The 65473-nt window shown below is 38.6% G+C and overlaps 1 protein-coding gene across 1 annotated transcript; it reads right to left on the bottom strand.

The window, feature by feature from the left end:
- Positions 1-1082: 1082 nt before the first annotated feature.
- Positions 1083-23482, bottom strand: LOC131980952 (protein APCDD1-like). Its single transcript, XM_059345246.1, has 5 exons — positions 23116-23482; positions 15370-15556; positions 12819-13344; positions 3801-4122; positions 1083-2675 (listed from the first exon to the last, which is right to left on the bottom strand). Exons 1-5 carry the CDS (start codon positions 23153-23155, stop codon positions 2212-2214), a joined length of 1539 nt encoding a protein of 512 aa, XP_059201229.1. The 5' UTR covers positions 23156-23482; the 3' UTR covers positions 1083-2211.
- Positions 23483-65473: the final 41991 nt, after the last annotated feature.

Consider the following 65473-nt stretch of genomic DNA (forward strand, 5'->3'; position numbering starts at 1 on the left):
ACTATAATATGTAACACCACACTATAAAGGACCATTTTAAAATTTGATATTTTTTTACAAAAATGACATACTATGGTATGACTTTTTTATTTTCAAATTTTGGACATCTCATAATATGGTGTTTTATGGTGTAGCCACCCTACTACATGTATCAACCGATTGTAGTAATACCATCCTAAGCCTTTCAGGGCTTTTTAAAATTTTACCTTTTTTGATCAAAAACAACTTTTTTAAAAATTATTTAATTTTTGCAAATCCCATAATATGGTGTTTTTCTGTCATTTTTGAAAAAAAAAAATACTCTTACATGTATAATCTCACTATAGAATGACCATTTTAAGCATTTCAGGGCATTTTAAAATTGTACCTTTTTTGACCAAAAACAAACTTTTTTCTTTTAAATTTGGACGCCTCAGAATATGTTTTTTTTTTTTGTCATTTCTGGAAAAGCCAGCCTATTACTTGTGTCAACAGACTATAATAAGACCAGTTTGAGAGTATCGGGGCATTTAAAATGTTTATATCATTTTGGAAAAAATATTCTCTTACATGTATCATCTCACTATAAAAAGGACAATTTTTAGCATTTCAGGGCATTTTAAAATTTGATTTTTTTTTTGTTTTTTACCAGAAAGAAATACTATAGTATGACTTATTTTTTTATTTTGGACATCTCAGAATATGGTGTTTTATGTTATTTTTGGAAAAGCCCCCTACTACATGTATCAACAGACTATAATAAGACCATTTTGAGAGTATCGGGGCATTTAAAAATGTTATGACTTTTTTTTACACATAATATGGTGTTTTTTATAAATTATACTATATGTATCAACAGAAAACATAAAAAGGACCATTTTAAGCATTTCGGGGCATTTTAAAATTGTACCTTTTCTGACCAAAAACGATACACTTTTTCAGTTTTTTGACATTTCACAATATAGTATTTTACAGTATTTCTGGACATATGCTCTAATATGTATCAACAGACTATTATTGGACCATTTCTTTTTGCTATCATGCTATATTAATCATCTTAATACTCTAAGAAGTAAATATTGCACACAATACATCAACACTGAAGAGATTCAAACCTTTAATCTTATACATGTGTCCAGTTACAAAAAGACATTTCTTTGATTCCGTTTCAGGTTTTTAGTCTGTGCCCACTGACCATCAATGATAACACATTTTAAGAAAGTTTTTACATTGCAGAAATTGAGTACACCATGATGGGTTTCTACCTTTTTCTGTTGAAAATCTTATGAAAGTTTGTTGGTAATTTTTCAAATAGGCACTGGTCCCCCATCCAGAGGACGACGGCATTGGGATGACATTTATCTCATTGAAAGGCATTTTAAATGTAAATCCTTTATTTTCACACATTTATCCTATTGGTATTTACCAGAACATGTCATAATACAATTTTGTTGAATCAAGCCACAGTGCCTCGTCCTCATGCAAATTCTTACAGTATATATAAAGTCTTTAGTTGTTGTGTTTTTAGTTGTTATACCAATTATCCAGGTGCAGATTCCCAATCTGAATATAACAATTTCAGAACAGCCCAATGTGTAAACGGGGTCGAGTATCAGCCAGTAAAGATACAGCTATCTGATCAGTGAACGTATAAAAAAATGTATTTAGAATACATGGAACATAACGGACATTATTGTATCCAAAATAACAATGATCTTTATGAACAGATGACATAAATGCTGGTGATTTTACCATACTGTAGGGCAATATTTAAAGAACTGCTGTAATATAAGTAGTGTAGTTCCCTTTTACTGTAAACAGTGACTATTCATGAGCTCATCTCCTCGACACAGGGAGCATATTGTCAAGAGTTCATTGTAGAAAAAGTTCCAACACCTCAAATCATGCCTTTTTCTTTTCTTTATTTTTTTTACAGTACCAAGAAATGACTTGATAGTTGTAGGTATATACACTGTATAAATCATACTCTCAGGTCTGTGTGGATATAAAGACATCTTTGTATAATCGTGGAAACACAGAGAAGTTGGTCTTTGGTTCCACTCTAAAGTGCTAAAGTTTCTGTGGTGCAGCAGTGTTGAGTCTTTGGTAGCTGGGAAGAAGTTCAGAGGATCAGAGGCACCAGTTTTCATCCTCTCTTTCACATCAGAGAAGTAAAAAAAAATGTAATCCACACTCTTGTCTTGTTGTGTCTTTATGTAGAAGAGCTGCTGTTTAGCTTTGCCAGCTGAGAAGCAGAGATGTGATGAATGTGACGAGAGCCACGGTGAAGTGTTGCTGGCAGCCTCTGTGCCATCCCGTGCAGTCATTGTGGTGCAGCAGAGGCCTGTCCATGTCATCCGCTCTGCTGTACTCGGACGGCTGGCTGCTTGCCGAGCACTGCACCAGGGGCATCTGGTAGGAGGTGGCCCGCTTCTCCGGCCGGTCGGGGCTGGAGCCGTCACTGGGGCGCTGGCCGTTGTAGAGTAGGTAGCGGCCGTGAGCGTCCTGCTCCATGCGGAAGAGCTCATACTCTGTATGGGGGAGCCGGATGCCCAGGGCAACGCAGCCATTGGTTAGGGTGACATCCTGCTCCACGCCAACTTGCCAGGATCCTTGAACGCCACACTCGTTACCATTAAAGACGTTGAGGAGGGAGGTGGTGGCGAGGTCCATGGGAGTTACTCTCATGTGGTTCACTGGAGGAGGAAAGACACAAGACATGTTAGCTTGTACCACTTCTTTACCACGAGAAACACCAGCAACTCTAAACTGGATGAGTCACCATGTCTATGTTACAACTTTAGTGTTAGTTTTATTTTTTCAGCCTTTCATTCCATTTGTTTGATAATTCATCAAGATGACTGCAACTTGGATCTGGGAACATAATCACATTGGGGAAAGAAACACAAGCAGTTTAAAAACTGTGATCATCTGACTGGTAATGTCACCATGTTTCACAATGTCTTCATTAACTTTATAAGTACAATGTTAATACAGATGTTATAACAGACAGAAACAATGGCCAAAATAAAAGAAAATGGGTGAAATAGATGTGAGGGGGGGAAATCCAGCACTGCGGAAGCCATAAAAGCATTTCAGAATTTGAGAAAAAACATACTATAGTATGACTTTTTTTTCCCCCTAATTTTGGACATTTCAAAATATGGTGTTTTTCTGTAGTTTTTGAACAGGTAGTACTAAAACATGTATCAATAGACTATAACAGGGCCATTCATAACATTTTTAGGTATTTTAAAATTTGACCTTTTTGGACGTCATTTTTGGTTTAATTATACTATAACATGTATCATCAGACTATACTTGGACCATTTTAAGGGCAACGGGGCAACATTAAAATTTTACCTTTTTTTGACAAATAACATACGTTGTATAAAAAGTCAACATAGATTGGACATTTCAAAATATGGTGTTTTTCTGTCACTTTTGGATAATCTATACCACTAAATGTATCAACAGAATATAATGGGGCCCTTTTTTTTTTTTGCATTTCAGGGCATTTTTAAAAATTGAGTTTGCTATACTATATATGACTATTTTTTCTTGGACATCCTGAAATGTTGCGTTTTCTTTTACATTTTTAGACATATGCTATTACCGTGATCAACATACTGTTCTAAATCATTTATTTGACATTTTTCAACACTTTCAACACTTGTTGCCATACTATACTATGACTTTTTTAGAACCATTTTATGGCATGTTAGTCACTTGAAAACATTGTCTCATCTAAGAATTGTAGGGTTTTAACTCTTAAAAGAAAAGACATACACTGCAAGACAAGCAAAAAAAACACCAGTTACCTTTGAAAACAAAGTCAGTCCCACCCCTGACCCGGGTGGAGTGAAGCCCTCGGCTGTAGCGTCCGCGGGCGTAGATTGTGAAGGTGGGGTGTTTACAGACGGGGTCAGAGTAGTGGTAGTAGTGGCCCTCCCAGGTGTGGTTGTTGTCATGGAAAATGAAGTGGCGGGTGAGGAAGAGGACCTCTGGGCGAACTTCGCAGCGTTGGCTCACCCACTGACCGTACAGCCCCACAGTCAGGTCGGCCCGAGGCGGCAGGATGGGAGGGTGGAACTCATCTGAGCGGTATATGATACGACAGGCGATGCAGCCGTGGTCATGATTCTGAAAAAAGGGGAGAGGAAGGTTAAACCTACTATATACAAATTAAATATAAACATATATTTATATATAATTAAACATACAGTACAGGCCAAAAGTTTGGACACACCTTCTCATTCAATGTTTTTCTTTTATTTTCATGACTATTGACATTGTAAATTCATCAAAACTATTAATGAACACATGTGGAATTATGTACTTAACAAAAAAGTGTGAAATAACTGAAAACATGTCTTATATTCTAGTAAGCAAAGGGTGGCTACTTTGAGGAATCTAGAATACAAGACATGTTTTCAGTTATTTCACACTTTTTTTGTGAAGTACATAATTCCACATGTGTTTATTCATAGTTTTGATGCCTTCAGTGAGAATCTACAATGTAAATAGTCATGAAAATAAAGAAAAACGCATTGAATGAGATGGGTGTGTCCAAACTTTTGGCCTGTACTGTACATAGACACTGCACACTGCACACTGGACCGTTGACTGTTTTAGTTAATTTTAAGAAAATTGCTGCAAGAAGACGTTTTAAGCTAAATGGGGTAAGACTGGAAATGTTCAAACTTTACAACCTCCCCTCACATTGTACACATTGTGTCTTTAAAGCCAAGGGCTGAAGCTTGTTACAGCTATCAGCAGATGTTTTATTGCTAACTACTATCTATTATAACTGAGATTTGGCATCTGGTGGGTGTATTTCTTTGCAAAACACTGAGGCAGACTGATACTAAGATATGGCAATATTAATATGAGATTTTAACAATAAATATGCACATATACAAAACATTAATATTAACACAAATCAAAGAAAAATCCTTAAACTTGCACTCAAATCAATAAATAAACAGATTACATTGCAGGCTATTTCATGGCTGCCAGCTGCAGCACTCTCATTGAAGACTGGACTAGCAAAAAACAATTGTTCCCAATTTGTCAGTAAGATACAACAGCACAAGGATAATTTGATCCAGGTCGAAATCAGTTTTCCTTTAAAAAACAAAAAAAAAAGTCTCCGTTTCTGTACTGAAATATATCTGCAATGAGCTTATATTGGTTTGGTTCTAATAATTAAAGTAAAGTTATATCTATTTTTGTGCAGGTAACGTAACAAAAATGTATTGTTAAGAACCATAACGTTAAAAAAAATATGACCTGACAAAATAATCAGGTGTTGAGGCCGTAAAGTGTTCCTCTAAGCTGAAGTTCCCTTGAACGTCGCTGTATGAAAATCCAGTCACATAAAATCCGTCAGCACTGTAAGTTTTTTAATCCATCATCAGAATAGAGCATCATGAAATCCACACAAAAAGGACCTCTGGCGTTTGTTCAGAGGTGAAGGAGGAAAAACTATTTCCTTCAGTCTGAATCTCTTGGGTGTTGGAAGCTAGACAAGGTTCCAGCATTTTCTCAGGGTGATCACATTTTAAAAGGCAGATGTCTCGTCGAACTACAGCCATGAAAACAGGAAGTCACACAGCAAACACAGCACTGAACTTTCATGCTGCTTACTAACAGCAGGGTGTCCTTTCTTCACCCTAATATTGACTAAAAAAGGCTAAAAATTACCATTAATCATGTTTAACTCAGATCACGTCTGGTTTAGCAAAACCCTGGAGCAGCATGTGATCATACAGACAGAACAGCTGTGAGTCTCTGGCTGTAGAAAAAACTTTGAGGGCCTGACTGACTCGGCGCTGGAAGCCTTCATCATTCAGTATTCCACAAAATCTCTTCCAAGGACTAGACTCCAGGGAGGCGGTGGAGTTTTTGTTATTTGAGGGTGGTCAAAATTTAAGACCTAACCTCCGCACCCCAATCTCTCTTTTCCCAGACAACATTATGTCTGCGTGAGATTTATAGGAAGCTTAGAAAAAAAAGAAACCATGTATGCTGAAAGAAAGAGAAAAAAAGCCAGAGTATCACTACATCCTACACATGAGATAATCCCAGTGCAGCTCCAGAATCGCCTTAGAGTGAGAGGTTAATGGGACGACTGGATCGGAGTGGAGGCCACCTGTGTTTGTGCGTATGAGTAAGAAATATATCCGTAGCAGGGGGGGAAAGAATTAAATACAGTGAGTGCACTGAGACCAAAGTATATTCTAACATATATCTAGATACAAGAAAAAGAGCAGAAGGTGGGGGAGTTTCTGCTGCAGGTGTGTAAAACATGTTGCAGATGCAACTTGGAGTTCATGAAACACAGACAGTCTGTTTGAGCAGGAAAAAATCACATCTTCTTTCTATGAATTCTCATCTCTCACATTCTTTATGGTACCGCTGCTCATCTGAGGAGATGAATAGATAAAAAAAACATTATAATGATTTGAGATTTTCACGGTAAAATAACTGTCTGTAGAAAAGATCATGGTAGTCAGTAGTATTATACAATTATTATTATTATTATTATTATTATCTGATACAATGACCCTTAAGGCATTAAAACAGAATGGTTTTTCATCAATCAACACCTTATTTAATCTCTACAATAATCCATGTGTAAAAATGTCAATATATACTGCTTGGAACTGAGCAGCAGATAATAATTTAAATATGATTTAAATGATAATCAATTTTTTTTCTCTCAATCAACTAATCGATTAACCAACTATGTGTGTCAGCTGAAGTAGAAACTGTTCATCCAATAAAAGAAAGTGATTGTGTCTCAGTGTGAGTGGGTGATAGCATGACCTCTCTCTCTCTGTAAACCTTTCTAACTTCACAAAAAAAAAAGAGAAAAAAAGAAAAAGAAAATGACATTGGCAGGCAGGTGTCTCTGCTGTGGCACACAATGTCCAACCTGTTCAAACTCATGTTGCAATAAACTGTTGGCTCTTCATGCTGGAAGCAAAGCATTTTATATCCTGACTGGAAGTGAAGAAAAACGAGGAAATGAGGAAGGATATTACTGCCCTTGCTTACATTTATTCCTTTCATTTTTTATTACTACATTTGGCAGACACTGTTGTCTGAAGCAACGTACAAATGACGTACAACCCGAGCTGCAGTAGATCAAGGAAAGCTAGAACTGAGGCTGCTTTCTAATACCCATACATACTATTTAGTATGACAGACAAAATATTTAGTATTTAGCATCCATGCTTTCCTGGCTATTCTACCCACAATCCTGTGTCAAAGTGTCAAAGTTCAAGCTGCAGTATCACAAAATAGTATGTCCTAATTATAAGCTACTAAAACTAAAAAAGAAAGAATAAGTGATTTGGAACTCAGCATGAGTTTCATTTGGGCATTTTTGGGATTGACGCCACAGTTCAGGGAAGATGATATCCAGAAGCAAACATTTAAACATTTTACGAGGAACAGAAACCATGTCAGGTTTTTAAAACAACTTCTTGTTGCATCATTCCTGTGTGTTGGAAGAAGTACTTTTACTCAAGTACTGTATTTAAGTACAATTTTGAGTTACTTCTACTTAACTTGAACGTTTCCATTTCATATTCAACTTTAAACTTTTACTCTACTACATCTCAAAGGCGGATATTTTGCTTTTTACTATGCTACATTTCTCAAACACCTTTAGTTAATTTTCAGATTAAAATCTTATCCCCTTCCTGTCCAGTGGAAACTATGAATCTTCACATAATGATTTTGAATTCTCCTACTTGTTAAGCTTTTAACATCACCACATCGCTATAAACAAACATATGATCTTATAGAATATGATGCATTGCTGTAGAGTATTGGGGAGTAGTGAACTGTTATTAAACTAGAAGTTAAACTCTGCACATTTTGCATTAGTTTGCTTGTAGTTCAACTACACTTCAATTTTAAATTTGCATAGTGATTCAAGTTGGGGTTTTTGGGATATTAAAAAAAGGATTTAAATTTTTTACTTTGCTTCTCCACTATAATTGAACCCCCTTTGACCAGCCCTGCTCCTTCTGAAAAATATAGTTTTTAATGTTTTGAATGTTAATTTTTAAAACTAAACTTGACAGGTGTCAATTACTTATGAATACTGATTAATGCTATGTATTAACAAATGTTCATATTTTCTATAAATGCTGCTTTTTTTTACTCAAAATACCCGTTTCCTGAACCTATATTATATCTAATACTCTGTTCTTTTGCACCAGAGAAAATTCTTTGTATGTAAAACACAACAACAATGAAAAGTTGTCATTTTGCCATTTTATGTTACCTGACTAACTGAGTAATCCTGATTGGTGCAATTTTTTTTTTTTTTACTGGCATGTGACTTTTATGTTTTATACTCTATTTTGCTGTACTTTTGCATCACATGTGTATTTTTTTACAAGTACTTTGAACTACTTTTTTCTAAATAGCTTTATTTAACCAAACTATATTTATCCATATGGTAGCTTTACTGTAGTTCAACTTCTTCCAAAGTGTAATTTGTTGCTTTTAAAGAAGCTTCCAAAACTCTGCCTGTAGGTTTAACAACCAAACAGTGCAGAAACGTAGCTAAAATTAGCACAGTCTTAAACATCTACAGCAGTAAAATGCAACATATCTAGCAGTAATATTAATCCAGAAACATCATATATGATAGTATAACACTGACAGGGAACATTTACTGCAAAATAAGTACATCTTGCTGAAAAACATACACACTTTTACTTTAGTAAGGTTTTGAATACAGGGCTTTTACTTTCAGTGGAGTATTTTCACACTGTGGAGTTAATACTTTTCCTAAAAAAGTAAAGGATGTGAATACTTCTTTCACCACCAGCATGTTTTTCTGTGTTAGATCCTGAGAGCCAGACCTGCATCTTTTCTGTAAGGTGACTTGCCAGGAATTCATAATAAGCGTCTTATCTGGCTTCATTGTTTAAGTTTTAAAAATATATCAAAGGCTCACAGGCTCAGAACGAAGTAGCAAAAAACAACAAAACATAAACCAAAAGCAGGAAAGCATAGCAAATGACTTTCTGCATGAGGGATACGTGTTAAAACAGGATAACCACCGAAGCACTTTCACCAACAACAACAATATAAAAACACAGATCCTTTCCTAACAAGCGTCATTATCAAGCGGTCGTTATGTGGCGTGGTGACGCAGCAGTGAACTGGGCGACACGGAATGGAGAAAACAGATTAGAAACAAATTGAGAGAGTCTTGCTGCTGCCTTGCTCTTGCATCACTGCTGAGATCCACCCAATAACCACAAATGAACATGCTGGCACCAGCAAATGTTCTGGACCGGGACCAGCTCTGGGTACACCGCTTAAGATTAATGGATTGGATAGTCACCATGGCAATAAAAATGCCCCGAAAAGAAACCATTACAACCTCAAGAGATGGTCGGATTTAGTGCCGTTTTGTGTAGGAAGGAGTGAGGTACTTTACCGCTGTTTCACCAGAAAAGGACAGAATTTAAAACCTAATTTATTGTAGTTTTTCACCAATTTGAATCAAAATAGACCAAAAGCTATAAAACTAGCGTTCAAAAAATGCAATCCTCCCAAAAACATGCACTTAATTCTCCTAACTGGGACTGACGTTACTAAATCTAAAAGCAATAACTGAACACTATGCTGCACTATGCCACCACTGGCCATGTTATTCTTCTTTATTCTTTATTTATACAGTATTTATTTGTTATATTTATCAATTTTAAAAAAATTCAACATAAGCCCCTTCCTTAACCCCTTTGAACCCCAGATATGTTTTTATTTTAAAAGAAGCCAAAAATGTTTCTCTTGGAAAGAAACATGCATTATTGTCTGAATTTTAACATTCTGACAGTCCTTGAATGGATAATAGCTTACGAAAGTTTCTGATGGAAAAAGTCACCAAAAGGAAGCTTAAAATTGTGATATTTCTGTCAAAATCACTTTATTCTACATGTGTCATTTAAAACAACACCAAAAATAAACCGTTTGGAATAACTAGATCATGTTGAAAACATTAAATTCTGCTCCTCAGTTAGACTGTGAAGCCATGATTGATTCTGCTGAGACGAACGGTCACCTGACAAATATTCACTGAAAATCTGTTTACACAGAGCCGAGAGGAGAGGACAGGAGAGGTTCTAAGTAGAGGTTGTAAAAATATAAATAGTTCAATATGTATAGCATGTGGAGGCTCTATTTTCCCCCCCAATATTCATGACACTTGTGGGCAAGTGGAGGAGTGTTGTTTATATAGATTCCATATTATTTCAAATAAAAAAAAAATTGTAGAGAAATTCAACTTTGCGTTTTTCTTTTTTCATGATGTGTCATTATAACTGTGTTATTCTGCACAAAAGTATTTTTGAGTTGTTCACACTTCTAGCCATGATTGTGCTGATTCCATAGAGCCGCATATATATTTATATATTGCATTAAAATACAAGGCCACAGTGAGTAAAATGTAAAAACAGCAAAAAAAAAAAAAAAAAAAACCAAAACACCCTGAACTGGCTTGTTAGAAGTGACCCACACAACATTTCATTGTACAGTGACAATAAAGGTATCTTGTATCTTATCTTCATCAAACTGAGAGAAAACCCTGTAGATGTAATGTTTCCATGCTGAAATATAACCTACTCATTATATTTTGATGGCTGCAGAAAAAAATATTTCTCATAATCTTGGCACGCATAAAAAACTATCTGCACGCCTAGCTTCAGGTAAGAGATGTAATATGTCTATTTGAACTTCTAGTGATGCTGTAATTATCTGTGACCTTTCAGAAGTGAATCACAGCTTGCCCGACAACCCGCCTTCCTTCTTATTCACAAAATATTGAGCAGAAATGGAGCACATGCAACACTTTGATTTGAGCCTCAGGCATGCATGAAATCAGACCTGGTATGCGCTCACTGGAATAATTCATAGTGCCGCATGATTCCAAATTCTAGGAATACCACATGTTGATCGCTCCCAGAGATAGGCCGGGTTTCACATTGCGCCTCTGTGGGCCAGAAAGGCTTAAAGAGAGCAGCTCTGGTCATTACAGCTCCACAGGGGATCTTGTCTGATCACAGATCCTCACTCCACACTCTGTTTACATTCTGATCAGCAACACCAAGCCCCATCATCCCCGTACAAATGGATGTTTATTTAGACAGCAGACCCGAACAGGATTTCATTGTAATCTCTGTAGAGGGTGACAGTGAAAACATCACTCTAAGGTTTCAGCCAGCAGGGAAACTGCTGTTCAGCAATGTAAATAGAGAAATTACATCCCGTAAGCACAGTAGAGGAAAGAAAGGGCTCTTTCACTGACGCTAGATTTGGGAGATGAAGTCAGTATGTACACAGTTTCTGGTTTCTACCAGAGCAAATGTTTAGTGTGGAAGAGCAAGATTGTTGACACACACACACACACACACACACACACTGATCCCATCTCTGATTTGGATTAAAGCAGTGTTTGAAGAAGAGTTAGTTTGATAGAGAGTGATTCAGATTGTATCTCGAGTTGTTAATGACAGAAAACTAATCCAGTCCACCGCTGTGATACCTCATAAACCCAAATGTAACTTTCTATTTTGCCCTGGGCTCCTCACAGCGCTGCTTAGGCTACGTTTAAGATAAACGCTGATAAAAGAACACTGTTTTTAGGGTCAATTCAAGCTGTTTCTGGTGTTTGTGGTCTTTGCGGTGTGGTGGGTCGACACAGTGGGGGCTGAGTTCAGAGTTTCTCCACCGAGCTGCTTGCTCAGGACAGAAAACAAAACTCTACCTCCGGACTGGTCGAGCTTTCCAACAAACACAATGCAGAATGGGAAGAGATCACATCCCAGTCGCTGCATTAGTGGCTCCTACTGGTAGAGCTGGACCCTACGTGCAATACCCAACTTTTATTTTATCTTATTTGTGTTATCTGGTTGTTTTTATTGATGTTGTATTCTTTTGCTGCTGGGCTGATTGTCGCCGACTAAATCTTATTGTACGCTGACAGTGACAATAAAGTATCTTATGTCTAAGCACAAGAAGAATTCCAGTGAATCAATTACTTTTAATTTAGTTATACTAGAAAACAAACTCTACTACAGCCACTACAAATGCTACGGTTAAAAACACTAATTCCAAAAATGTCAGGACACTGTGAAAAAACATAATAAAAATTAAATGCAATGCTCTGCCGATTCTATGCAACTCACATTCATTTGAAAACAGTTCAAAGACAAGATATATCTAACGCTCAAACTGCAACGCTTTATTGTTAATATATTCACTACTTTTGAATTTCATGCATTCTAATTTTATTTTATTTTATTATTTTAGTTTTTTATGCTCTAAAGATTGATTTTTAATCAATCACAATCGTAACTTGATAAGTAGATATCTCATAATAATAATAATAATGTTTAGTATGGCATGTAATTGGCATGACAGTTCTTTTGATACATTTTCATATTTTCTTTTTTTTTTCATTCTGATTTTATTTACGTTATATACAGTGTACATGTTGCCGTGTTTGAAAGGCATGATTTCCTAAGAATATCAAAATAAAAAATAAACCTTATTTTATCATAGCCAGAAACCATAAAAATTTCAGAAATTGTGGGGATTTTGACATTTCTGACAGTCCTTGAACATATCATGTGTGACTAATGCTTCTATCAGGAAAAATAACCAAATGTAACCCTAAAAGGGATTTTTTTCTCTTTTTTTAAATCGCTTTATTCTCTATTTGTGTCACATTTAAAATTGCACCAAACATAAGCAGTTTGCACCAACCTGATCCTGTAAATTCTGGTGTACATAAGTGAGAGACTTACCTTGGCGTTCTGCAGGGCGGTCTGGTAGCTGGACGGCTTGTAGTACAGCCTCTGGGACGGCTCGGTGTGGATGTCTCCCAGAAACAGCTCCTCCACCAGGTGATCCAGGTTGTGATGCAGGTACTGCTTCTCCACCCTCAGCAGCTGCAGCTCGTGCATGGCAAAGTTCAGCTCCCTGGAGCAGTCGTAGCCGCCCTCCTCGCTCCACAGCTCGTAGCTCGCGCCGGGCTCCCAGGGGCCCTTCACGGCCCCTCTGCAGCTGCGGTTGAGCCTCTGGCTGAGCTCTTTGGCCACGGTGGCTGTGTGACAAACCATCTGGACACGGTGGAGGTGGTACTCCGCTTCCGTGCCGCCACGGATGATCCAGGAGGCCTGGCGTAAGCGTAGGCGGCCCCGGATCACCAGGGTGTAGGTGGGTTTGGTGCACTGGTTGTCCTCGTAGTAGAACTGGTGAGCCTGGAAGCTGTTGTTGGAGAAGAAACTGTAGGAGCGTGTCAGGAACTCCGGGCCTGGTCTCACCTCACAGCTGCAACAGAAAACACAAAGATTCAGATAAACACCATCTAAGTCCACATGCAGAAAATGTTTGAATGAAAACAAGATGTTTTAAGTTGGTTGAGAGATAACTTTTTACTTTTTGTTCCTTTTTTTTTGCACAATATATTTTGGTCAAGCTGCTGTTTAAAGGAGCGTCTGACTTTATCACAAGTGCATTTTCTTGATCAAAATGTATGTTCTACTCTCGTGCAAGATACTGTTTAAATTTAAAACTAAGAGTTAAATTTAGCATGAAAATATGAATTGAATTATGGTGCAGAGAACATCAGCTGTTTAAGCTGTAGATCAAAGTGTACATGTGAGTATATTATCTTGTTGGTCATGTTTTTTTGTTGTCAGACCTGCCTAGCAGCCATTATTTTTTTTAAGGTTCATTCCAGTACAGTGTCAAAATTTGCAGCGACCTCAAACTTCAGATCACTATAATCCATCAAAGTAAATCTCCAATTGTGAGGTAATGCAGACTACAGCAGGGAATGGACTGAAAAATCTGTGATGCATTCATGGAAAATTGAACTTCTCAATAGATCTGTACTCCTAGTTGTGTAAACCAGAGTCCTGTTCTTCTTACATTGGTAACAGAGTTATCCATATTAGAAACATTTGAGGCAATACTGTATTTTGAACTTTCCTCAAAGCTGGCTTAAACTGTTGAACTGTTGGGGTAATAATCACAATCACATTTTCATAATAAAAGAGTTACCTGTACTATGCACTACACGATAAGATAAGCAACAAAATAAGTGAAAAAATAACCAAATTTAGCTTGAGAAAATGTGATTTAAAAAAAGGTATAAACTGGAGGATTCTTGTTAACAGACCAATGAGTCAGAACATATACCATTTAATTTCACATTAAAATTGGAAATTTGGAATTTAAAAACATCTCATTTTACAGGACAACAAAATGGCATCTATAGCAATGCAAGAAAACATAAAATTAGATTTATGTCCATTAATATATTGCACCAGTGCATGCTGGGAGGGTTTCAGGCACTTCATGAAACTATAATTATATATTCAGCAATAAAACAAAGTAATGCTAATTCTGGTTTTAGACAGCCACATTTGCTGGATGAGATGAAACAGGATTATTTAAATCTGAATTAGTAAAGCCACGTTTAAAGGACAGGTCCAGACCTCTCAGGCTGTGCTGGGTAGAGCATGTTAACCTGCTAATATACATTTTTTGTAATTTCAGCATGTATATGGTCATCTTTTTAAACTCAATTCATCCATTTATTCAATTAAGTGCATTTTATTTTAATTAATTTCTTGGTTGCATGGAAATTAAATTGACAAAATGTTTGTAACATGAGCTGTAGTCCACCTTACCTGCTGGTTCTGGGTTCAAACTGCCAAACAGGATGTGAGAGCTTCCAATGGGTTTTATAGAAAGGGGGGCTGACTGTACCATTCAGAGGGGTGGGGGTGGTTCACTGCTTTAGAGAATAGTCTTTTCTAAGTTTTCTAAGTATTTTTAAAAAATCTATACTTAATTTTGCTGTGTTACGCGAATATAAATAATGATTTAGAAATGCTTTTGTTGTATTACATAAATTATTATTAGCTATGGATTTTTTGATGTATATAAATGCAAAAATCCTTAAATAAACATATACATTACCCTGCATTGTACCCAGAGCACACTCAGAAGGAAGGAATAAAATTAGGCAAATTACCAAAAATAAAATTATAAATGTAGATAGTAAATAAAAAATGCATTAATTAAAATAGACCAATACATAAATGAATATATATCCAAAAATACAGACAAAAATAAAGACAAAAAATAAAAAATAAAAATAGCAAAAATTTAAAATAGAGACCAAACTTCTAGTTAAACTTAATACTATTGGAGTTTCAATTCATGAGAAGTAGTTTGCTAGATCGTAGATTTACTACATGTTTTTGCTTTGTGGCATGACACATGTGGGGAACAAAAAAATAAAAAAAGATGCATAGAAAACATAGTAGTTCCATAGTTGTTTACCTGGTGGACACCCAGTGACCCTCTACATTGGGAGGCATCTGCACAGTGATCCGGGCTCCATTGTGAAGGTGCTTCAACATGTGTTGGCACTGGGAGTCTTTGAGCGACCGGCCGAAGGTTTTCTCCAGAGAGAGACGGCTGGAGCGACCGTCTGAGTAGTGAAGGGAGGAGCCACCTTCAGCCCAGCCTGCGGAGACAACGAGGACACCAGAAGGTTAAGGTCAGGTTTGAACCTCAGACATTTGCCTCTTTGAGGTTGAAACACTTAAGGTGACTGATAAAATGAATTACTTCTTTACATAAAACTAACAACTCTTTTCTACTTGATGTTTTCACTCTGCTTATTCAATCAGTCAGGCCTCTTTGAAGTGTTTAGACGTTTTTCTATGTCATCACCCGGGGATTACAGGGCTTTATTACTGACCTGCAGCACCTGGTATGAGTGGAGTCTTTATGGGTTAATATTAGCTAAACATGTGATGAAAAGCCAACACTTAGATGTCCAAGTGGAAGGACTGATACGTGGCTTTCTGCTTCTACAGCGGCCTTGAAACTCTGAAATCAAGCTACAAACACACAGTTAAAAAGGACAAGAGTCTGACTCCTGAGTTCCCACCCTGCCGGCGTACCATCAATGCACCACATGAAATAACAATACCTTCAACAATGGGCTGAGCTTTAGGGGATAAAATATCGGAAATGAAAGCATTTTCAAATCCTGCAGCCAAAGAAAAGCCTTAAAGCTCACAGTCCAGCAAGGATTTATTCCATGTAATACTCTAATAACACCAAAATCTACCTTGAAATATGAAGACTTTGCCTTGAATTCTTTCTTTTTGGACCCAACTTGCCTGGCAATATCATTTAACGCTGTGGAATGCAGCTGTGGCCGCCTCTGTGCCTTTAATTTGAAACTAATAACACTAAGGGAGGAACAAAAAAACATTTGATTAAAAGAATCTAAAAAGCTCCATGAAGAACAAAGCTCTGTCCAGTTGTTTTACACCCAGCGAGGCAGCTCCAATGTGGTGCTAAATCACCACATCACAGCGCTGCTCAGTGGAAACGCTGGAGAGTGAGGAGACTTGATCCCCCCCCAACTCAGCTGGTGGCATTAGTAACGCTGCTGGCTGGAGCTGTGTTAAAAATCAAAGAAAAGGCTTCACAGTTTGCTCTGTGTGTTTGACTTTGTGTGTGTGTGTGTGTGTGTGTGTGTGTGGGGGGGCCCCTTTTTTTGCACCTGCAGTCAGCCCTGAACCAGAGGAAAAACCCTGAGAAGCTGCAAACAGTTTATTTTTACGATAAGCAGAGAAGAAACTACCAGTTTGTGTGTGTGTGTGTGTGTGTGTGTGTGTGTGTGTGTGTGTGTGTGAGAGTTTAAAAGGGAACCTGGTGAGATGTGAAATGCAAACACACTTTTAACCTCGCTGAGGTTTCCCTGCCTTGGATTTTATATCAGGTGAATTTGAGGGTAGGAAACACACACAGAAGTACAAAAAAATGTGCCATATGCCTCCTGTCGAGGTGCCCTTGAGCAAGACACCAAACCCCAAACTGCTTGGGGTACCATCCTGTGATAATCTATGTGTGTAGGCCCTGTTTTTGCATGTATTCAAAGCAAATTTTGAAGCGAAATTTGGAAATGTTGCATTAAAGATAATGTGAATTAGGAACGTTTCCATTAACTGGTTTAGAGTGAATAAACAAAGCTGCATGAACGTACTTACATCAGAAGATTGCAGTGTAATGTATTGCTGTAGGCTAATCTGTCAGTAAACAGTAGAAGAAGGAAGTGCAAGTGATGAAACAAAAAAAGAGGTTGCTAATCAGACAAGTTTGGCCACCCACAAGACAAGTCTTCAGGAATTGGATTAAATTGGGCAACGTATAATTGTTCTTTCATGTCAGAGGAAACAGCTGATCAGCAGAACTTGCGTTTACATCTCCTGTTTAGCACATTAGCTATTTAAAAAAAAACCCAAACACCTCAAGCATAAAACTTTTATGCGCATTTGTTGCAAGTTTTATTGAGTTGTGGTGTTTCTATCAAGCTTTTCTTATGTGATTCTTCAAAATGTGCATAGAAATGTGTTGATGGAAATAAGACTATTTTCTGAAATGTAATAAAACAGAATGTGAGAATTTGCCATTTCTTTGTGACATGTATTTGCCTGAAAATTCAAACAACCAATGACATCTATGCAGAAGTTCAAACAGCCATCAATGAACACTCCTAGTGGAATGAACCATGAACCATAAGGTTTAGTAAGGACATATGTTTTTTTACCCAAAGACCGTATAAAATAGAGCTTATTTTCTTTTAAAAACATGAGTTCTTGTTTTTGGATGTAATTTATTCTGTGTAATATCTTGTCTTTGATCTGGATCCTGAGGTTTACTTGCCCCACACCACACAGAGCTGATTGAGCCAACATGAGAAAGAAAATACTTTGCATCAACCACACTTCAACTGTTCTAAGATGAGCTGTGGTTGGAAATGCCAGGAAAATTAATCTTATTTTAATGTAATTGTTTAGGTTCAAAGTTCAGTTCTCTCTGGACTTTGTAAACAGTACTTGATAAATGAATCTCACTATATTACCTATTTAACAGGTAATTCACCTTGATATTGACCCTACATTTTAGGTAACACGCATGCAAAACACCAAAAAACTGAATAATGTCAATATAAAAGTGCAAATATGATGATTATTTGGTGATTGTTTTATGTGATGTTGTGGATGATTTTTGAGACAGGATTTCTGGCATGTCTTGATTCACAGCAACTGACTTAAAAATAAATAAATAAATAAAATCTGCAACAAATATTGTGGAAATGTCCGATTAAGACACTGGAGACTCTGATGATAAGGTGGTTAATCATCTCCTGATGTTTGGCTGCAGCTTTCTAGGGATTCTGGGTAATATATGCTTGCTCGAGTATCTTCAATTATCTATTTAGTTTAGTTGCCAGTTTAAAAAAAAAGATGTCTGCTTTTTCCTCACTTAAAAAGATGTGTAATATAAATAAAAAGGTTATACTCATATATAAGAAATGTATACTCTAAACCGAAAATAACTTAAAATTGAATAACTGAGAATGTTTTTGACTGAAAAAAATGTGGTTAAATGTTGTGTTAATTGAGCTTTAATTGTTTCATTTAATTTAACGACCTGATCCAGAGTCAGCTGTGTCAGACTTGTTTGAGATTAATTTGCGGGTTTGTGAGAATTTCACCGTTATAATGAAACACAAGCTTTATTTAGAATAACTTTAAACACAATTTCAAATATTATTTTTTTTACAAAGAGCTTCTTTACATCAAACGACAACTCGAAATGAAAAACTTGGGGAAATAAAAGAGGAAATCTTAAAAAAAGATTATGTGTAGCCTTTTTGTAAAATTACTTTTTAAGAGAAAGCGTCATACGTCTCCTTTTCTACACATTTAATGAGTGTTGAATGTGTCAGTGGTGGGAGTTTCTTCCAATAGCTTTCTTTAAAGAATAAAAAAAAAAACCTCCCCACATTAAGGCAATAATCACAGTGGCTCGACTCGAACCCTCTCCGTCCCTCGCTGCTGCTGCTTTCCCAAACTGCTGCTCTCTATCTAAATCAAAGCGCCCACAAAACTCCCAGAGCCCCAAACCACAGAGAACATTTCCAGTTGGCCTGAGCCCACCAGTGAGGTAACAGCACTGGGACCCCTGACAAGCTGAGAGACTCCACATCGTTTATGGGAAGAGAAAAGTCCAGAAGTGCCAGAGCGGAGACCAGACAAAGGACTGTTCTTTGTGTTATCTTTGCACTTGGCAGCGACCATGTAGGACTCAAAGGGGGTGGAGAAAATAACAGAACATTTATAGATTTTAGTGGTACATTTTTAAAGAAGGGACTCTTTTTATTTTTGAAAGATTTACCACATCTACTTCACTGGATCAAAGGGAAACATTGTACCGTTTGTGGTTGAATACATTCATCTGAGAGCTGTGAAAAGGAGTCAGTTTGTGCAAATGAGAATTTTACATTCAGCATGAATTAAGATCATAAAATGTTGCTTTTCTTGGGTAACAAGTGTCTAGCAGCTCAGTTACAGGCAGAGTTAAGCTTTAAGCTAAATACTAGCTTGCAAGAGAAGATAATGAGCCAAGGGAGATGAGGAAAACCTCCACAAAAAACAAAAAAACTAAACAAAAACCCTTAGATTATAAGTTTATCTGTCTACAGCTGTGAAGTTAGAAGTTCTGTGGGGCTGTAGCATAAGTAGCATGCTAAATTTAATGCTAATATATGCAGGCTAACATGCTAGAGAAGCGCAGATCTGAGCACAGGAAGTTGTGCAAATAGGTAAAAAAAAAAACAGCAAGAAAAAAAACATTACATAACAATAAGGTTAACGGAGTCATACTAGAAGTATTTAGGGGATGTAGCATAAATGGCATGCTGGTGCTAAACATCAACATGCTTACAGTGACAATGCTAATATGCAGATGATAAGCAGGTATAATCTTGTTCATCATCTTTGTCAAGTGAGGTAGCATGCTAACAGTTACCAACAGCCTCACACATAGTAGACATAGATCATGGAGAATGAATGGAAAAAAAAAACTTCTTCTATGCACTCTTTGCATTGACGCATTGATTTGCTTGTGTTGTATGAACTCTGAGATGTACGTCGCTTTGGATAAAATGCAAAATGAAAGTGTAACATTGTAAGTTTTGGACAAATTAAAATATTGATCTGACTAAAGATATTTCAACTAGTGCACTACCTGTTATAAACACGCCTCTCAGGAACGGACCGATTGCTTTTAACTTTCTCTAGAACCGTTCATCCAAACTAATTCACAGTTGATACTGTGCTTCCTTGCATCCTTGGGTAAAACATCTGCCCTGACATAGTTGCGTCCCCTAACAATGCTAGAGTATGCTAACAACTTGGGACCAGGCTATTTAGTGAAGACATTTCTCTGAAAGGTAAAACGTGTCAACCTCATGGTGGCGTCAGCGATAAGATCATTGGGTCACCAAAGTCATTAGCATTCATCCTCTTATAATCATGAATGCCTTTGGAGAGTTCTGTGTTGTCATGTTGAAATATTTTATTCAATAGCTAGAGGAAAAGTCAGGGAATCAACAAAGTCAGTAGGAGTCATCCTTTGGAAAGAAGGAATGTCCCAAACAAATTTCATGGCAACCCATCTAATATTTGACACAATTAACATTGGACACGATCTAAAATGCAGTGTGTACACCGACAATATCGGTTCAGTCTCATCTCAAAGTCCTTTTACAAGCTACTGAGCTTTTCTAAGTCTTTGATTCCAAAGTCAAGCATACATTCCGGACTTTTCAGCCAACATGGACAAATAAAGTCTATCAAGTTGTCAGAAACAAAAAGAAATTTGAACATCTACAATTAAATGACAACCTGATGATAAAGATCAAGAGCAGCTACTTAATCAAGGCGAGATCATTTTGTCAAGGGTCCATTCTTCACCATTAGTGGTTTATCTGCAGGATGAAAGAATATTCTTTCATTGTTGTGTCGCCATCTTCAAAAAGGCTTTGACTCCTTCCTCCACCACTGAATGAATCACCACTGAAGCAGCAGTGGGTCATGTTGGGGCATGAGCATCATTTGTATCCCCTCCATCTGTCTCTCCTCTGTATTTCTCCTGTTGGTTTATTCAAACTTGTGACAGCCTTTTCTTTCTGCTGGTGAAGTTTGTCAAACTTATGTTGACATAATTTCTAAGAATGTTTGCTTATTTTCTGACTGATGCCTCTGTAAATACAGAACTGACTACTTTGATTTCTGTTTCCCATGTTGCTTTGAAAACTCAGTGTTGATCTCTGGATAGCAGCAGTGTTTGTAAAAGAGTCCGACCGATATATTAACAGGCTGATATCATCTTAAGATATTGACTGCATGACTCAGTGTTGAAATTTTGTAAATGTCATAAACCAGTTTATTTTCTCTTTTTATCTCACCAACATAATCCATATTAAAAGTTTATTAATGTGTTATAGTTTGCATTTTATTACCCATTTGCATGCAACATATACATAACATGTAGTGGCAAATTAGTTATGTATATTAGAGGAAAGCAGCATTGACACATCTTCTGTTTGAAGTTTTAAAAAAATATCTTTCCCTCCGTCATATTATATTAGATATTAGGGAATTTTATCACATCTATTTATTAACTGTTACTGTATTCATATTTTAACACTTTAAGACCCACTGTTAGACTTACTATTCGTTATTTATTGTTTGACCTTAAGAGTTTTTAAGCATACTGAAGTGTCTGAGAAGCCAAAGACAAATTTTCACAAGGACACAACAAAGATGTCTGTCCATATAGTATGTATGCAAATAAATATAAAAACAAAAATAACTGAGTCCATACATGTTTAATTTGTGCATTTCACACCGTTTGTTTAAAGGATTCATCAATTTAATATACAGTGATGTTTCCTTTTCAAATGTAACCATGGACATGCATTTACAGTTACCTTTGATAGTAATATATCTACTTTAAAGCTCCTATAAATAACAAAATATGAGCGTGCATTGCTATTTTTTGGGGGGGGGGGGGGGGGTTCCGCTCATGTTGTTAGGTTTTTGAGTGTAAAAAATGATCATCATCTTTTGACATTTTCCCTTTTTTAGCTGTAAAATATTGGTTTCAGCCTCAGAGATTGAATATCGGTCAAGTTCTAGTTTGTGATTGTGAGTAAAATGGTTAAATGGCTTTTTTCCTCCACATTATTGTCCCTATAGATTGTCGTTTTGGCCACTCAATTAGTAGAATTTGTAAGCGACTCACATTCTCTTCACTTCTTCTCAACGCAACATCAAGATCAACATAAGACGTTGCAACTTTGACCATCCTCTTGCATTTTGAGAATGACTGAATATTTACAGAGGTCATTAAACTTCAGTAAAAAGATGAAGTTCAAGCAGCTGCTTCTCCATATTTCTTCCTGAAAGTCTTTTTTAAACTTTCCAGTTCCAAGTTCTCGCTGAGGTTTTCTCCCCTCAGTAAATTTACAGCGCACACTAATCAAGACTGACAGTGCATTTTCATTGCCACTACGAAAGGCTGCAATAACACACCACTTAATTGAATGTTAGATTCACTTAAACACACTTAAGGATAAGTGGACTCCAAAATATCGTTTTATCTCAACCCAGTCATTTGAAGCTGCAGCCAAATGTTGCCTTCCTCTGTCACTGCCAGCAGATGGATCGGGTCAACTGCAGTCCCATAATCCTCTGCTGCTCAGACAAGGTTTTCATCAGGAATGGATGTTTTTAAGTGGCTCTTAACTCTCAAAGTGCTTTCATCTGAACCAGCAGCCCCAGGGAGGCTTTTTATTGCCTTTTAGCCTTCAAACATGTTCATCAATGTGGCATAAGGGATAACTTAGCCGGAAAATATTATTACTATTGGTCCTGATGGACAAAAACACACAATATGATGGTCAACAGGTGTGTTGAAGTGAAGCAGGGGCATGTCAGTTTCATTTCTGACATAATGCTTCACAGATTTTTTTTTGTTTTGAAAAATGTATGAATTACTAAAATGCATAAATAATTAGGATGATCTCATCCTTTGTGCAGCAGCTTCTCTCCTGGGCTGATTGTTTTCCACACACACGTGGAGTCAAACATGATATTCACTAGCACCTTTCTGCTCAGCATGGATCAAAAATCGACTCATGCAAAAGTTTCTTACCCAAAAAAGCAACGAGAAGCAGTGTAGATGACGGCCCCATTCCGCACTGTGGAGGAAACGAGCTTTACTGGTCGCACTGGGGAGTTCGGGGATTCCTTTTACGCAGCGTCCTGACTTATTCCGACACAAATCCTCACATTATGTATCCAAAGCGTGGAGCAAACACTCCTGAGATAATCCGAGCATCCTTGGAAACACACGCCTCCGCTTCGCTACAGAGGTTCAAAACAAAGAGTCGCACCTAGAAAACGGAGGAGAGTCCAAACTTTACTGCGGGACACTCTGCAGGAGTTCAACGCTGTCGTTCACTGCTGAAATGAAGCAGCTCGGTCGCTTTTACGCGCGTCCTCTGTGCGTCCTGGAGGAGTGTTTGTACGCGTTGGTGTTCACAGACTGACCCCCCCTCCCGCCTCTGTGGAGGTTTTAGGGGCGTGGAGTGTGTGCTCAAGTTTTCTCCCGTTAGATGCACGCTGCAAAAGAGTCCCCCATGTGTACAAGGTGTTTGTCAGCTGTTGAAGCTGAAGTCTGAAACTATCTTAAAATAAATTCAAATAATTTTGAATTTTACTAATAAAATCTTGCAAATCAGCATCATAAGACTTTACAAGCAAACGTTTCAAACTGAAAATTTAAATTAAACTAAACTCCAACACACCATGCATATTATTCCCCACTGGATTTGAGGAAAACCAGATTTTAACTCAATGTGAGACTGACATTTTTTTTTAGGAAGAAAACTTTTTTTTATGTGCTGGCTGAAAGGTAGGTTTTTGGCATTGATGGGTTACTGAGCTTGACTACATGGCACAGATAACAGAAGATACAAATCTGTATAAAGAGAAACAAAATAGTCGTACAACAAAAACAGTACAAAGACATGCAAAAAGACTACAAAAAGACACAAATTGACAATAAAGAGACACAAAATAACGACTGAGAAATGTAAAAAGCCTACAAAGAAACACAAAATTACTACAAAGGGACACACAATTACCAAAAAAGATATAAATTGACTGTAAAGAGAACAGAGGGATGTAAATACTACAAAGAAAGTCACAAAAAAGGCACAAAATGACTACAAAGAGACTGGAAACAACAACAGCAAAAAGTAAAGCAACAGCACCACAAAGTCTGTGTGCGTCACTTCTGTGTTGGAGAGGTTGTTCGGGCATTTTGCATTTCTGTGCCTCAGGGACTTATTGTCTCCTAACCAGAGAATTAGTCTGAATGATTCTGAACCAAATGTACATGAGCTCAAACATGGTATAATGTGAAGGTTCTCTACTCACGGTGATATCGGGTTGTTAAAATGGTTTATACAGAGAGAGATAAGGGCCATTTTAAAAAGTTTATTTAGTTATTTGGATTCATTAGGGGTTAAGTTTTCAGTGGACCACATTGAGTCTGTACTGCTGAGTTCTCATTTGTGTCCAACATCCTGTTTCTTGTCCTTCATGAAGAATGCTGCACATTTTTCTTGACCGTGGCTCTCAAATGATCCACCCTCTCATCATTAGCCTGCCGCTGCCTGGAGGGAGGAACAACAACAAAGCCTCCCAGAGCCTTTTCCTCCCTGACACCTGTGTGTGTGTGTGTGTGTGTGTGTGTGTGTGTGTGAGTCAGAGAAAAAGAGACCTTGGCCTTGAGTTCCGACTCTCTGTCTCTTTTCAACTTGTGCCTCTTTGCAGTTGTGTCTGTAATCTTTTGACCCTGAGGCGAGGCTCCAGCTCCTCTTCATTCACACATTCACTGACACTGAGCCAGATGTTTTCTAGCTGCCTTTAAACACCAATTTTATCTGCACAAAAGCACCAAACCTAGCTTTTTTGCCCCAGCAGAAATCTATTACACTTCTTCCTGTTAAAGCTTCCCCTTTAGCTTGCACATTTTCCATAAACAGATAGAGTTGTGTTGACCTTCAGATCAAGATACATTTTTTTCATGTTTAGACTCCTACTGTAGTTTTCAGCCCCAACCGGCCCTGACTCAAGTGACATCACCTGAGGCAATTCATCAGATTTTGTGCAGCTTCTTCTGTAGCCACCAAAGCATTTATTAAGCTTTTTTCCTACAGTAGTACTGCTCGAGAACTTTAAACAGACTTTGATTTGTAAAATGTGTTCCCATTTAAGTCACTGACTTGCAAACAAACGGACGCAATGATTTAAACTAGTAAAAAACACTGAATAAAGTTGTGTTTCTCTGACATTTTCCAGCAGATGCAGAACATCCTGGGCCGAGCTGCTGCCAACATTTAATCAGCTTGGTACTCAGATAAGACGTCTGATGACTAAAATCCTTCAATTGGTTCAAATATATAGTTGAAAACAACTAATTTCTGTATATAACTGTAAATATGTGGCCATTAACCAGCGACCAAATACAACAAACTGGAGGATTGAATAAAATTACAGATTTCTGTAGGTTTGAAGACTGTGGAAACATTTGGGATAGTGTACATAGCACACAACACAATGAATTATATAACATATGAGGTTTTAGATATATGAAGTTTTTCAGACATTTTATTACAGAAAAGTTACATATTCTACCTTTAAGTTAATTTATAACAAAGTCCACTCAGAAGCAATTAAGAGAAGACAAAAGTGGAAGTTTAGGTTTCAAGTGGTTAATGAACTTTTACTTATGTATAGTTGTCGACTTAAAAATGTTTTGCCACTTGGCAAACTTTTGACAAAATATCTTTCGCAGTATAAACTTCACATCCGCGCTCCCACATGTAGAGAGAGATGATTAAGGAGGCCCCGTCGTACAACAAAAACAGTATTTCACATGCTTATCCAATAATCCTCCAATCCTTAATCAGTAGAGCAATGCTCCACTGAGGGATTTCTAATTAATTTCTATTGTTTGGCGTCTTAACCCTCTCTGCTGCCTCCCTCTATACGCTCCGTGGTATTTTCTCTCTTTCCTCTAATCCTGGATCCACGCTCTGGGAGAGTGACTCCAGCCCTCTCTCTCTCTCTCTCTCTACCTCTTTCTCTCAATTCCTTCTTTTCTCAAGATCCGGAAAAGCCGCAGAGCGAGATCCGGACAAACAGACTGATGGGATTTGCAAGAAGCCCGGAAGGGGTTTTAATAAGAAGATCTGTATAGAGGGAGAGGCTGGAGGCAGGGAGGTGAAACTGGGAGGCTTGTTCTGGTGTGTTGACCCCTGCGTTGTCCTGTGTGGCTAATCAAAGCATCGCTGCACTCTCTTTGTGCTGCTGCAGGAATGTGATCTATGAGAGGTGGAAATAAGACTGCTTTGATTGTCAAAAGGCTCAGTGGGACAGTAAAACCCCTCACATTTCTTGATACTATCATTATTTTTCATATAACTGCTGAAAAAAGCTGTTCTCTCTTTAAACCATTCAGGGTTTTTCTAACATGTTTTTCACATTAAGCCTTTGTCATCAGTGTCCCTAAACATGTCAAAGCAGATGAATGTGAGTGGGGACATTTCAAAGTTGCTGTCTCTCTCTGTTTCTGATTAAAGCTGTGTTTCTTAAGAACTGGATGACTGCGCTGTTTTTCTGTTTGCCTCTTTCTTCATGTCTCCCCGTAGACGCTTGTGTCATTTCTGGAGGGCGCTGTAAAAGGCGGAATGAGAAGGGAGTGGCGCACAATGAACATAAAACTCACACTGAGTTATGGGTTGTTAATTGGTTGGCTGTTGATTGTTTGTTACTGTACATCAGGCCAGCAGAGTTACTTACAGCAACAGCAATGTGTTTCCAGTAACAAGTTTAAATTATCATCTTGAGTTTAACCTCTTCAACTTTACAGATTTACAAGTGGTCAGACAAAGACATGCAGCCCTTTGATATCTTAAATACTAGTTGAGACTCCAAGGGTTTAAAATATACCAAATATGTCAGGCTGAGTTTTAGGGAGGTGTATATAAAATGATGCATTTAGAAGAATTATGCAGCATATTCTACATGGAGTCTCAGGTTTTCATTGAAGAGCTTCAACAAGCTGATCCATGGAAACATAAAGAGAACTGGATACAGTATTGTAAGTGGAGCAATGTTCATTCATATGAAAGTTGTTCAGTGTCACATGAAGCCAAAAACTTGACTGACGTATAGTATTACGTGGATCTTTCACACTAAATGAAACTAAATTACTCCACTAATGGCTATTTAAGTGTTCACACTGGGAAGTCAAAGTAACTCAAAAACAGACAAACAATAAAACTACACTGATTTACTGATGGTTTGGCATCTACTTGCAACGTGTCAAATAGCAGTGCTTTGCTATGTCTCTTGGCATATGATAACGACACAGAAGGCACCGTTTAGCATCTGCAATATTTACGTCTCAGTTACGTTTCGCCTTCAAGCTGAAGGCCCAAGAGGCGTAATGGTGATCCCAGCTCTGTAACTCCTCCATATAACAGAGGCGTTAAATTGTCAAGACTGTTCGAGGTGGGATCAGGTGAACAGGTAGAGCCGACAAGACGGAACATATCTGACATATGTTATTTGTGTGACCAACACTCGGGTTATAAGAAAGGAAGTACACTGTATCATCAGAGACACACCTCTCTCGACAGTAACTGAATCATATTCAGCAAAATGCTGAACAACTTTGCTTGAGTCTGTAGAATCTCTACCGCGAGATACAGCATGATAGGCAGTTCTTCCACCATCATCGTTTTGAATGCACTCTCACCGCTGCTGTCGCTTACTGTACAGATACTGTAACTGTGCAGCACTGATCACATTCCTACCTTGTTCCACAATGCCGGATTGCAATGTGAATGGACGGCAATATTAAGATGTTGTAGAATCAGCATGAATGTCCTGAGGCGAAATTACAGCAGAGCTCATTACAGCACTATAGCGGGAGTTTTGCAGAAACACAGTCCGAAAGTGGCTTATGAAACAGGCCAGGGTTTCCATTGCCGTTAATATTTGGCACTTAAATAACATTAAATGACGAGCTTGAAGGGGAGGTGAATGGGTCAAACAAACCCTGGACATTGATCCAGGAGACCAGTGTTCGTATTTGAGTCTGTTGTTACTTAAAGTCAACACGTGTAACTGCATCTGGTAGTTAAATGTGGAGTAATTTGTTTTTAAGCCCAACCCTGTTCTTTTACTCTGAACATATTCAACTGATATTATTGCCTAAAATTAAAGGTTTCATGAGAAGATGGAAGTTTATTTTGAAGCCAATATGCATGTAACTAGTGTGAAACATTATCCCGTACCCATCCAAAACCGAAGCAAAGGGGTTCCATGTGTGTGTTGGTATCACACTCAAAGGGCCGTCACGAGCTGGAAAAGCCTGCCTGAGATATTCTAACAGCAAGCTTCATTGATTACTATTCCCATAATGCAACTCAATAGCCTGTTTAGTTGGAGACTCCCAGCCTGGTAAACACACACATCATCCGAACTCAACACACTAGTTCGTAATATTATCTTAACATTAAAAAAATGATTCTTATCCGCACCCTGAAGGAGTTATTTTCTCCTCCAACATATCAGACGACATTAAACAACTGTTTTCACAGGCTGAGTACTTTTAACAAGGAGTAAACTGATCTTCATGTGTCAAAACTGCAGAGTGCCACTTTAAGTGAGATAAAGCATGTGAAATATATCTGCAAACACAACTGTACTTGACCCACGTTTGCTCCGACTGCAGAAAGACAACTGTGACACTCGGGAGTCAAACAATGAGTCAAACATGTGAGGCGGCGCTGAGCCCAGTCGAGAAGGCCTGGCTCCGAGTCCAGTTTCAATATGGCCGACATCTGCTGCTGCTGCAGAGACAATTGAAACGGTACAGTTAAATCAATCCAGACTTTGAGCGGGAAACAGAGAGACAGAGAGAGGAGGAGGAGGAGGTGTGGGAGTGGAGGGGAGGAAGGTCTTTTCATCTGTGCTGCGTTGGTAAATACTCCCATGTGCAATGACAGATCCCATTGTGTAGAATTGAAGGGTCAAGGTGAAATTGTCCCTGAAGACAGAAAAAGAAATCCCAGGAGACAACAAAGGGAGAGCATAGAGAGGCTGAAGACAACTACTTCCTGCTGTCTTCAGCTTGTTTTCTTTTCTCTCAATCACTGAGCAATTATTAAAATATAATTTAGAAACTAAGGCTTTCATATTCAACTTATAGTAGCTTCAAAAAACAAGGCCGTCCAGCAGGAACCCCCAGATGTTACGCTATTGTTTGTAAGGCAACAAGCTTTTGAGCTATTACTTCCTCCAGGGGACCTCCAGGTCTTCATGTGGGTGTGGGGTGATTGACAGTAAGCAGAGCGTAACGTAATGCGCCGCTGATATGAAAACACGCGACCCGGCTCAGAGGAATAATGATAAAACTGAAAACACTGACAGAACCCATAACCTGTCATGTTTTCTGTGATGGATTGTTTACCTAAGGCGAATTTTTAAGGGAGGTTGTTTTTCCATAGTGGACAAGTACGAGCTGCAGCTCCTTCTGAAGGAAAGAAAAACAACAAAATGACAAAAATGGAAAGGAGGGGGAGAAGTTTAATTACTGGCACAAGCCAAAAAAGATAAAATACTTGAGCTCCATGATGCAGCACGACCCTTTCTCCTCCTAAAACAACCTAAAAGAGGCCAAAGCTGTTGCTCTGCCATGCCAGAGTCTGGATTCTTGTGGTTTTTGTGGTCTCTGGACCATCCAGCAGCCTCTGGCCTTCTCTTACAGGCCTCTGTTTGTCCTGCGTGGTGCCAGCTGCTTGGTGAACACACAGGCTGACTCGACATCATCCTGCTCTGCATGAGGAAGAGGAAGCACAGGCCTTCAGCCGACTGATTTATGCTAAAAATCACAACCATAACCATAAATATACATGATGGATTCCTTAAGTGACCAGAAAAACTGCTTTGTAGGTACTAAGAGGGGATGAAAGGGTAAAAACTTAAGCTGACAGTTTGCTACAGAACAGCTGAAGGCTCATGAGTTATTAACCAAAAACTCTGAATTTATGGCATTTGAGGACGAGGGGCAGAATCATATAGGAAACTGTGTATCAACTTTATTCGTCACATTTATTGTTTTAAAGAATTAAGACAAAAAGAGGCCCATGCATTGGCATTTCTCTATAATAGATTTTTGTGATGTGTGCACAGACCAGGGTTTCCTAAAGTAGGGTCCGGGGACTCCCAGGGTTACATTAAAACGTAAAAAGGTTTTCAGATTAATTCATTGAAATTAGCGCACATTGTTGGTTCACAAAATGTTACTGTATGTACAATAGTTCCTAGTCCTACAACTCTTCTACAAATCTTCAAATAGGGTTAATACATGTCTAATATATTTCTCTTGTGTTTTTCTTTCACATAACATAAAAAAGGGATACATCAAATTACTTCAAGGGACATGTTTGTGGGGGTCCCTGAAATATTCTATATCATGTAAGGGGTCACTGGCTGAAAAAAAGATTGAGAACTTCTAGCACAGACCAAGGAGATGAAACCAACGTGCAATTGCCAAAAGCTGCAGTTCCTCTAATGACCACTTGAGGCTGGCTCCAAAAGTGAATAAATCCTGATTGGCTCCCATGTTAAAATGTCCAACTTTACAGCAGAAATAAGCATGTTTACAGCCTCATACAACAACAACAACAACAACTGTTTTAAAAGCAAAATTCCTCATTCATTTAATTCCTATTAAGCCTTAAAGTGAAACATTATTTAAAATGTGACCACTTGAAGGAACAGATGGAGTTTTAGCAACCAGACTTCACCAGCTGCACCTCTTTGCCCATATACAAATTGTGCGTTCAAATACTACCACACTATTAAGTCTTAAAAATATTCAGTATGTCCAAATAAATAGTAAATGCCAAGTTACCAGAATGGCTGACAAAGTGTGGTCACATTTTGCTGTATGCAAGCCAGAACTGATGGACTTGACTGTCCAACAAGTCCCAATTACACCAAAACATAGCAGATGTTGTCCCAGCTTTCATTCCAGAGCTTTACAACAACAAGTGTTAATAGCATTTGTTCAACATAATAATGTTTGCAGGGCTGCATCACACCACAAAACATGAAAAGGGAATCAACAATAAATTACAGTTCTTCTGTTGAAGGGTTGCCACGAAGTCAGATATAGAGATTTCATTTTATTTCTGTCCAAGTGGTTTTCCCCTGGGTGTGACAGGCAGCTGCACGCTTCAAAGGCTCTGGCATGAGTCTGAGGAGGAGGAACAGAAAGCTGTGAAATGCTTCCTGACCATCCAGAACGTTCTGCTCACAGGTGGCAGGAAGATGAGTGGAGAGCAGCCTCGCAAATCAGACGTCTCACTGTGGAGTCTGATGACGCCGAGAGATGAAGTACTCCGCCAACGAGAGCCAAAAAATTCATTCATCACCACTTTTTAAAGTCATGCCATCACTTTTAAATTACTCAAACTGTTTTTTTAGATCTTGTTTTCAACCAGACAAGTGATGACATTCTTATTTATGGTAGGGCTCAGGAATATGGGTGCTTAAAGTACAATAAAACTTTTCATGTTAATAAATGTCTGTTTTGACAGCTAGTGCCAATTAATAAAGGTTTTATATTTGTATGCAGTAAACATATTTGCCAGGGAACATCTTGTGCTGAACATAAAAGTGATGTGTTTGACTATTGAAGCTGTTTGTAACACAAAGATACAAGAGGCCCATTGTGAGAGCATGCATTGCTAATTAAAAACAACATAATGCACCTTTAAATAATAGCTTCAAAATATTTTTGATGCTACACTGACTTGTAAAGAGAATGGTGTTTCGGTTATTCCCTCTCTGAGATCAAAACCTCTGTTCTTGCACTTGTACAATAAAGCTTTATGACAAAGCAAGAAAATGCGAATAAGGGTCATTTCCATCAACTGGTTTAGATCGAATTAACAAAGCTGCATTAACGTACTTTTGTCAGAAAATGGGCGTGTAATGTATTGCTGTAGGCTAATCCGTCAGTAAACAGGAGAAGTAATGATGAAAAACAACAACAACAAAGAGGTTACTAATTGGAAAACTTTGGTCATCCACAAGAGAAAATGGAGAGAAGTCTTCAGGAATTAGATTAAATTGGGCAACTTGTAATTGTTCTTTCATGTCAGCTTAGAAACAGCTGATCAGTCATGTGAGGGAAATGTTCACTACGTTCGGAAAAAGCGTTTATATCTCTCGTTAGGCACATTAACTATTTTTCCGAAAAAGACAAAAACCACCTCAAGCAGGCATAGAAACGTATGCCACTTTTAAAAGTTTTATTGAATTTCCATCAAGCTTTTCTCAAGCGCAGAGAAATTTTTTGAGAGAAACAAGTGATTTTGGTGAAACTAGATCATACTTTATTGAGGAAATGTTTTCTGTTTTTTCTTCTGATGTCCTCTGGCTGCTCTGTCTTGACCATGATTTACGGAGTTTCTGGAAAGCTTTACTCATAGCTAGAATCAAGCTAACTGCTGCTAACTGTAGCCAGCTAATAGTGATGCCAGGACTGGGATCTCAGAGCACAGAGGATGTGTTGGTGTTAACATCGCTAGATTGGAGAAGGTTTTTAGGCCCGGGTTGGTAGGGGATGGGTCCAACAAACTCCACGGCCATCATGGCAGAGGCAAAGAGACAGAAGAAGATAACGGCGGAGGAAGCTAAGAAGAGAAAAAGGAGAGCAAGACGCTGGACAAGAATAAATCTTCCTGAAATAAAGGCTGCAGACATACGAAGCTGGTATTCTTGCTGTTGGACTAGTGAGTAATATTAGCTGGCTTGGTATAGCTTGTGTTGCTGCACTTGCTTGGTGTTTCGCCGTTAAAGTTGTAAAGTGGTATAGTTTTTGACTTGCAAGTTTTTAATCATAAGTAATTAAATTAAGCGAACAAATTAACATGTACAGCTGTTTATATTTACAACAGTGGTGTAAAAGTGGTGCCAGACCACAAAAAAACAAAAACAATGCTTGCATAATGCTGCTTTAAAGCAAAACTATCTGGAGCTGAATTGTCAATATTTAAGTAAACACTTTAAGGACTTTATTGTCTAAGAGAGAAAGGGTAATTGTCGAAACAGTTGTTAAACTTTGAAGTAATTTATTATGTCTTAGGACTGTTATAATGGGAGATAGTTTAATTTAGTTTATTTCAAGTGTGATTAAACTACAGATTTGGACTTTTAAGGGAAGAAATAAGTAATCAATTTTTGCTGCTTTCCTAATATGAATGTGTTGTTTGCATTGGTAGTTTATGGACAGTGCAAAAACAGCTGTTGTATGTTAAAATGTGTCTAATAATTAAGCAGAACTTAAGTTTAAATCTAAAGTCAGATATCCACATTTATGGAAAAAAACTTACAAAACCAAACAAAGCACATCTGTTTCTACAGTATAGTTTATATGAGAATGTTAGCCATTTCGGCATTTTTTCTTTTCTATGTTGGCTTTGAGACAAGTTCCTGTCAGCTTCAGCCCCTCTGTGGACTGACAGGTGGATTTGACCTCTGCACTCACAGCCTGGAGCAGGAGAGAATTTGACCCTTCACTTGCTTTTCAGAGTGATGAGGTCGACAGTGTTTGGCTCTGCACTGATGTTGTGTGGCCAGCATATTTATTTCACACCGCAGCACCGCAGCTGCAACACAGGCTTTGTTTTTATCAACCTGTGTTATTGGTCTTTAAACATTCATCGACAATTTCAGGTCACTTCTCCGGAGGTTATCTAAATGGCACTCTGGGAGGAAATCACTTAACAATAATAATAGAAAAAGACCAGGAAAGTTAGAGGAACGAACAAGTGGAAAGTGGAACACACTTAAAGGGATAGTTCGGGATTTTGGACATATAAAATACTTGCCAGTGGTGTAGTAGATGCTGGTACAGTGTACATATACTTTTGTGGAGTAAAACCTTGTAGTTTCTAGTACTATCTATTCTACCATTTCTGAACGAGACAGAACTTGGACACTTAAGCTCAGCAGGTAAACTAATAGCTTCGCATCCATTTCACTACTGGCAAATATTTCATGCAACTTAATGTCCAAAATCCCAAACTATCCCTTCAATACATTGGTTTTAGGATATAAAACAGTAATAATTGGTTGATTTTTTAAAAGCAAGTTAACCATTATCAAAAATGAATCACACTCAAGCCAATCATTTGACTTTTCCTTTTTTTGGTACAGTGTAAAATGTTATGACACCTTGTATAAATGTATGCATTCACTGAGTGAATATTTAGAAAATAAAACATATTTCTCGCTAGAAATGTAATCAAAATCCATTTTTATGCAGAAACTAAGTAAAAATATTGATTTTTTCACTAAAAATGAGAGATCTGTCTGCCATGTTTTTTGTTCTTGAATGTTTGTTCTTTGAACCTTGAAAGTCACGTGACTTGGAACAAACCAATAGCCACGGAATATGACTGTCATTAACTTGCATTGTAGAGAAATCCGTGTCAGTTTCACAGAAATTTTAGTGATTTTGTGTCTATTCCACGGATTTTGAGTTAAGCGAATCTGTGGCTATTTCACGGATTCCTGTGAGACCAGGTTCGTCAGAAGAGTCTATATCAGACAGATTATTATTATGTCATTTTTAGGCTTGTGCATAAAAAAGGGAGTGCTTGTTAAGGGGTTAAAATGCCCATCTTTGTAGGTGTCTTCGCCTCGCAGCACACCAGCACCGCTGAGCTTGAACTGATAACCTTTCTACCAGCAGCCAGCCTCCCTAACCAACGCTCCACCCTCCTGGGCCCACAGTACTTTCATCTGTTACTAATTTAGATGCTTTAGAGCAGAGACAAAATGTAATTTAATGGTAATTCATTACCCTTCACATCACTTGTCAGAAACATGTCTGTGCAGAGTGAAAAAGGAGCTCTTTGAGTTTTCAGCTGTCGAACACAAAGAGCAGCAGGAAGCAGCAGGTACACTCATGTTTGGGCTTTGGTGCCTTTGAGTGACGGGGAAATTGCTAGAGGGTCACATTTCAAAAACGTACCATCACAGCCCTCAACATTTGATCTTCTTTAGGTGTGTTTGTGTGTGTGTGTGTGTGTGTGTGTGTGTGTGTGTGTGTGTACATGTCCAGGCCTGAAGACAGGAAAGGAATTAAGAAGATTTTTTTAAATCTTTTTTAACAGTGCGGATTTGTTTGTTGAAGGATTTCTAAGCACACACATAAAACGGAGATTGAGGTTAAGTTTCATTGACATACTTGCGTAAAATGATGTAACACTAATACAATAGAAAGTGACAACAAACTTAAGAGCTTAAAAACATCTTGCCAAAGCCTGTAAAGCAGTAAAAAGATGAGCGTGGGAGCCAAAGTCAGACTATCTGTGCGAGTGAAGTGGTCAGAGCGCGGAGATTGATGGATTCTCAACGCAACACCACTGATGTGCGCTGCAAGTTTTTTCCATGAGCAAAGACAGATTTGCGGTGTGTGTGTGAAACAGAATGTGTCCCAGATTTTCTCTCTTCTTCTTCCTCCCCTCTTTGCTCTCCTCTCTTCTCTGCGGGCTGGATGGAGGGAGCTTTGATGTGGCACTCTCTCAGTGTTGTGACCGCAGGCCCAAGAGGAACCAGATGCTCTTTGGACTGGCTTGTGGTGGAAGAGGCATATGTATAAATAAAAAAAATAAAAAAAAGAGGGGAGAAGATGGGTGCAGGGCCACAGGGGGGTGGCTGCCTCCATGCCAGCTGAGTTTACTGTAAAGTCTCCTGCACCAAAGCAGACAATCCAGGGTGTCTTTGTCTGGTAACAGTTAAAAGAAAACAGCACGGAGGAACTAAGAATGTTCCCTCACTTACAAAACGATTTCAGGTTTTTATAGCCGGAGAACAACAAGTCATCAGCATACATGAGTGTCGTATCTAGCCCCCAAGAACAAGCCCCAGTCAGAGAGTACAGTTGTAATTGCATGTCACAGGAAGCACTTGGGCCCAGAAAGACTTTTTCCCCAGACTGAGCCATCACAATCCATCTTTAAAAAGCAGAAGGCTGAACCACAAAGCAGGTTTGACAGAGCCATGGTTTCTTTCGCCTTAACTGGCTCAACAAAAGCCTGAAGCCGCGAACAGAGATAACGGGTACCACAAAGGCGGTTATCAGCCTGCTCAGTTAACCGAGGCATTCTTTGTCAGGCTTTGTGTGAAGCAAAACATGTCGCCATTTTATCTTTCTACAAACCACAGATATGTTGATCTGCTACATATTTTGTGTGCGGTGACAGAGTGATGTAAAAACCTACATAGGTCTGCCATCGGTAAGAGAGGGGAGGTGGATGACACCATCAAACACGGAGGGAAAAAAACGGGAGACGGGTGCTCGTGTCCTGTTGTTCTGGAGGTAGTTTTTGTGGCTCGTTGTTAGAAGTTATGCCTGGAATTATTGTTTTCTTTTTTTTTCTTCTTTTTACCTAACCTAGGCTGATTTTGGGGCCTGAACTTTAACCAAAGTGTTTTTAAAGTGTTCAAAACAGCGACTGACACGTGTTCACAGCATCCACATGTGTTTGCAGCGTGTTTAAAGCAGCGGCTGTGACATGTGACAATGATTCATGTAAAAAGGGTTGCTTTGTGCATCATGGCCAGATCATGTGCCAACTACTTCTGTAGAAAAGAAACAGTGTTGCTGGCAGGAGAGGAATGCTGGCACAAAATCACAAAGGCAACTGTAAAAAAATAATCCAAAAGTGGTAACGTTATGGTTTGAATAAATTAGCTAGTGTGGGCAAATGTCCAGAGAACAAACATAAGTTGTGTCCCCATCAGTTCCATCTATGCATATTTTGATTATTTGCATGAGGAAGCTTGACGGAAACACCAAAATTCAGTAAAACGTTGCGGCTAAAAGTTGTTATACTTGCTTGAGGTGTTTTTTTTCTTTTTTCCCCCGAAAAAATAGTTATTGGGCTCAACGGAAGATAGATACGCTTTTCCAAATAAGTTGAAATAGCGATCATTAAACTCACATCAGCTGTTTCTGCTGTCGGCGTCTTCCAACAAACTTCCATTTTCTCTCATGGATGGAAGTTGTCTGTCTTTTTTTGTGGTTGTTTTTTCTCTCTTGCACAATCTCTTTTTCCTCTACCGTTTACGGACGGATTAGCCTGCAGTAATACATTACACTGCCATCTTCTGACAAAAGTACATTTATGAAGCTTTGTTTATTTGCTTTAAACCAGTTGATGAAAACTTCCCTAATTTATATTTTATTTAATGCAACATTTCAAAATTTTTTGCTTCAAATTCACTTCAACTTTAATGGAAACATGGCTAGTTAGTAGTTCAGTGCAAGCAACAACAACCTTGCTAATAAATAAAAAATGTATTCTTGCTCAGATTTCTGCATTACTTGTCGAGGTTCCTGCGGTATCGAGACCAAACCATAACACATACAACAACAGCTACTTATATGCATGTCATTAGGAGCAACAGGAAGGATCAGGAGAACCTGATTATCGGTCTCATGTACTCTAGTCAGGATATAGTGACAGTTTCAGCAAATATGGCACAAACTGACTTTTAAAAAAGATACCTAATAAATCTTTGTTTGTTGTAGTTAATTAGCTTTTTTCATATTGACCCGCCACATGTTCTTCTACTTTGGGGGCGGCTGTGGCTCAGTTGGTAGAGTTGGTTGACCCCTAACCGAAGGGTTGGTGGTTCGATCCCTGTCCTGTACATGTCAAAGTATCCTTGAGTAAGATACTGAATCCCAAACTGCTGCCGATGCTGTGTTCATCAGTGTGTGAATGAATTCCCAATGGTGGCAGGTGGGACCGTTTAGGGTAGCCGCTGCCACCAGTATGAATGTGTGTGTGAAAGGGTGAATGAGCGCAGTCTGTAGTGTAAAGTGCTTTGAGTGGTCGCAAAGCGACTAGAAAAGCGCTATATAAGTGCAGGTCCATTTAACTACATTTCCCAGAATCACTTGTGGCTACACCCAAAGAACATGCCTGAACTTGCTCCTCTCATCTGTGGGTTTTCTGTGTAGGTGGAGGGAGTGATGGCGGCAGTAAAAAACAAGAAGACAGCAAGAGTTATTCTGGTCCAAAAAAACTGAGGGGAAAAAGTGTTGCGGCTGTTAAACAAAAATGCTGCATGTTTTGATGTTTGTTGTTGCTATACTGCAACAACAGACTGTCGTAGTGTACTAAGACTACAGTCTGTGGGGAAACTAGTCTTTCTAAACCCAGTCTCCTAAAAAGTATGTCCCCATACAATGAAACTTTACTGTTCGCTGTGATCTTATTTACAGTCGGTCAGTTCGTAGGATGAGAAAAGCACCCCACAATAAAATAAAATAGGACCCTAAAAATCTATTGTACATCTCTGATCTCTCAGAAAGAAGTTTTTACAAGTTGACTTTTCCTCTGAGGACACTTGAATATTTGCTGACACAGCCGGTTTTCGTACCCTGGTCCCACGTTTGAAGGACATTCTGTCTGACCACCGGGCCACCAACAACCACACCAGCATCAGCACCATGACAGAACACAAACTGAATCAAATCTCGTCTCTTCCACGACTCTCTGTAACCGCTCGTACTGTACCATTACACAAACCTCATAATAGTTTTGATTTATGACCCTCATGTGACACTGTAGAGTTTGGCGGGAAGCCTACGCAGCTCCGTCTTCAGCCTGCACCGCAAAAAACATAAAGGCGTACATTAAGAAGTTCCCTTGTATTTGCTGTTCACTGGGGACGTTAATGTAGCCGAGAAGACATGAAAAGCACTGAAAGCTACAGACGGAGAGATTAATCTGACCTCGTTATAATGATGTTTCCCCCTTCAATGTCTGCCTGGAGAGGAAGGAAGGATTATGGCAGAAAGAAAGTCAGTCTTTCCAACATGTGCTTCCTGTCTCCATTTTCTTTCTCTCCTTCTCTCTGTGTGGCGAACATGACATGAAGTGTTTATCTTATTTGTCAAATAACTGTTTATGCAGTAAACCGAAGCAGGGCAATACAATGGATGCTGGATGCTGGGTACAATGGAACAATCCAAGTGTTTTGATTGGAGGGCAATTGAAACCCAGCAGGAAATAAACAGAAACAACTAAGAGCTGATTTTGTTTATTAAAGGCAAATACAGAGAGCTGCTTGATGAGTGATCGCGTTTGAGAATTTGCCGGGGAATTTCAGGAGGTTTTAAAGTGAGCGGCTGGATCAGAATCAATTTAATTGTAGTATAATTATGCTGAGCAGAATTTGTCTTGTTGACTTTGGTGCAGAGGCGTATTGACAACTTAGAAATTTACATTACAACTTGACTTACTGGTACAAAGACCACATAACTTCACATGAATCCAGCAGGAAAGTGTACGTTTTTTTGTTGTTGCAGCATTTCAGCCCTCATAGCAGCAGATAGTAGAGACAGAGAGGGAGAGAGAGAAATGACAACAATAGGTCCTTCACCAGAATCAAACTGTGGATGCTGTGATTATCTTAACCACAAGGTGACCAGGACGCCCTGAGAACCACAATAACACTACAGTTCACATCTCACTTAAATGAGGCACAAGTGAAGGCCATTCCCATGCTCTGTTATGTTTCATAAGTTGCTGCAGCAATTTTGAGCTTGATACCATTTGTTAGACAGATTTAGTGGCAAATTTGACCATTTTCGACCCCTCGAAAATTTATAAAAATGGCCTTAAATTATTCAGAATTTCACATAAAGCACCAAGATCTTGAGGAACACCACAGAAAAATCCATTCTGTGATTTGATTTCAAGAAATGTTTGACATTTTGGTGATTTCTGTATTCTGGCAATTGGATGGTAAGGCAAGGCAAGGCAAGGCAAGTTAATTTATATAGCACAATTCGGACACAGGGACATTCAAAGTGCTTTACAGGGGCAAGTTTAAAATACATAAAACACATTAGAAGACATTTAGAAGTGAATTTAAAAAAAAAAAAAAAAGTGAATGAATAAAACATTTAAGAGCGAATGAATAAAAATTACAGGTTAAAATGGAAACAGAAAAGTCTTCAGACTTGATTTAAAAGAGCTGAGTTGCAGCCGACCTCAAGTTCTCTGGGAGTTTGTTCCAGAGATTTGGTGCATAAAAACTAAACGCTGCTTCTCCTTGTTTAGTCCTAACTCTGGGGACTGTAAGTAGACCTGTCCCAGACGACCTAAGGGCTCTGGACGGCACATAACGTATCAGCAGATCGGTAATATATTTTGGCCCTAGACAGATGGTGAGCACTTCTGTTCTGTAAACTGCTGAGAAACACCCTTCAATATACATTAATATACCTAGGAAAGTTACACAGCCTGAATGCTCGAGGTCTCTAGTTTGTGGTTGTAGAGTTTGATGAGGCTTTGATTATCCTAGAAGTCACGTCAGTTTGTGAGGTCAAGTTTAAAAACATGCTCTCACTGCAATGAAATGGCTACCACTGGGTCTAACAACAGACTCAGCTCTTTAGTGATATCATATTTATGCAATTCAAGACTGTTTGGAGACGTCAGTATGCAGAAATGTACTGTACAGAAATACAAAAGGCGAAAATAACACATTCATACTGCATGCAATTTTTTTGCATGTGTTCAGTTAATTGCAAGTTTCTTGCCCCAAACTGCAGAAGGAGAATCATAAAGTTGGCATGTCTGTACAGAAGAGTCTCGTGTACCCATAGAATTAATTTTCATACTGATATCTTGAGGTCAGAAGTCAGGGGAACCCTTTGAAAATGGTCTTGCAGTTTTTCCCTCGCTAAAATTTTAATTTGAACTTAATGTGTCTCTGGGTGTGTTCACACATCTGTATTTGATGGATCACCAAGGATGCATGTTAATACCAAGTGTAAGAGAAAGGCAACTGGTCACACTCACATTCACACCTGCAGGCAAGTTAAAGACAATTAACTGAAGACCTGCATGTCTTTAGACTGTGGGAGGAAGCTGGAGATCACAGTTAGCTTTAGGCAACTAATGTACTTGGTTATGGTTAGCAAAAAGATCTTGTTAAGGCTTAAAATATATACTTTTGTCATGTAGTCTATGTAAATAACTCACAGACTTAACTTTAGGTGAAAGTCAGGTGTTTGTTTTTGACCTATTCAAAAACCCCTTCTCCTTCCTCTGCGGACTTTGCTTGGGTTTTATACTACATCACACTTACCAAATACTTGTTCTGAGCCTATGATATTTCTGCAGATCGGTTTACATTGCAGTTTATTGAAAGCCTGGAGATGCTAAAGAGTGATTTGTGTGGATACCAGTTGCGGAGGGCTGAGACAAAGTGTGGTTATTTGAAGACCTGGGAATGAGAACGGCCTGGATAGTTTGGTCTACCACCTTGCATGTTAATATGTCCATACAAAGAGTTGCTCTTTGGCTCCACTGGTGAATATTATCGTCGGCAATAAAATGTTTCCTGCCTCAGACAAATCGTTGTGTTACCAAACCAACAAGATGCTCGTTTAAGAGTTTTAAAATGCAGTTTGTTTTCCAGCCGGCATCGAGTCAGACGAAAGTCGTTGACAGAAAAACTCCAAACTATGCCAGTGGTTTGTTTCATGTGGAAAAGTGGTGCCCATTTTAAGGATCCTCTTTGGTTTCTCTCTTAAAGATCAAAGCATCGGAGCTAATCTATTTGACTGGGCCCTGCTGTCTCCACGACAACAAGATCACAGACAGGAAGCCTGTCCTTCCTTCACGGGACCTTGTCATCAACAATGCAACCACTCAGCAGTGTCTGACTCTCCCATAAGTCTCTGTGCATGTGTGCCGGTTTGCATTTTTGGGTGCATGTCTTGAACGAAAAGCGCTCTTGTTTTTCCTTCAGCTTGTGAGGGTGTTTAAAGAAATCTTTTCGTTTTGTAGTGATACAGAATCCTCTGTTTATCCTCTTTTTATCCTCAGGTGTGTGTGTGTGTGTGTGTGTGTGTGTGTGTGTGTGTGTTGTATTTGAGAGTGTTGAGTTCTGCTTCAGTGACCCAGAAAACATCTTTAAATGCCACGTTCTTAGGTCACCATGGGGCCCCCTGTGTTTGCCCAACACATGATTAGAAAGTCTTTTTTCTTTGACTCAGAGACGAGACAAAAGAACAAAGCATCACCACATTATATTCACAGAGTCCTTCTTTTAGAAGGAAAGTTATTTCTATGATGGGACTCTTGTATAAAACTTTCTACCAACAATGTTTTATTCATAATCTGTGTGCGTTTGAAGCCTTTATTTTTTTTTAGAGTGTTTATACCTGTTCTGAATGGTAAAACTTGAAGATAGGACTAAAAGTTTACTGTCATAGGGAGCCAAACTTTCAGGTTAAGAAAATCCTAATTTAAAATCACACTGATATTTGTAATTATGCAAATAAATGAAATAAAAAAAAAATCTTTAAAGTTATTTAAATGAAATAATTAAGGACAAGGTTCTTTAAAAGAAAAAGGGAAAAAAACAGATAACATCTTTGTTTATATGGCATTTAACTTTTGTGGTCTTTAAATAATGCTATTTCCTATAGGCCATAAACCATCACAGGTTAAACATCACAGCTCAACCAAAGAAGGTGAGCCTATGGACAAGTTAGTTTAATTGATCAATTTTCTGTTGGTATTTCTTCCTTTTATATAGTTTGTCCTATTTCATTGTATTCTAATTTCAAGGAGGCCTTAACTACACTTCATTGTGCAGTTAGTTTGCAAGCTGTTGTCTTGATGGTTTGTGTACAACCTTATTTTTTACAGTCTATATGTACGTGTGTCACAAACTGTGCTAAAAAATACAATTGAGATGCATATTCCAATTGCGCTACTACATACAAATGTCCAAAGAATGCTCAGAAACCTGAATAATATGGGATTATCTTAATTGGAAAATACTACATTTAGAAAAAGGCCTAATTTGGAGTAGCCAATGGGAAAATTTACATGACCTTATCAAATACGGAATAACAGTGGAATATTAGGGGTTTTTAAAGGTCATACCCGAATTAAAGATGTAAGATGAGACCGGTTGCCATTCATCTTCATGTACTGCTGGTGATGCAGTAAGAAAATGCAGATTGAAAATTTGCAAAGCTTCTTTTTAGCGGTTTGTTTTCTTCCCTCAGACTGCTAAATGGCATAGCTGTTTAAACATTTTGTAAATTAACCTACAGAGTGACAGGCCATGACAAAAATATTCTCTGTGGTTGATAGGACAGTAAATCATTTACATCCACAATCCAGGAGTTTTCTGAAGATCTAACCTTATTTTCTCACAAGCAATTTTCCTTCCCCAACTCTTCTATGCTCCTTAAGGTTCACAGTTAACAGCGAGAACTGTGAGCACAAAGTGAAGATTATCACCTCACTCTCCCTCCCGGCCCTTGCTTGATCAGTGTGTGTGTGTGTGTGTCACAGACTTTTTGTCATCTTCAGACTGTTTCAAGCTGAATGTGAACAATATGATTTGGATGCCTGTAGGCCTTAACAGACTCTGGGAATGTGGAGTCTGTGTCCCATTAAGAATCTGTTATAATCTTATGATTGAAAGATGGAATGAGGCTGTGAAAGCTGGGGGGATCAGCTGCAGCACATTAGGACTTAAATCCTGACAGATCTCGCTCTTCTGGGTTCAAGAAATGGGTTCCATGCTGTCCAACTAACCGGATTTTTCCCTCTCCACTCCATCTTGTTTGCATAACACCAAGGGCTGGGTAAATTGAAAAGATAATCCCCATTCTTTTATGTGTTACTGTGGGGTATGTGGTGCTTTGTGCATTAACCATTGAATGTGAAGCAAAGGCAGTGGGTGTGTGTGGAGGACCCATTTGTGAGTTGGATCAAACTGCATTCACAAATAGTTTTTATGGCGTTTTTTAAAGTACATGGTGGTTTTGATTGCCTATAAGTACATAAACAAAGTCATACTTTATAAATGGTTTACGAGTTGGTAGTGATGGCTTTAAAAATGGTTAATTATGCTTTATAGATCAACAAATGTCATTAATAAAAAACAACATTTGCGTTGCTAGACTATAATAAAATCCCTTTCGTTGGTGTAGCCGCCTTTGGCACAATAGGCCCTTTCTTCGTTAGCTAGCACTTCATTAATCTTGGTAGTATATTACAAAGTGAGCCATTTATTATTGAGTAACTACCATTCATAACAAACTTGGTTGCTTATTATAATGTCAGAAAGTCACGCCCCTTGATTAATGGCTTGTTTTTAATAACAAACCATGATGATTCATTAGCGATAGAACTAGCTTAAAAGACTAAAGTGTTAACTAAAGCAGCAAGTCATGTTAGTTGTGTTATGCAAGGGACACTCGCTATTCAAAAAAGAGCTGACTCTTGAGAGGGTGACATTTTTAAGAAAGGTTACGGTCAACTAAAAGACATTGTGACATTGAGGGCAAAAAACAAAACACACACACAGTGAACATTCAGTCATACAGTAAATAAAGCATACCCTGCTGTATCATAAATTTACTCTAAATGTGACCATAATTTCCAAAATGAACATTAAACTCATTAGGAAAATGTTCACTGCAGTAATGAATCATGTCAGGAGTAGCGCCGTCTTCCTATTGACATACATACAAAATGACTTCTTTTTACAAGCAGTGGAGTCACCCCCTGCTGGTCAGTAGAGCGAGTGCAGGACTAAGGCCTATTCTGCATTAGCTTCACTTTTCAGATCTAAGGCTGCCGCTTCGGTTGACAGTAGTTTTTATGGATGTACCTCGCTAGCCAGGCTAGCTAAAGCTAATGTTATCTTGTAACTAAGCTCTCCTCCTTAGCTGCAACCTGTTGTCCAAATATCTCATCTGGTCCAAAAAACGACAACCAAAATGCCGAACTCAAGGCTTCAAAACAGAAACAAATGGGTGATGTTCAAGAACAGACAAACATCAGGCTAACAGCATCAGCCTAACAGCATCAACTGGGAACGGGGTAAAGGTTTTTCAATTTGAAGTCAGTGGACGGCTGGGGAAAGATCAAGAAAGGACACTTTTATCCGAAGCCAGAAACTAACTTTAGACAGAGAGAATGGTTAGGTTTTCCTCCAGATGTATGCAGTTAAGTTCGTAAGTAGTTAGTGGACCTTTGAGCCTATGTTATTTCTTTTACGTAACTTGTTTGTTGTTGTTTACAAGTTTAAATTCTTTTTATAAATAAAGTAATATCATGTGTGTCCCATTTATTAAGTGATACCAGTTTAGCAAATCACAATTTTCGCAAATCGCAGTTTTATTACTGTCAGATTCAGCTTTTGGTAAACAATATGATTTGCTTTCTTTGGATAGGATTCAGGAATCATTTAATTTCTCCAGCAAAACATCTCAGGGTTTATTTCAGTGAGCTAACACTGTCCGCCCAACAGAGAGTCCAGATGTGATTCCCTCACCACCACCATCTTAAGTGAAGTAGTCAGTAAAGTCTGAATGTCACTTTAGAAGACACTGATTACGCAAAGTGTCTCAGAGCCTCGGACTTGAGTTTATTAATGACCGAGGCGGAGTGTTGTATGACTCTTGAAGCCATTAGAAACCTGCAGGGGATTTGTCACAGAGCCTGAAGTCATCTCATTCCTCCCCTTCCTCCACTCCAACCCGCACCGTTTCAAACACTTCATTACTGATGAGTTGCGAGGCAATGGATTTTCAAACATTTCACTGACTCCATCTCTTTGGCAGGGCCGTTTTTGTCTGGTTCTTCCAGCAGGTTGGAAACAGATGGGAGGAGTGACCGAGGAAAATGTCGGACAATATCTAAACTGTCTCGAACACTTGCCTCATAATCTGTCAGAGTGCCTTGATTTTGTAAAGGAACCAACAGTGCAGCTGCAGGATTTAGTAAACAGTTACACTTCGAAAAACTTCTGTTACCATTTAGGCTACGTCATAAAATATTAATAATACTTTCAACTTGTTATAAAACTCACTAAAAATTGATTAAATCTATTTTTAGTTTCAAAGTATTCTGGCTTAAAAAGCTCATTCCGGTTTATGCTTTTCCAGCTCTGTTAACCCACATAATTATTACTGTACAGCAAAAACAATCTTCTAACAATTTTTCTATTTGCCACTACTAATAGGGGCCCCTCAAAAGTAGTGGAAAAGTTGTAGAAAATTCCTTTTGGCTGCTTTAGATGAATGCAGTCACCAGGTTTTATGGACAACTGTTATTATTTTCATGCTGCGCTACATCATTATCTTTCGCCTTTTTTTCTTTGATTTATGGTTCTTATCCAGTATGATGTAGATCAAGATATAACTGCTTTGAATTGCTTTTTTTGTTGCATGCAGTTCTTTGCACAGTGCAGGAGGAGGAGTTATCAATTTCTGTCACACACATGCTAGGAATAGTAAGCCAAGTAATTCATCATCTATAAACATTTGGTTTCTATTTTATAAATGCATGTCAGATTTATGTAAAGGCAAAAGGATCCCCAACATTTGTGATTTTTTTCTCCAAGCCGAACTCCTTTTTGTAAATTAAGAGCACAATGCATTATCAGCTCCAAACAGTGAGTCTGTAGATCAGATGTTTCCCTTTATATTAATTTGCAGAGCTGTATTCATATAAGTGTATCCAATTTATGACACTTTCTACTTAAACGCTTACACATCTCGGACTGTATTATTGTATATCTTACTCTAAAGTTACTTTTCAGACTGCAATATTAATGCAAAATATAAATCAGATAATAAATTATGATTGTTATTATAGATTGGCCTACCCAGCAATGTATAGTGTAATTCAAATGAGCTGAGACTCTTGTGGATTCAATGAACCCAGTTTTATTGATCTGTGGTGATGTTAGTCCCCTACAGTAGCCAGTTCATTGCAGTGAGAGCATTTTTTGAAACTTGACCTCACTGTACAAAATGATCTGCTGTGACCTGTAGGATAATCAGCCTCATGAAACTTTACAACCACAAGCTAGAGACCCAGAGCACTTGGAGAAAGTAAATCAGTGTATCATTCGTTCTTTCCATTTTCAATTGGCAATCAAAAATCAAATAATGAAAAATTGACTAGTTATTTTGGTAATTGTTTTTTATCATAACACAAAAAACGTAACCTCATAAACCTCATATTTCAATATTAGGCTCAGATCAAAAATACCACATGGAAAAACAGGCACCAGGACTGAATTTGATTCTAATACTTAATTGGTCGGGTTAACATGACCCGGAAGTTTGACTGCGGTCCAGTGAGCCATCATTCTCTTCTCCGTAGTCAAACCAGCCGTCACACACACACACACACACACACACACACACACACACATATATATATATATAAAATGTAGTGACCCGTATTGTGATATTAATTCATTGAGACTGCTCAGAGCGAGCTGACATGAAGGATAAACACTTTACTGTCATTCTTTCTCACTCTTTTCAGTATAAAACTCTTGCCATCAGAGAGGAGATGAAGTATTAACTTTACATCAACACACCACGTGAAATAATTAAATTGCATCGCACTGAAAATGTATATGTTGTGTCGACTTTCAGTTTTCAGAATAAAGTGTTACACAACCAGGCCAAAAAACAGATAAATATGGAAAGAAGATTAATTGCTTGACCACAGCTGGTTTGACTACGGAGAAGAGAATGACGGATCACGGGACCTCAGTCAAACTTCCAGGTTGTGTAAACCCGACCAATTAAATATTAAAATCCAATTCAGTACTGGTGCCCGTTTTTCCAATTCCTATTTTTGTTCTGAACCTAATATTGAAGTATGAAAAAACAAGCATTTTTTTTCGTTTTTGTGTTATAATAAAAAACAAATAACAAAATAACCAGTCAATTTTTCAATATTTGATTTTTGATTGCCAATTGAAAATGGAAAGAACAAATGATACACGGATTAAAGTACACATTTCTCTAGGTATATTGACAATAAAGAGGTTTCTGAGCAGTTTAAAGAACATAAGTGCTCGCCATCCAACTGCAGAGAAACTCTTGTAGAATTCTCAAATGTCTTTGACATCAAATCACTGCTTGGACTTTTCTATGGTGTTCCTCGAGGTCTTGGTTTCTGAATGTGATATTTTGGAGAGATTTTTTTACCTTTATTTAATTAATTCTCAAATGTAGCCCCAAATCTGTGTAACAAATGATATTAGCCCATGAAATGCTGCAATAACTTATTGCCATTAAGCATGGAAAGATATTCAAACTCATATCATAATGATGTCACCCCTATAACTCTAAACTTGCAACATTTCAAGAGGACTTTTACACACTTTATGACAAAAAAAAACTTGACACGCAGTGCCAAGCTACATCTCAAATTAATCTTCAAGTCACCAGCTTTCAGATGAAGAGCTCTCCTGGCCTATCCTGACCCTGATCCTGCTATCTCCCCCCTAAAATAGACAAAAATAGGGACATGCGGTTTTTTCTGTTGTCATTTCACAGCATTACAAATTAATGGATCATAAAAACTGGATTGACATTAAGGCAGTCTATTTTTCATTAAAAAGATATCAAGAGCTCAAAGAGAGTTATATTTAGAAGCCTGATAAAAATCTCATCACACTCAGCCTCCTCTCAGCTAAACTGGATTTTATCCCAAAAAAATATTATTCAGAGTCGTCTTTGACCATTAACAGAGCCGTAGACATCCTATCTACTGTCCATTACATGCACAGCCTGCAGCCTCCCAGGCCTGAGACTGCACACTCAGGTTCACACACTGAACCAAAGCCAGACCAGTATTCAAGCTGTCATCACGTTGTATTTCAGGGGTGTTTGACTTCAACATATGTCGCGTTGTTTCAGAAAAGAAGAGGCAAGTTAAACAATCATTCTGGGGCAAAAGCCACATAAAGGCCTGGGTCCACCAAGGCACACAAAGCACACTTTAAAGTGCATGTTAAAACTGACTTCAATCTGCAGTTCCTGAATTTGTATTTTCAAAATAAAACTTTCTTTCTGCAATCGTGTTGACATAAAGTGAGCAAAAATCCAAACCAAAGACCAAAAAAACCCCAAACCAAACCAAAATGTAAAAGAACTTTACTTTAATCTGCTGTTGTAACATCTTTAACACTTATATCATCACATAAACAAACTAAACACAGACAACAGTTACTTTACCAGCATATATATACTTAATGTTGCAGATTTCAAGCTGTTTAACATGTTTTTATTAATTTTCTGTTGCTGATCATTTTCTAGGACCTGAAACCAATTTTTCCAATCATACTGACTTAATAAAATAAAAAATATTGTGCTTTTGTGTGACTGCATGTCCATTACGATCCGTTTTACAAAAATAAACAAAAGTCAACTAAATCTTTTTATGTTTTTAAGAACGTGCATTCAATAAACCCTACTTTTAAAAGTTTTTTTTTTCCTGTGCGTGCCCAGAATCTCCTCTTGACCTTCTTTTCACAAACAATGCTGAAAATATTGAGATGATTATAAAGTTAGGACAAGCTCTGGTATCTATTTTTAATATTAAATCATGTATTGACTGGTTAATGTGCAGATGCATCATGGTCCAGCCTGAATGTGAGGCGTGCATGTTAATAGGTGGTGAGGTTTTTTGGTTCAGAAGGCCAAATCAGATACTGAGCGACAGAGCAATCTGTGTGAGCTCAAAGGCAAACTTTCAGCATTCCTCAATCTGGGGCGGACCACCCAAAAAGACCCCCACGCCTCCTCCCCCCACCCTCACTCCCAGCTCACCCAACCCTCCCCTTCTGTCTCGGGTTACAAGGCATCGCTGGTCTCCAAAAGAAAATGTCACAAAAAAGGAACTTGAACTTCAAAAGGCGACTAATCTGAAGTAGCCTGAGTTAATCGTGTGCATCTGTTGCACAGCTCTGTGGCTTCTGACCCGCCGGAGTCTCGCTCTGCCGGCTGCTTCACCAAGCAGTAAGCACCGAACACTAACCCAAAGATTGTTAAAATTATCACTACTCGGTGTTTGGACGAAGAATTTCTCTGGTAAATGTTGTCGACACAGCCACATGGAGAGATGGACTGTTATTTGGAGGTTGTGGAGGCTGAGGTTCCTTCCAAAAAGTCTGATTTTATGAGACACATCAATTTAATGTCATGACCTCAGTAGATATTTTTATTTAAACCCAGATGAATAATGCATTTTCCAAATACTTAGGTTAGTCGTCAGGGAGGAAAATCAAGCCTGAAGTTGGCTAACATCTTTGAAATACGCCAACAATTACTGACTTTTTTTGTTGCAATATTGCAATTTTTTAAGCTGGATGCGTTTGCTCTCTCTGTTGAACAGAAACCAAAATTATGTTCCCATTCCAACTTAAAGTTACTACAAGGAGTTTTTAAGTCGTTATGAAACAGTTTCGATTAAATATTGATGCCTCTATGTGACCTACATAAGCAAATGAGACCATCCGCAAGAATATTGACTCTGTATAGTTTTTTTCTTAAACTCCTGCAGCTCAGACTTCAGTGGGGCATGTGGCACATACCATCCGCCTTCACCCTGCAGTAAGAGATCTGGTGGGACGAAGAGAGCTCTGCACCCGGTCCCTGCTGATCCAGATAGGACTAGGCAACAATATGGTTATGGTCCTGCTGCTGCAGGACCTGAAGCTCATTGCCTGCTCTTGGTAGCAAACACAAACACGATGCTGCTGGACGCCCACGCCGTATTGCTGCGTCCACTGAATGGAAGAGAGGCCTGGGAGGACCAGAACCAGGATCGGGCAGGGGGGACTGTCAGACCCTGCTGCAGTAAAATGAGAGGTTTTCTGAAGGGAGTCTGGCATGTACAGATTTTTACGACTTGAGGTGGTGGAGCTAATTGAAACACCACCGCTTTTGTCCAGAGGTGCCGCTAAAAGCAACACAAAATTAAAGTTATTTGTAGTAACTTTAAAGCTCAACTATTTATTATTGATATAGTACCAATAAATCAAATCAAGTGCTAATGTGAAAGGTGTCTTGTATTGCTGAACCTACACAGAACTATTGTCTCTTCAGCCTATGAGTATTTCTCATATCACTGTGTTGGTTTTACTCATCACAAACTGTTTTGGTTCACACATTTCTCATGAGCAGCATTTCCAGATGCAGCAGGCAGCTAATTTAATTTTTAAAAATGCTCTACAAAGCCTCTGTACTTTACCTGCCGTTCATCAAAGAGCACACAGACAATGTTAGAGACGAGCTGGTGAACACAGAAGAGCATTCAGCAGCTACAGGGGCAGGTATTTCCCCCAGGAGTTGAGGAGACAGTAAGTATTAGACTCTCTCGGTGGCCAGAAATAAATTCTAAATAACATTGCGGCCCGAAAAGTTCAGTTGATACTCCTTTAAGTTGTCATGAATCTGCAGAGTTCATACCACAAAGTCAGAAATACAGGCGATCATTTCAGTGCATTCGTTCAAACAAACCACACACAAACTTCAAGTTCAGTCCTGAAATGGTTCATCTCCTAATACCTTAATCTGGGTAACCAAATCAGAGACACATGAAGCCAGGCCACAGACGATCTTTGTGCTGCCAAATACTCCAGATCTGAGTTAATGTCTGCAGAGATGAGCTCTGTCCTGATACTTCTTTCTCCTCAGGCAGATGCTAAACCAGCGAGCCAAGATGTGCCTTTCTGCACACTGCACTGGGCTAAACTGCTTTTACAAAAATGCTGCCACAGCTGAAGACACTCAGAACTTACTTACTTAAAAGAACCGTCTTTATCTGACCTCTGAAATGAATGGCAAACAATCCCAATTTATGGTTGCATTGTCGTTATGGAGATGGTTCTGTTATCATCTTATCCACAACATTTTTAGGACATTTTTCCATTTGCTAATGAGGACTGCATGAAAAGGACTGAAGCTTTTAAAAAAAGCCAATGCATGCAAAAAAGTTCCAAATAATCTATCTGGTATATGTGATCCAGAACACACACACACACACACACACACACACACACACACACACACACACACACACACATATATATATATATATATATATATATATACATATATAAATTGTATAATCTTACAAAAAAAACTAATAATGCACTTCAACATAAGAAAATAAAAGTCCCAAGGGTCATTATTTAGTAGCAGAGGAGAAAAAAGTCAGATAAAGGCCCATTTTATATGATGCTGCACTTCTAGAGCCATTAATGTCACATATTTTATAATATGATCAGAAAAAATCTGAAAAAAATCCAAATTTGAACATCCAAACTTTCATATCATTAACAGGTTGAGGTGAGATTATTTTGTCAAACAGGCTGTATCCCAAAGTCAAGGATCCTTCCTTGGTAGGATCCTTCCTTCAGAGTCGGGTCCTCCAGAGACGAGGCCAGAGTCCTTCCTTTCATTGGTGTAACACACAAATGGAGCAGCCTTCCGAGTGTGCAGGTGTGTGTCATTGCGTAATTGGACGTCCTGCTAAAATTCAGCGCCGCAATTTAAAAACCAGTTCACAACATGGATGTGGCTTTGGCATCAGCTCTCTGCCACATATTTGTGGAATTGGAAGAAGATGCTTTAAGGTTGAATCTCCATGCTTTAGCAAGTAAAAGCCACAAAGTAGATTAAGCCTGAATATTTCTCTGATCCTGGCTGAATTTGGCCGCTACTTTGTTTCATAAAAGCAGCGCCGCATAACTCACCATGGAAATGTGTTCTGGGATTTTTCATTTTTTATTTTACAGTACAGTACAATATCAGTTATTTATAAATAACAATAACGGATAATAGCGGACTTTCGGTCCCTGTTAACACTATAAAGAAATGTATAACTTTCTGAATGGCATAGCTACATATACTTTGCGCATAGTACATCATCAGACGCATATGAATTAGCAATTAATAACTTTAGCGACTGAGACAGCATCAATTAACTTAACTGCCAATGTATCAAGATGATGTTTATTATCTTTTAGCTTAATATTCTGGCATTTGTTTATGCATATGTTTTTGTTTGACCTTGAGCACAAGTCTTGTAAGTTATGTGATAACAAATATTCAGTGTAAACTGAAAATACTTAAATATTCAAATTCATTTCGCGCCACCGGCGTCGCTGTTTCATCGCTCACCATTTGTAAATCTCCTGGTAGACCGGTGTGCGCAATGCTTTATGGGTACTCGGGGCGCACGGAGGATACACACATGCATCCTTGGAATTTGGACAAAAGAAGGACTCTGTCCTCCGGAGGATCCTGGACACTGGGACAGTCCTTCGGATGTCGATTACGTAGTATCCTTCAAATTCAGCCGTTTGAGGATCCTTCCTTGACTTTGGGATACAGCAACAGTGTTAGAAAAAACTGCTGATGCTTCATTCTAATCTCAAGTTTTTTTCTGTGATGCTTTTATCTAACTATTTTTTAAACAATATTTTTTATTAGTTTTCAAGTTTTACAATAAAATTAGAACAAACAAAAGTAAATAATAATGACATACATAATGAATGCAGAGCAGAACCCAAACCTTCATACACACACCCATTCACACCAGGTAGATTTGCACAAAATTATATATGTATACATACACGCACACAAATCATACACATGCATGTACACGTATGCATACCTAAACAACATGTACATACATATATTCCTATAAACACACCCATATACAAACATAAACACATAATAATAAAGATAATTTGAATTTCATGACCCTATTTTCCAGATGCTATAATGTTCACATATGGTTCCCACAATTGTACAAATTCCTTCAGCTTTCCTTTGGTGATGTAAGTCAGTCTTTCCAATCCAATGCACTCTGATAGTTCTTTTTTCCACTGTTTTATAGAAGGAGCCTCAATGCTCTTCCAATTCAAGGCAATAACTCTCCTGGCATGCAAAAGTTCGAAGTCCAACACTTTTGTCTGTTTCTTTGAATGTTTAAAATCCCTGGGATAAATTCCCAGTATACAAAGTTTTGCACAGAAGGGAACCCTGACTCTAAACACCTCAGACGTACAATTGATAATCTCATTCCAGAATCTTTGTATCTTTGAACATTCCCACAGTGAATAAGAGTACCTTCATTATATTGGCATTTAGCACATATATCAGGAATATGACTTGACATACGATTACGTTTTTCAGGGGTTATATAAACCCTTGTTAACCATTTAAATTGTAGTGACTTAAGCCGCATATTTATGGTTTGTCTTTGGGCTTTTAGACAGGCCTCGCTCCAGTCTGCTTCATCTATGTCTTCTTGCATGGCCTTTCTCCAAGCGTTTAATGTATCTATTGCAGAATCCTTGGAGTTTGACATAATCAGATTATAATATTTGGACAATAAGCCCTTTTTTATCTAACATTTAAGCAAAATAGCCAAATGTAGACAATGAGGAAATATTTTATTTCCAACTACAATCACTGTTAAAACCTTCTGAGGGCAGATTTTAGTGTCAGTCCCTTACAATAACACCCCTGAGTTCATTTTTAAAGGTTCAACATTTGGTGATGAACGTTCAGCAGATGTACAGGTAGTCTGTACAGCTGGGTGGATGACTTCAAATTCAATAAATTATGTTATTTATTCATATAAAACATGTACTGAACAGTTATATTCAATAAGCTGTTGTTGCTTCAAAGAAAGTGATACAAATTGCATGCTAATATCATGAAGCTTTCTGTGTTGATAAGATATTTGCTTCACATATACATAGACTTTGAAAGTGCATTATTAGACATATGTGTTTTCTATTTATTTAGGGTACATTTTGTAGTTTGACTCTTTAAACTTTCTTGAACCCTTTAATTGCTAAAAACTAAAAGCTGTGCTGTGTAGACTTTAAACCCCTCAGAATCTCACCCTCTATTCAAGCGAAGATCACTACATTTCCCTTAAGATATCAAAAAAAAAATATCAGGATAAATTACAGGATATGTGCATAAAATTAAGCCAAAGACATCTGGTGCAGCCTTTAAACACTTTAAATGTTGGAACAAGCAGGCATAACAGTGTGTTTTTTGTTACTTTAAACTACTTGAGGGAAAATATAAAGGGAGGAAATAAGAGATCAAGAGGTTAAATCACATAAAACATGATTCCGATGTGTTTGGAATTAAGGAAACATCCTTCCAGGACAAATTCTTTTATATTTGTTTTACCTGTTGCTCTTATTCTAAGCCTTGTTTCCTTTTAAAGTCTAAAGGCCTCGAAAAGGTGCGTAAGTCATTTTAATGTCACCAGATGTTCTCCATAGACCCGACTACAGGATCATACGATATGACACACAGGAGCCAGACGTCACTGACATCACTAATTAGATTTCTCTCTATTTGGGAGTAATGACAGACCCCCAACCAAACTGTCTGCATTCCTCTCTGTGGGACAGAAGCAGAAGAAAAAACATCGCCTATCACATTTCATCCCCAGCACCACCTTTGCCAAGCAGATAGCAACTCCAGCAACATGTGGCCTGCCCTTGAAGACTACCCGAAACCACATGTGTGAATCCCCCTTCCCCTTAAACACACACACGCACACACACGCACACACACACACACACACACACACACACACACACACACACACACACACACACACACACACACAGGCAACCTGGTGTTGCGTTGGAGTGGGGTGATTAGGGGGAAGCCAAAATCAAAGGTACAAATCTTGAAAATTAAAGGACTTGCAGACCGGCCATCTTTTCCTCTCTCACGCAGGAATGCTTCTCATTAGACGGCTGCCTCGATGTGAACCAGCAACCCGCAGATGCAGATTGGAGTGGGCGTTCTCTTTTCTGAGACTCTTCAGAAAAATGAAAAAAGGGCTCAAACCTTTAATGTTTTCAGTGTGTCAGCTGGGGTTTAGATGTGAATGTAACAGGATGTGTTACAGGATTTAAATCGCATTGCACAGTGAGGGACAGTTGTAGATAAATGACACTTTTAATCAATCAAATAAAGGGTTAGTTCGCCAAAATTAAAGATAAACATTTTTGTAAGTGCCATTTTTTAGATAATAAAAACGTGTCAGGGCTAAAACTGCTTTTTCCAAAACAAGACGTGCTGCAGATAGATGACATGTCTCTACTTGCTTTTTTTTTTTTTTTTTTATCATAGTGCTACGATTCCCAACACATTCATCACGCAATCTGACATACCTCCAAATTGATCTCATACAGGCTGACACAGATTGTGACCAGAGATTTTATTAGAGCCATCTTGCACCGTGTGACATGCAATGAGCCTGCAACATTGCTGTCACAGTTTTTATCGGGATGATTTCTTTGGCAGAAAGTAGTTTCTTCCCACATATAAACAAGATGGATATCTGAACAAAAAAACAACAACAACCCTCAGCAGATAAAATCAAAAGCATCTGCAGGGCTAAGCGTTAAAGCGTTTTACTTTTTGAAACTTGCATGAACCAATGCCTTAAAAGAGCAGTGAGAAGATATGGATATAAAAAAAAACTTCAGTTTATCATTGTTGTTATATAATTCAATAAACATTAAAGATAGCAGTTGGTCTTTTAAGTTGTTACTAGTAGCAACTGTGATAACAGTGTTGGACAACAGTTGAGATTCCTTCAGTTCATTTTGGTCTAACAGTAGTTAGACCAAAATGAACTAAATATGAGTTACAGCCCAACGGTAATAAAGAGTACATTCTAGATAATTATCATGAGATTATTTGTATTGATTCGTGTATGTAAGCAGTGTCTGTGAAGATAGGACTCATGTTACTTAATATACTGTTAAAAAATGTCTAATCACTTTAAATGTGTTATGCTTTAATGTTAAATCTCGACCCGGGAGTAACTAAAGCTGTCAGCTTTATGTTGTGGAGTAAAAAGTAAAATATCTGCCTCAAAATGTAGTGGAGTAGAAGTATAAAGTTACATAAAATGGAAACACTCAAGTAAATCCAAGTAACTCAAAATTGTACTTAACTACAGTACTTGAGTAAATGTACTTAGTTACATCCCACCCGTGCTGATAACGATAGCCGATAAAAGTCCTACATTCAGAACTTTACGTAACTAAAACTATGTAACTATTATCAGCAATTTACATAAAGTCTTAAAAGTTAAAGTATTCATTATTGTTTGCTGTCATTGTTTTACTGTTATGATGTATTTGGATTAATAATACTGTTCCATTACTTTGTGTGCTATATTTTTCCTGCTGTAGATGTTTAAAATGTCAAAGTCACACAATAACACAAAGACATTCAATGATGGAGGCAGCGGGAGACCAGCAACTCCTGTGTAATGGCGGGTAAAATTACTGTTTGTGTCAAAGTCTGGTGGAGGAACATAGACAACAGCTTCAGTCAGAAATGGGTGAAAATTTTCTAAATATGGTATATACTTAAACTAAAATTAATTTAACAGGTGGACCTTTTCAGTGTCTATATAAAATAAGTCTAGCTGCTCTCCTCGTCCTCAGCACTACATTACCTTATACTGCCTTTATTTCCAGTGAATAACACACTGACTATGGAAAAACACCTCATGCAACCCCACTTTAAAACTCTGAACTATCCCTTTAAATATCTGTTCAAACAGATTATGGGTTAACAGAATTCCTTCTACAGCAGCGCCCGGAGATTAATGTTCCCAAGTTTAGGTTTGAGCCCAATATGACCTTTGTATCTTGGAAATTTTTTTTTGAAATAACCAAAAACAATTTTTTATGAAAAATTGTGTTCTGAAAAGTAACTAAAGGTGTTGGGTAAGGGTTAGCAAGTAGTAAGTGTAGCAGAATAAAAAGTACAATATTTGCCTCTGAGATGTCTTGGAGTAGAAGAATAAAGCTGCATAAAATGGAAATAATCAAGTAGCTTAAAATTGTAGCCTTTAAGTACAGTATGTACAGCTAACAGACAGTGATGGATGAGAGCAGGTTGATAAAACAGTTAATAAAATAATAATTAATGACTTAATCAATCATTAACTAGTTCATTCTTGTTGTAATGGCCAGCCTTTCCTTGTGACGGGAACTCATTTGTCACAGTGTCGGCGGTGAAAAGATAACGCTCATTCATCTACGGAGTGGCGTTTTCCTTTACCTTACCTTGGAAAAATATATACGTATAGTCTCACATGTGAAGAAGTGGAGGTGTGGAGTCATAAAGGGATTGTCAATAAATCACAAACTTTTCCCTCCATCCTCCTCATTCCTCCGAGTCCCTGACATGATGGATAGGAAACACTCGAGATCACATGTGTGTTTAAAGTGCCTCAGATATTAGCTCCGTTGCTCAACACCTATGCACATGTTTAACTTATGTGTGTGTGTGTGTGTGTGTGTGTGTGTGTGTGTGTGTGTGTGTGTGTGTGTGACAGCAGTGATGGGTGAGCAGGAAGTCCCCACACAAAGTACATCCACTTCCTTTCAAGTTGTTTGCCCTTAACTCGCATCAACTTTATCGTGCTGGTGAATTATTCACCGCAGGGAGCCGCTTAATCATCCAAGTTTATTTAACCTTTCAGAAAAGCCCGCCATAGGTGTGTGTACACTACAGGGAAAGGCACGCGCTAAGTGAGTGTGTGTATAGAATTAGAGTTAGCGGCGTATCCTGTTTACATTCACACGCTTCACTCTCATTAAATCTAGCTATAACGTCCCCTCGCTTCGCTTCTTTTGTTGCTTTTAAGCAGCATTATCTTTAGCTTTAGTGACTCGCAGATGTGTTGGGAAATAGGTCACCACTCTTGAGCACCTGTTCCCTGCACAGTGCATCCATTTTGTGCCGAAACACCAACTGTTGGGCCGAAGGGGGGTTGAAATCCCTCTGAAAGCGGCCGCCGACCTTCTCCCTACGAGGTGTTTATGGCAGCAGGTTGGATTTTAGGCACTTGAGCTATGTGACCCCTCCTGATCCCACACTTGTATGTAAAAACAGTCCTCTCATTCCCTACCATCGCTAAGCCGCGGTTTGAAATCTTAGATTGTGGGAATTCGGCAGAGAAATGTCCACCTTTCATCCCCGTTTGAGTCTTTTAAGTGTAAAAGACTCAAAGGCCCTTCTGGTTTGATAGTGATAAATGTGGCTTCAGATGATTTCCCATGAAGTATGTGCACGTAACAACTGGTCCTATATCTTTCTGTCGCTTTCTTTGTTCTATTTCAATCCTTCAGCGGCGCTGGCAGGCACTACCTGCTGAATTAAGAGATTTCCTTTGAAAACGTCAGCCACAACAACCAGTCTGATTGATTAACCACTTCCACTGAACCACCGTGTTACATGATGTTCAGGCGGTTGTTGCCAGATAGTGAGTTCAAAACCTTTGGCTGCGGTGCTTGTTGACCACTTGTGATGGTTTTGGAGACAAGGCCCTCACTGTTCACGGTGTGTGAGAGCAGACTGACGAGGCTACAGCTGCTGATAACGCCGGCTCCGGACTGATTTGAGTCATGTGTTACTGGATGAAAGCAGATGCACTGAGGGTGAAGTTTAAAGTGGTAATCTCCGGATTCGTGTTGCTTTGATTTTAGTGACATCTGTGGCGTGAATCGGTCATTGCTGCGGTGGAGGGTTTTTCCACCAGCAATCAGTTGTCAAACAGAGATTTTACTATGTGTGAAGATAAAATGCATTTAATGTTGACAGTAAAAGAACAGCAATATTTTATAAGATCCTTGATCTCTTGGTTTGCAGTGGAGGAGAAATCATGTAGGCTACTGTACTTCAGTAGCATTTTGAGGCACTTGTACTTTAATTGAGTTTTTCCAGATATGTCACTTTAAACTTCTACTTAACTACATTTCAGAGGCAAATATTTTACTTTTTACTCCACTAATTTTAGCTGCCAGCTTTATATACTTTTCAGGTTAAAATTTAACATGAAAAAATAAAATTAATTAAAAACGATATGCATGTTTGCATTTGTTTATAGGCCTACATTAAATCACATAGAGTAGTTAACATTAACCCTACATTGACAACAGTAAAATGATGCTTACATAAATGCATCAGTAATAATAATCTAATGATTTATTTGGAATATATATAATGAAAACTGTTTGAGTAGGTCCATTCTGCATTATGAGGATTTTTGACACTGTAGATGCTGATACTTTTCTTCTTTTACTTCAGTAAGTTTTTAATACATGACTTTTACTTGTAGTGGAGTAATTCCGCAGTGTGGTGTTATTACTTTTACTTTTTCTACTTACTTTTACACGGTTGGTTTGTATCCACAGAATAGGCTCTAAAAAGCTTTTTTAGCCTCTTTTAGCTGCTACCTGTCCAGAGCACACAGTTAGCGACTAGCTAGTGAACATAATGGAGCATTTAGTAGCTAAAAAGCGAGACATTTCCTCAGGGGATGTGAGCAAAACAGAGCTGAAAGAAGAGGAGGATCAGATGGGCAGAAAAACATCTCGAAGCAAATGCTAATTGTTGCTGCATGTCTGCTGGATGTGGGCAACAGATAAAATGCTAACATGTTAGCTGCTGTGATTTAAGCTTATTATGCTGCCCCTAAGTGGCCAAAAACATCCATTCAAGAGTTTAAAGCTCAGGTTGAATCAGTTTTTACCTTTGAGACAGAGACTTTATGGTTAAGCTGCTGAAAATGAAAAGCAACGGATACAAAAATGCCTAAAATTGAGTTAAAATTAGCATTGTTTAAATTGTCTCTGTTGGATTTTTAACAAATCAAAAGCAGTCCAGCTTTGTCTTCTTTCTTTAATTTACAAAAAAAAAGGCTTGTATTTCTTAAGGAGGCACTTTCTTCTTTGACTACATATTTTCTTTGATTCTTTCCAAACACAAATCAGATTCACTATTTTTTTTATGCTAATCAGTATCAGAATGAAAATGTATTCAAATTAAATCAACATGGAGTTTTCTTTGTACTTACTGACTTTCATGCTTAATACTGCATTCACATGGAAACAGGCAGACAACATACGGCAAACCTGGAGATCATTTCAGTGGATGAGAGCAGGACGGTATGAAGAAGAATGTATTAAATCTTTACAGACCGTCCTCTCAAAATGAGTTTTCTCGTGCTCTGAGCCATAAATCTCAACTTCAGCTCCACTTACAGACGCCAAACTTACCATTTTTATTCCTAACTATATTATAAAGGTTTTAACTGAGGGGATTGCCTATATATCATTCATACCCTGATTTATAGAATATTTTGTACATGACGAAATTACTTTTGTCACTATACGACAATATTTTCTGATTTATCAAATGATAAAAGGAGATATCTCAATTTCCTTCTGCAAAAAAATCAACATCAACAAAATAAGATAACATTGAAATTTGCTTTAACCAAATGTTCAGATTTATGTCCTGGAAATTTGCAAATTAGCGCATATTTAATGAGTTCACACCTAATTTGCATATCTAAATGTAAAATTACAGAAAATTTGTAATGCAAAAAAACATTGTCTTGATGTAAAAAAACAAACTGGGGAAGTTTCATGGTAATATCTATAAAGTAAAAAAACAATACCCTATTCACCTGTAGGGTTCACAGAAAGAATTTTTGATTTCTAAAAAAAAATGACATGACTTTTTATGCATCAAATCCCACTGAAACGTGCCTCTAGTGATAGACAAATATTTCCAGTGACTCCATCTGACCTTGCGTGTTGCCCAGCGAGGGTCCTGCTGTCTGAGCGTCTGGCAGACGAAAACAGAGGCCCCTCTCATGAACCAGACCCCAACACGGCTGGCTGACATCAAAGTTCCCCTCCACGCTCAGACACAGACAGGACAGAGAGAGGCCAAGCGGACAGAAATCGAAACGATACCCTTTTATCATTTATTTTCTCTCAGCAGGGACATCCTCAGATTAAACACCAAAATAAAAAGCCCTCCTGGAGACGCAGACTGAAGAAACAACCACTAATAATTGATATTTGAACACCTGCTGAGGAAAAAAGGGACAGCGAGGCTCTGGAGTTCGAGCCAACTCACGTAGTTTAAACACAGCTATTGTTCAGCCTTCCTCACTTAACATTCAGCTGAATGTGTTGTTTGCTTCACCTCCGTCTCTGCTTTGACAGGCCTTTATGATAATACTGTCGAGGTTGACGTTCACTGCCAGGACACACATCTGAATCACAAGCAGAGGCTGACTTCTGCCCTCTAGAAACCACAGAGTAACTTGTGATGGTGGAGTCATCATCTGGGAGGTGGGAGAAGACAAGAAAGAGGGCTGTCTTTACCCCGAGTTACGTCTGGAGATGATTAGGTTTTGACTCTTCCAAGAAGTTCTTCAGTGAAATGCTATTTGTATCATTTCTTATGGCGTGCAAGTAAATCAAGGCTGTCTACGCAATGCACAAGAATCTTCTGCAACCGACTGCAGTGTGAGGTTAAAGGTTCAATCACTCAGTTCCTATCAGTGGTTCAACTCACTGTGTTTATGTGCCGGGTTAAATGCTCCACTGCAGCTTCATCACTGATTCTTTCTTAGTTTTAATTGAAATAACTTCGACAGATTTAGAGGAAACACTACAGGTGAATTGGGTCAAAAGAAACCACTTAATAAATACACATCAAAACAAAACTTCCCCAGCTGATTATTAAATTTAAGACTGTTATTTTTATGAATAACAAGTTGTCTGAAATTGTATGTTTAACATGCAAAATAGGCACCATCTTATTAAATATGTGATAATTTGCATTTACAGAACAGGCATAATTAGATGCACATTAGATATAGCCAGAATTTAAATTCTCTGTGAAATCTAAGGTTTTTACAGAGAGAATTCCTCTTTTTATCACTTCATAAATCAGAAAATACTGCTGTTGTAAGATTTTAGAAATAAAAGGTCATAAATGGAAGGTCCTTTACTATATTTCCTAGAAGTAAAAGTTACCATCACAAATATATCACCTTCTGGACACTAGCAGGATTAAAATCTGATGAAGAAATAAGGAATCATTCATGTATTTTTCGTGTGATTTTACCTGTTGATCACCAGCTAAAGCTCAACTGTCCTCCTCAGGATTTATCGCTATATTTCTCATATCTATGAGGCTAAAAGGTCCTTGTAATCTCCCAAATGTGTTTGTCTGAGTAACAGAGTCCAGGTTGGTGCAGATTACAGATAACATTTTATATAATCAGATTACAGCTGCTGTTCCTTTTCATGCCCTCAGCTTCTCCCCAGATGTGGACTCCAAACAAACGCTGCCTTTAGATCCGTCAGTGCGATCACCGAGGGAATTTCATTAGAGTGAGACCTCCATGGCGGAGACTGATAACAGCAGAGGAGGAGGAGGAGGAGGAGGAGGAGGAGGAGGAGAAAGAGGAGAACAGCGTGGACTGTGTTTGACCAAAGACAGCACTCAGTTGTTATCTGTGCCTGGTGGTGAGGAGGAGAGAGGAGGGGAGGAGATAACACATGAAGAAGAGGAGAGAGGAGGAGAGATGGAAGGAGGCTGATGAGGAGGTGAGGGGGAAAGAGAAAAAAGGGATGAAGGAGGAGGGAAGGAATGGGTATGAGAGGGAAGGTAGGTGAAGAGGGGATAGGAAATGAGGAGAGAAAATGAAGGCAAGAGATGGAAAGAAAGGAGCAAAGGAGAGGAGAAGAAGAGGATGGAGAAAACCAGGAGAGATGAGAAAGAAGAAAGGAAAGAAGAAAGAAAGGAGAAGACAGGGGACAAGGAGGAGAGAGGAAGATAGGAAAGAGAGGGAGAGAGTAGAAGAGAGGATATGATAAAGGAGGATGGTAGGGGAGTTAAATGAGAGGAGAGGAAATGAAAAGAAAAGAAAGGATAGGAGGATGGGAAGAAGAGACAGAGTGGATAAGGGAGGGCAGGAGAAAATGAGTGAAAGAAAGAAAGAAAGAAAGAAGAGTAGAGAGGAAAAGAGAAAAGAGGAGAGGGAGGAGAGGAAGGGGTAAGGAAATTATGAAAAAAGGAGAAGGAAAGGAAAGAAAAGGGAGAGGAGAGGGGTAGATAAAGGAGGGGAGTTGAACTAAAAATAAAGAGGTGGATGAAAAGAAAAAGAAAGTGGAGGAGAGGAGAGGGGCTAAGACATGAGAGAGAGAGAGAGAGAGAGAGAGAGAGAGAGAGAGAGGTAAGAGAGAGAGAGAGAGAGTAAGGGAGGATGAGGAAATAGTAGAGGAGGAAAAATACAGAGGCAGGGGAGGGGAAGATAAAAGAGAGAAAAAAAGAAATGAGAAAAGTAAAGGAGGGATGGAAAGGAGGAGAGAGTGGAAGGAGTGGGGGAGCCAGCAGAGGAGAGGAAAGAATAAGGGAGGATGGTAAGTGAAGTGGAGCAGAGAAGGAGACAAAGAAACAGAGGAGAGTGGGGAGGACAATGAGGAAAAAAGGAGGTGAGGTAAGGAGATCAGTGAGGCAGAAAACAGGAGAGGAGAAGAGAAAATGAGGAAAACTAGAGGGGGAAGAGAGGAAAGAGTCACAGTGAGTAGAGGGGAAAGGGGGAGGGGGAGACGGCAGGTGAGAAGAAAATATAGGAAAGGTTAGCAAGGGGAAGATAAAGGAAAGGAGAAGAGGAAAGGAAGCTTGAGGAGAGGTGAAGAAAAGGAGGAGAAATTAGGAAAGAGGAGGAGAGATGAGTGGGAATTAGATGAAGGAGAATATGAAGAGAATCAAGGTAAGTGGAGGGAGAAGAGGAGGTGAGGGGAGAAGGCCGGAGAGGAGAAAATATAGGAGAAGTTAGTGAGGGAGGGGAGATAAAGGAGAAGAGAAAATGAGGAGAGGAGAGGAGAGGAGAGGAGAGAAAGGAATGAGGAAATGAGGAAATGAGGAAAGGATAAGGGAGAGGAGAGATGAGGAAAAAAGAAAGGATGTAGAGAACACAGAGCAGGTGGTAAAAGTGGAGAGATAAGAGGAGTACCAGAGAGATAAAAAGACAGAGGAGGAGAGAGGGAGGAGACAGTGACGTAGGAGAGGCTGAGGAGGCCTGGACTCCCCACCGAGGAGTGATGCGATGCTAATCTCTCAGCTGGAACATCTGGTCCGGCCTTCAACAATGAGTCCTGCAGGCAGATCTCAGCGATCCGGCCCGGCCTCTCTCTCTCTCTGTGATGGCCGTGATAACCGCCTCCGCCGCTCTCTGACTCTGCAGGTCAACGACACGGCGGATCAACAAAGATGCACCTTGTCTGCAGGTCACAGTTAATAAAGCTGCTCCTCTGTGGCTCTGAGGCTGGTCAGATAGGAGCTCCTGTGTTCAAGGTGATGAGTGAAATTCCTCCGGGAAACATTCCTCAACAGATCCTCGGTGCATTAATGTGACGTTCATGTGAAGATGAGCCGTTAATCGACTGTTATTTCACAGTCGTGTCACTCTAAGTGCTGCCCTATAAATCAGTTTAATAGCCCTGAGTGTGTGTTTGTACAGTAACTGGAGATACACAGTTCTAAGATGATTAATGCTTTCTTTTAATTTTTTTTTAGGTTTTTAAGATGCCTCTGAGATCAGATCAAGGATATAAAATGTCCCCTGAAAAGACACTGGAGGACAGAA

This window comes from Centropristis striata, chromosome 11 (assembly GCF_030273125.1).
Source record: "Centropristis striata isolate RG_2023a ecotype Rhode Island chromosome 11, C.striata_1.0, whole genome shotgun sequence".
Classification (NCBI taxonomy): Eukaryota; Metazoa; Chordata; class Actinopteri; order Perciformes; family Serranidae; genus Centropristis; species Centropristis striata.

Excerpts from the sequence above, each read along its gene's own strand:
- LOC131980952 (XM_059345246.1), bottom strand. The coding sequence starts at position 23,155 with ATGGGGCCGTCATCTACACTGCTTCTCGTTGCTTTTTTGG. Across the intron at positions 15,557-23,115 it reads GCTTCTCGTTGCTTTTTTGG|GCTGGGCTGAAGGTGGCTCC; the intron begins GTAAGAAACTTT and ends TTGTCTCCGCAG. Across the intron at positions 4,123-12,818 it reads CCGCCCTGCAGAACGCCAAG|AATCATGACCACGGCTGCAT; the intron begins GTAAGTCTCTCA and ends CCCTTTTTTCAG.